The following is a 72,089-nucleotide window of genomic DNA, read 5'->3' on the forward strand; positions in this document are numbered from 1 at the left end:
AGAATTAAACAATTTGGCCCATTGACTTTGCTCTGCCATTTCATCCGGCTGATCCAATTATTCACTCACCTTCATTCTCCTGCCTTTGCCCCGTATCCCTTCACACCCTGACCAATCAAGAATCTACCAACATCTGACTTAAATATACATGAGGACCTGTCCTCCACAGCTGCCTGTGACAAGGAATTCCACAGGTTCACCACTCTGCCTTCAGAAATTCCTCCTCATCTCCATTCTAGAAGAATGCCCTCTATTCTGGGGCTGTGTCCACTTCACTTAGACTCTTCCACCCTTGGAAACATCCTCTCCACATCCACTCCATCAAGGCCTATCACCATTCGACACGTTTCAATGAGGACACCCCTCAATTTTCTGAATTCTAGTGAATACAGGTCAGGAGCCATCAAACATTCTTCATATGAGAAGCCATTTAATCCTGGAACCTTATTCATCAGCCTCCTTTGGATCTTCTCCAGTTTCAGTATATCTTTTCTAAGGTCAGGGGCCCAAACCTGATCACAATACTCCAGGTGAAGCTTTATCCATGTTAGAATCTTTCCTGTAATACCATGGGTTCATAGCTCGTTAAGCAGCCTCACGTGTGGCACTTTGTCAAAGGCCTTCGTAAAATCCAAGTAAACAACATCCACTAACCTGCTAGTGATATCAAAGCAGTTAGACTATAGGACCATAAAATATAGGAGCAGATTCAGGCCATTTGGCCCATCGAGTCTGCTCTGCCATTTCATCATGGCTGATACAGTTTTCCTCTCAGCCCCATTCTCTTGCCTTTTGTTGCATCCCATCATGCCCTGACCTATCAACCTCTTTTTTGAATATATATGACTTGGCCTCCATAACTGCCCATGGCAAAGAATTCTACAGATCTTTTTTAGTTGACTTCTGTTGGTTTTTAAAAGTTTCCAAATCTTCTAACTTTCCACTAATCTTTGCTCAATTATATGCCCTCTCTTTATCTTTGATCCTCATGGACTCTCTTTCTCCTGGAGGTTTGCTATGCAAATAAAGCATTTGGTATTTCCCAGTTACAGCTTCTGTGTGGCTCAGTTTTCATCAGACACAACAGAGGATATTTGGTTTCAATTTAGTGAGAGATCGGAGCCTATGCCATGACAAATGACTTTACAGGGGCATAATGGAAGTTACGTTTTCATAACAGAAATATTTGTTTGAGTGTACAATGCCTTGCACCCATTAACAGAAAATAAATCTAGGTTATATGCTCAATTAAACTTCTCACCTTTCATCCTTAACCCATGACCTCTAGTTGTAGTCACACCCAACCAAAAAGTCCGCTTGTCTATACCCCTGATAATGTTGTATACCTTTATCAAATCTTCTATGTTCCACAGAATAAAGTCCTAATGTATTCAACCTTTCCTTATAACTCAAGGTCATCCAGTCCCAGCAACATCCTTGCAAATGTTCTCTATACTCTTTCAAACTCATTTATACCTTTCCTGTAGGTAGGTGGCCAAAACTGCACACAATACTCCGAATTAGACTTTGTGAACGTATTATACAACTTTAACATAACATTGCATCTCCTGTACTCAGTAATTTGATTTATGAAGGCCAGTGTGCCAAACCCTTTCTTTCTGGCCTTCTCTACCTCTGACGCCACTTTCAATGAATTATGGACCTGTATTCCCAGATCCCTTTGTTCTACCGCACTCTTCCGTGCCCTACCATTCACTGTGTAAGACCACTCTAGTTGACCCAACTAAAGTGCAACACCTCGCACTCGTCTGCATTAAATTCCATCTTGACACTTTTCAGCCCATTTTTCCAGCTGGTCCAGATCCTGCTGCAAGCTCTGATGGTCTTCGTCGCTGTCTATTACACCTCAATCTTGGTGTCAGCCGCAAACTTGCTGATCCAGTTAACCACATTATCATCCAGATCATCGATATGGATGAGAAACAACAATGGACCCAGCACCGAACCCTGTGGCACTCCACCACTCACAACCCTCAAGTCAGAGAGGAAACCATCTACTACCAATCTCTGGATTTTCCCACTAAGCCAATTCTAATCCAACTTACTACCTCATCTTCAACACCGAGCATCTGATACTTCCTGACCAACCTCCATACAGGACTTTATCAAATGCCTTCCTAAGTTCCATGCAGACATCATCCACCCTGCCTTCATCAACTTTCTCAAAAAACTTTGTAAGATTGGTTAGACACAACCTACCAGGCACAAAGCCATGCTGACTATCCCTAATCAGTCCATGTTTATCCAAGTACTCATATATCCGGTCCCTTAGAATACTTTCCAACAACTTACCCCTTACTCATGTCAGGCTCACTGGCCTATAATTTCCTGATCTATTTTTAGACCCTTTCATAAACATGGAACAGCATTTGCTATCCTCCAATCATCCGGCACCATACCTGTCACTAAGGATGATTTAAATATCTCTGCTAGGGCCCCTGCAGTTTCTGCACCTGCCTCCCACAGGATCCAAGGAAACACCTTGTTAAGGCCCCAGGGATTTGGGCCTTAAGAAAGCAGTCTGTATAGGGTCCATGATGTTGATGCAGCTTTAATTCAATGCTATAGACTGTGTGTCCATCTTCTGAGTAAATACAGAGAGAAAAAAATCTGTTTTATATCTCGTGCATCTCTTTTGGCTCGACACATGGACTACTGTTCTGATCTTCCAGAGGGTCAATTTTGTCCCTTGTGTTGTAGATATATCTGTAGAATACCATAGAATTCTCCTTTACCTTGTCTGCTCAGGCACATCATGCCTTCGTTTAGCCCGCCTGTTTTCTTGCTTAAATGTTCTCTTGTATTTCTTATACTCCAAAAGTACTTCATTTGTTCTTACCCTCCTTTTCTTTTGCTTAACCAGGGACTCAATATTACTTATAAACCAAGCTTTCCTAAAGCTGTTAACTTTATTTTTTATTCTGACAGGCACATACAAGTGTTGTACTCTCAAAATTTCACTTTCAAAGGCCTCCCACTTACCAAGTACGCCTTTGCCAGAAAACAGCCTGTCCCATCCACACTTACCAGATCCTTTCTCATACCATCAAAACTAGCCTTTCCCTAATTTAGATATGAACCCGCAGACAAGACCTAGCTTTTTCCGTATTTACTTAGAATTTAATGGCATTGTGATCACCAGATACAAGGTGTTCCCCTACACCAACTTCTGTCACCTGCCCTGTCTCATTCCCTAACAGCAGATCGAGTATCACACACTCTCTCATTGGGATCTCTACGTGCTGATGAAGGAAACGTTCCTGAACACATTTGACAAACTCTAGCCCGTCTAGTCCTTTTACAGTATGGGAGTCCCAGTCAGTATGTGGAAAGTTAAGATCACCTGCTATACCAACCTTATGTTTCTTGCAACAGGCTGTGATCTCTCTACAAATTTGTTCCCCTAAATCCCATGGACTGTTGAGTCATCTGTAATATAGCCCTGGTAACATGGCTAATGGGGCTTTTCTAGTTCTCAGTTCCTTTATACCTTTCTTTTTTCTCAGTTCCACCCATAACACCACACTGGACAAGTACTTTTGATTTGTAGTGAGAGAATGATGGTGTTGAATATCAAGCTCCAATCAATAAACAGCAGCCTGACAAATGTTTTGCTGTTGTCTAGGTGCTCCAAAGAAGAATTGAAAGCCAGTAAGGTTGCCTCCACTGTATGTCTGTTACACTGGCAGGCAAACTGGAGCGGGTCCAGGTACCTGCTTAGGCAGGAGTTAATTCTATCCATGCGCAAGTACTTAATTACAGGAAATGTGAGTATAACTGAGCGATAGTTGTTGAGGTGGCTTACCCTGCTCTCCCTGGGCACGAGTGCGATTGATGCCTGTTTTGCTGCAACTGGGAAGTCTGACTGAAGCTGTGAGAGAGTAAAGGTGTCCATGAACACTCCAGACAATTGGTTGACACAAGTTTTCAACACCCTGCCAGGCACACCATCGAAAACAACAGAAAATCTGCAGACGCTGGAAATCCAAACAACACACACAAAATGCTGCAAGAACTCAGCAGGCCAGGCAGCATCTTTGCAAAAGAGTACAATCGACATTTCAGGCTGAGGCCCTTCAGCGGGACTGGGGTAAAAAAGATGAGGGGTCGAGTTAAAAGGTGGAGGGAGGGGTGGGAGAAACACTAGGTGATAGGTGAAACCGGGAAAAGGAGGGATAAAGTGAAGAGCTGGGACTTTAATTGGTAAAAGAGATACAAGGCTGAAGAAGGGGGACTCTGATAGGTAGGACAGAAAGCCATGGAAGAAAGAATAGTGAGGAGGAGCACCAGAGGCAGGCGACGGGCAGGCAAGGAGACAAAGTGAGAGGGGCAATAGGGAATGGTGAAGGAGTGGGGTGGGAGCCATTACTGGATGTTTGAGAAATTGATCTTCATACCATCAGGTTGGAGGCTACCCAAATGAATATAAGATGACATTCCTCCAACCTGAGCGTGGTCTCATCATGACAGTGGAAGAGCCATGGATCGACATATTGGAATGGTAATGGGAAGTGGAATTTAAATGGGTGGCCACTGGGAGATCCCACTTTTTCTAGTGGATGGAGCATAGGAGCTTGGTGAAGTAGTCTACCAATCTAAGTCAGTTCTCACCGATATACAGGAGGACCTACCAGATGCACCAAACACATTATATGACCCCAATAGACTCACAGATGAAGTGTCGCCTCACTTGGAAGGACCTTCTGGAGCCCTGAAAGGTAGTGAGGGAGGAGGTGTAGGTGCAGGTGCAGGTGTAGCCCTTGTTCCATTTGCAAGGATAAGGGCCAGAAGGGAGATCAATGGGGAGGGACAAATAGACAACAGAGTCACAGAAGGAGCGATCCCTGTGGAAAGCAGAAAGTGGAGCAGGAGGGAAAGATGTGCTTGTGAAGGGATCCCATTGGAGATGGCGGAAGTTCCTGAGAATTATGTGCTGGATGCGGAGGCCGTTGGGGTGTAGATGAGGACAAGAGGAACCCTATCCCTGGTAGGGTCGCAGGAGGTTGGGGTGAGAGCAGACGTGCATGAAATGAAAGAAGTGGGAAGGAAGCATTGATCGTGGTGGAAGGGAAGACCCTTTCTGTGAAGAAAGAGGACATCTTCTTCATTCAGGAATGAAAAGCCTCATCCTGAGAGCAGATGCGGTGGAGTCAGAGGAATTGAGAGAAGGGGATGGTGTTTTTGCAAGTAACAGGGTGGGTGGAGGTATAGTCCAGGTAGCTGTGAGAGTCCATGGGTTCGTAATAGATATCAATAGATAAGTTGCCTCCAGAGATAGAGAGATCAAGGAAAGGGAGGGAGGTGTCAGAAATGGACTAGGTAAATTTGAGGACATGTTTGAGATTGGTGGCAAAGTGGATGAAGTTGAAGAGTTCCACATGGGTGCAGGAAGCAGCACCAATGAGTCATCAATGTAACATAAGGGATATGCGGGACAGCTACCAGTATAGGCTTGGCACATAGACTGTTCCACATAGCCAACAAACAGGCTGGCATAACTGCAACCCATGCGAGTGCCCATGGCTACACCTTTTGTCTGAAGGAATTGGGGACCCAAAGGAAAAATTATTAAGAGTGAAGGTGATTTCTGCTAGGTGGAGGAGAGCGGTGGTGGAGTGGAACTGGTTGGGTCTGGTGTCCAGAAAGAAACAGAGAGCTTTAAGGTCTTCTTGGTAGGGAATGGAGGTGTATAGGGACTGGACATCCATGGTGAAAATAAGATGCTCTGGGCCAGGGAACTTGAAATCATTTAAAAGATCTAGAGTGTGTGAAGTGTCATGGATGTAGGTAGGAAGGGTCTGAACTAGGGGCAATAAAACAGAGTTGAGGTATGTCGATATGAGCTCAGTGCGGCAGGAACTAGCTGAAACAATGGACCTGCCTGGACAAGGGGGTTTGTGGATCTTAGGTAGGGATAGAAATGGGAGGTGCAGGTGTATGGGAACTATGAAGTTGGTGGCAGTGGATGGGAGATCCCAGAGCTAACAAAATCAGTGTTGGTGGGGAAGACAATAACCTGGTGCTCCTTAGCAGGGTCCTGTTCGAGGGTAAGTTAGGGGAGGTGTCTGAGAGTTGTTGCTCAGCAAGAGGTCAGTACACCAGACTACTACAGAACCCCTTCCCTTATCCTTCATGGGTTTGATGGTGAAGTTAGGATTGGTGCAGATAGATTGGAGAGCAGAGCATTCGGAAGAAGTGAGGTTGGAATTGGAAAGAAAGTGTGTTGAAGTCAAGATGCTTGATGTCCTGTTGGTAGTTGGCAATGAATAGGTCCAGAGTAGGCACAAGACCAGGGTGGAGTGTCCAGGAAGAGGAGGACGGTTGAAGATGGGAGAAGTGGTCATCGGTGCGGGGTGGCAAGTCCTTGGCAAAGAAATTGGTTCGGAGATGGAGGTGGAGGAAGAAGAGCTCGGCATCATGGCGGGCTCAGAACTCACTGTTGTGTAGGCACATGGAGACAAAGGTGAAGCTGTTACCGAGGACAGAATGTTCTACCTCAGAGAGGGGAAGGTTGGAGGGGATGGTGTAAACCCAGCATAGGTGAGAGCTGGGACCAGAGGGGGAAAGGGGGTTGGTAGTGTCTGAGAGGAATGGAGGTATGAGTTGTTCTGGAGAGGTGGGGTAAGAGAAATATGGAGTCTCTGAGGGCCCAAGAGCTGGTGGTGGGCCCTGAGAGAGGCGGGGTTGCAGAATGTTGGTGGGGGAAGGGGAGATGAGGGTTCCAGTGGAGCGCGTGAAGACCTGGCCTAGAGGTCAAGGCTGGACTCAGAGTTGGAGGTTGCACAACTGGCTCTTTGGAAGTGTCTGAGGTTGTTGGTACACCATCAGAGCAAGGATTCATCCTCATAAAGGAAATTCTGAGACAGAGATTACAGGGTTGCCAGATGCTGTGGGGATTAGCATAGATGTGTTGTTACTCTCCCTTTCAAAGTGTGCATAAAGGTGCTGAGCTCACTGGGGAGTGAAGCAACACCGCCAATTATGCTGTTAGTTTTCACCTTAGAGGAAGTAGTGGCTTGGAAATATTCCACAGCTCTCATACATCCAAATGAGTCTCTAATTTTCATGTAATTCCCTTTTTGGTCTCATGATGTCCTGGACTTCTTTTAGAGTTCTCGATCACCGGTCTTGAACATCACAGATCTAGACCTCAGCAAACAAAGGAACTCCTGGTTTATCCCAGGCTTCTGTTTTGGGAAAGACTCAGTATGTTTTCAAAGATACACAAGTGTTGATGAAGACTGTGACAGCTGGAACATATTCATTCAGAACCGAGCGCTAATCTATGAATATGGTCCAATCCACTGATTCAAAGCAGTCCCAAAAGCACTTGGCAACTTCACTTCCCTTGACATGCCTTGACTGTTAGCTATTTTCTCCATGAGCCAGAGAATCAGGGTATTTGTTTTTCATCAAGGTATCATGTTATAAGCTGATCAAATATTATACAGGTGGAGATTTACAGCATGAAGCATGCTTGTTTTCTGAAAAGAATTTAAAGAATTCAATTGAAGTAGTCAAACACAGAAATAGAGATTTAAACTAGCATTTTCCTTTCCAGAGCTAATACACACCAAATCACATAGCAGTATCTACCTTGCACTCAATGTCAGTAAGACCAAAAAGCTGAATGTGGACTTCAGGAATGGTAAGACGAGGGAACACAAACCAATCCTCATAGAGGGTTCCAAAGTGGAAAGACTGAGCAATTTCAAATTGCTGGGTATCAATATCTCTGAGGACCTAACCTGGACACAACATACTGATGCAGCTATAAAGAAAGCAAAACAGTGGCTATATTTCATTAGAAGTTTGACGAGATTTGGTTTGTCAACTAAAACACTCAAAAACTTCTACAATTACACTCATCACCATCTGGTGTGGGCAGGGGACTACTGCACAAGATCGAAATAAGTTGCAGAAACTTGTAAAATTATTCTGCTCTATCACGGGTACCAGTTTCCATGGTATCCAAGGCATCTTCAAGGACCGGTGCCTTAGGAAAGCGACGTCCATCATCAAGGATCCCCACCACCCAGGACAAGCCGCCTTCACTCGGTTACCATCGGGACGGACGGTACAGATGCCTGATGGCACACACTCAGTGATTCAGGAACAGCTTCTTCCGCTCTGCCATCCCATTTCTAATGAACATTACCTTGCTACTTTTTAATTTATATTATTTTGCTCCACCTATATTAACATAACTATTTAATGGATAAATATACTTAGAATAACTCAGTTTTTTATCATTTATTTCATTATATTGCTGCTGTAAGGTTAACACACTTCACAACATATGCCGGTGATATTAAATCTGATTCTGATTCCAGGTTACCCAAGATGTTTCAGAGATCCACACTGCGAAACTAATTAAGGAAAAGAATCTACTACCTATTGATCTCTACATTAAAATAACAGGCAGACGAGCATGACACAAAATATTTAGATTTAATCATCCACGATTGACAGCAGTCATTTCTAGGTAGAACTAATTTTTACAATGTAAAGGATTTAAAGTCTTAAAAATGATTTTAATTTCACTGAAGCTATTTATGATTTCCACTGCGATTAATTACAGGGCATTGGCATTGCTTTTAATTATTTCTTGATCAATTTTCCAATTCCTTCATCCTGCCTCTTTCTGAAAGCACTGAATAATGTTGAGGTTGTCTTTTAGGTGCCCTGGTCCTTCAGCATGTGGCTATTTCACTGGCAAGATGAAGAGTTAGTGCACACTGTTTATTTAATAAATGAAGTTACTGCAGCATTCATCTTCTCTACATGGTGAAAGCATATGCATTCCAACAGCAGTCTGCAGCTAATGGTGCTCATCTGTTTTTTTTTAACTGGCTCAGTGATATCACAGATAAATTTAAAAACACACTCTCAGATGCTGAACATATAAAATAAAAGCAGAAAAAAAGCCAAAAAGCAGGTCAGGTAGCAGCTGTGGGAAGCGAAACTCAATTAACATTAAACATTTACAGTGTGTCTCTTTCTACAGAAGTTGCCCAGTTTTCTGAGTATAACTAGCATCTTTTGATTTTATTTCATTAATGTGAAACCTATCTTAGTAATATCAAAGAATAGCATAATAAAGAAATATCTTTGTCAAACTTACAATAAAACAACATATTTGTTTTCACTTTTTCCTCAAATCACTGGAATGTATACGTCTGTCTTGAAACCCACCATTGAATATGCAAACACCTTTTTACAAGGTGGTGCATTCTAATTTATAATCATTTATTTATTGACATACAACACAGAATAGGCCCATCCAGCCCTTCAGTAATTTTGCCAGTCACTTTGAATCATTCACACCTATTCATTAACCCTTCAGACACTGAAATGACTGACTTTATTTCACTATTTAATCCTTTCTTGATTATGAAGGGCCTCTGTTATATTTCATACTTTCATATGGCACAGAAGGTCATTGGGCCTATTAAGTCTATATCATCTCTCAGTGCACTCACATTCATTTTGGTGTAATTTCCCTGTATTCTGTTCTCTCTCACATGCTTATTAGCTCCACCCTGAATCTTCCGTCACCATTTACACCAGAAGCAATATACAGCATTCAACAAATTTACTAGGGTGTCATTGCAATTTAGAAAGAATTCAGAGCACCTGCAGAAAAACACATTTGGGTATTTCGATTACATTAGATTCAACTTCATTGTCAGTGTGCCGAGTACAGATACAAAGTCGAATGAAATGCTGTTAGCATCTAACTGGAAATGCAAAGAATAGTGTTATTTACAAAATAACTGTGACTAAAAAGTAAGTGCTACAGAACACAAATATAAAAGTACTGAGACAGTACAATATGGGTGCAATACTGCTTAGTGCTATGACGTGAGGTTCAGCAGGGTCACAGCCTCAGGGAAGAAGCTCTTCCTGTGCCTGGTGTTGGAGCGGAGTCTCCTGTAGCACCTACCGGATGGGAGGAGAGTATACGCAGAATGCTGAAACTCCACACAGATTGCTTAAGGCCATCTTCAGTCAAGGGAGATCAACACCAGCCTCTCCATTTAATTCACATCATTGTAATTTCACAGTCCTGGAATCATTCCAGCAATCCCGTATGCCACACCTGGGCTGAACTCATCCTTTCAGGACCTTCCTCCCAGCAGACTTACAGAGGTCCAAAGAGAAAAATCAGATATCTGGAAAACTTGAATCATTTTCTTTTCCACTTTCTCTTTTAAACTGTAATGGCATTGGGTTTGCTATCTGTGAATTTCCAAACTCTGTTGAAGATGTTAATCCCTATCCAATATGGATAACTATATTCACACTCACTAAAGGGAGGTTATACTGTAACCATCTACTCTTCAAAGGCCAGATCACATCCCTGTTTATCCTCCATGGTGAACTTAGCTGCCAATACCCACTATTTGAGTGGTGGGTCACCCAACCCTACCAAGGAGCAGATACAACCGGTCAACGAAGTAGCTTCAACACAGTTCATTTATTTTTACTGATATGTATTTAAGTAACCATCTAACCATATAACAACTACAGCATGGAAACATGCCATCTCGGCCCTTCTAGTCCATGCTTACTCTCACCAGGCCCCACTGACTCGCACTCAGCCCATAACCCTCCATTCCCTTCCTGTCCAAATCTTACTTTAAATGACAAAACCGAACCTGCCTCTACCAACTCTACTGGAAGCTGGTTCTACACAGCTACCACTGATAAGATTCTGAAAACACATTTAAAATTCACAAAGAATTTCTATCTTATGAAAGATTTCCAAATTACAAACAACTTCTAAAACACTAAGGATTTCCAAAACACAGGCACAATTCCTGTAAAATAAAATCATATACCAATGTGTGCAGATGATCATGTCATCCATCAGAGAAACTGAATGCAGAGGAATGGATTCTAGTCGGCCCGACTTTCTGTCAGTGTTCTCATCGTTCCTTGACCATTCCTAACAAGCCTGACTGCTCCCTAACATTGACACTGTCTTTGGTACTTGTTGACTTCACCTGTATCTGATGCTATTTTTCAGTTACCTTTGTCAGGATGCTGAATACACTGGTTAGTTAAGCCGAAGTAGACCCCATTTTTTGTTCTTGATTAAATAATGGGCCAACAAAGACCCTAGTGTTTACCCGACCAACCCCCACACCTCATCGGGCATGGATAGTGAATATCCATCACAAAACAGAAGGAAGTTATGTAATAGAGCAAACTGCTACATGATTCGATTTATTTGCCAATTTCTGATTAACTAGCTTTTCAAATTATTGATTCGTTCTACACAATAATTTAGAGAAGCTACCTGTACCTAAGTCCAAATGTTCTCCTTTAAAATTCATCAGTTTTGTGAAGTACTGTCTCATTTTGGACTACAGCAACAGCTAGTTTTGAAAGGTCATTTTCCTTAGATTTTCAATATATTGTAATAATACTTTAGAATCCAAGTGGAAATAACAGAAGAAATGAACTATATATCAATTAAGAATCAATTGTGCTCTGTGTATTGCAGGGATCTATGTGCCTGTTGTAAGTAAATTTTTCCATTATACATTCTTGCCGTACTTGTGCACATGACAATAAATTTGACAATTTGTTTTGACTTGGAACAAGATACTCCTGAACTCTTGGACAGTTAAACAAAGGGGTTAGTAAGTACATAAATTTTGAAGTCAGTCTGCCAAAGTCTATTTATAAACTTGGTGACGTAATCAGGTAAAGTGTCATAGAGGAAAACCCAAGGAGGTCACATAATATATTTCCTTGTTTAAAAAAAATTTCCCAACTCTAGGAGTACAGTATATAAACAGGTTGACAAAAGATCAAAACCATCAGATCTCAGCACAACCATCAACTCAACAAGTTCCATAGGCAAGCTACCTGGTAAACCGATAACCAGCAATGAACAAACTCCAGCAACTTGCCTCGGTAGCTATGCTTTCAATGATTATACTCAGCACGTTCAGTGACTCAGTATCAGCTGGTAAGTCCTAAAGCTGCTTCTTTATTCATTATTACAAATCAGATTTTACAAATATATTGACTTTTATTACATGCATACCATTGTTTTTTATTCTTCCAGTTACACATGCAGATTGCTGCCTCAATTATTCAAAGCATCGATTACCACGGAAATTAATCTCTGGTTACTTGGAGCAAAATTCCAATGAAATGTGTGAAATAGATGCAATTATGTAAGTACAACATGATATATTGCATATGATTTTGTAGAACTAAATTTATTAGATTTTTCAATCAATGACACATTGATTTAAATATCTTACAGACTCTATACCATCAGAGGAAGAGCAGTGTGTGTAGATCCTGATCAGCCCTGGGTGAAGAGAATACTGTTTTTTTTGAGGTAAGAGAACAGCTTTAAGCATTCAGCAAATGTGTTGACCTGTTACAATGAGAAAGCTGTAGTGATGTTCTGAATGTATAGTGACAACAATTAAGACAAGGGTAGCATCCACTATCAGATTTCCATATGTATATCTTAAAAATGTAATTGTCTTCACCAAATTGCTACAAAATGCATAAATGTCTGAGTGATTTTTAGTATTTAGAGAAAAATTATTCACACTTTTATTGATTTTTCTTTTTATTACATTTGATTATTTGAAACTTATTGTTCCTCTTTTCTTCCAGCAAAAAACTGAAAACCCTGTCGAATCATTGAGCTGCATCTTGAGAAAAAAAGTTATCTGCATTAGATGGATGTTTCTGACAAAACCTCCTGCATAGTATCTATGCACAGACAAAATGTTTGTTAAAACTGATGTAATTTGCATTACTCACAACTGATGTGAAAATGTTTTATCGTATGTTCTACTGAACATGGTAAAGTAACTTAATTGTGGAGCCTTATTTATTTTCTGCTACATTATGCTAATATCAAGTTAAATGCAATTAATATTGTTATAATTATCTGTATATTTATCTGTTACTTTCTAGTTATATTTATTGGAAAGTGTAAATTAAGGAGGAATATTTCTAAGTTTAAATATAACCTTGTTAATTGACACTTCTGTTTTAATTAAATAAATTAAGTGAATGAATAATAAAGAGAATTATTTCAATTTCTTTTTCTTCTGTAATTTTTTATGCATTATGTTAGCCTCTCTTATAAAAACATTTGATGCAAAGTTGGCACAAGTGTACATACCATGTGGCTCAGCACAAATATGACTGCAGCATCATCAGGCATGAGGAGGAAGCAAATAAAGTACAGGGGATTGATTTGATCAAATGCTGAAGGTTTCCAGATTGAGAATCAGAATCAGGTTTCATATCATTGGCATATGTTATGAAATTTCTTGCTTTGCAACAGCAGTACAGTACAATACGTAATAAAACAACTATTAAAATACTCAAAGAAATATACATTACAAATTAAATTAAATAAGTCGTACAAACAGAGAGAAAAAATAGTGTTCATGGGTTCATTGTCTGATGGCAGAGAGGAAGAAGCTGTTGCTAAAGTGTTGAGTGTGTGTGTTCATTCTCCCTTACCTCCTACTCGATGGTGGCAATGAGGAGAGGGTACTGCATATCCTGGATGATGGGGTCCTTCATGATGGATGCCACCTTTTTGGGGCATCACCTTTTGAAAATGTCTTCAAAGCTAGAGAGGCTTGTGTGCATGATGGAGTTGTCAAGGTTTGAAGCTTTATGTACGGCAGCTTTTACTAAACCTGTGCAGTGGTCCATCCATACCAGAGGGTGAAGCAACCAATTATAATGCTCACCATTTGTAGAAATTTACCAGAGTCTTTGGTAACATACCAAATGTCCTCAAACTCTTTCACCAAATGTGAAATATAGCCACTCTCATGCCTTCTTTGCAATTGCCTCAATATGTTGGACTCGGAATAGATCTTCATCCTTTCCACTTCTGATCCCTCGATGAGAACCGGTGTATATTTCCTTGACATCCCCTTCCACATTCTACAATCAATTCCTTGGTCTTCCTGACATTGAGTGCAAGGATGAGTTAATAATTCCAATTCATCCAGGTTAATCTGATGTCATATTCACCAGGATATATTGAAATTTCTTGCTTGCTTACAGTGTAAACAGTATACATGGACACAATAAATACAATAATAAATATAGTGACAAGCGCAGAAACAATGCAACAGTGCTGACCGTAGTAACACAAAGTGATAGAACAGAAGAGGGAGAACCAAGTATTTATGTTTGTGCCAGCGTCACCAGTAATCTGAAAGAGATGATTGATTCAATAGTCAATTGATTCAGAAATCAGATCTCACGTTCATATGATATAGGTGCAAAAGGAGGCTATTCAGCCCATCAAGTTTACTCTACCATTCCATCATGGCTGATTTATGACCATTCTCAGCCCCATTCTCCTGCCTTCTTCAAATAACCTTTGACACCCTTGAAAATCAGGAACATATAAACCTCTGCTTTAAATACACCTAATGACCTGGTCTCCACAGCCATCTGAAGCAGTGAATTCCACAGATTTACTACCCTCTGGCTAAAGAAATTCCTCCTCATCCCTGTTCTTAAGAGACATCCATCTATTCTGAGGCTGTGCTTGTTTGATTTCTGCCAAAGGAAAGAATTAAACAATGAAAAGGAGCCTTTTCCACTTTTTGTTATATTCTGTAACTCCAAAGCATTCAGTTAATTTAAAGGAAAAGATGAGAGTCAAAAATATGAATCTAATTTTGTGTTTTACCTCAAGAGAAGCACACACATATCACGTGGTGGTGTGATGACATACAGATAATCTGCAATGCATTATGCAAACAAACTTACTCCAACAATATATTTACAATATTACTAAAATATTAAATATATAACACTCCTCCCTGTATATCTATAAACTCTAACTCAATTTAGAATCCATCTCAGCTATAAACACAGCATACTATTTCATACAACTACTATACAGTTGTCTAAGGTGTAGTAAGTTTTAAATGATCCCATTCAGACCATCCGATGAAAGATTTGATCACTGTGGAGGATTTTTTTACTCTTGTGGAATAACACCTTTCTGACAAGGGAGGTCACAGTTCATGAGACATGTGGCTGTGAAAACAATCTCAGCTTCCGTGGTGCTTGTAGGAGTTGACTCTGAGACTGATGAAATTGGTTCTGACAGCTCTGGATATCTTTCCTCTCACTCACTTTTCTCATTCTGGTTTGAGAATTTTGATCTTCGGAAGGCGCATTTAGTTCACTGGAATGTTCTCTTATTAATCCTTCAATTGCTCCCTTTACAATCTGATCTCAGATGGTTTATTCATCCACAACATCATCCGATGAATCCTCTGTCTCGTATCTCCAATGACTCCTTTCTTTTTTCTCCTTCCATTCATCCAGCTGAGCTTTAGTCTTTGCATCTACTTTTACAGGCAGATTTTTGTCTATCTTTTGAAGTTCATGCAATAACCTTAATGCACGCAGAGTTGATTCTGGCCTGCTGAATTCCTCCAGCATTTCATGTGTGTTGTTTGGATTCCCAGCATCTTCTGATTTTCACTTATTTGTGACCTTTAAACCTGCATTGGTCTGGTGTATGAGAGCCCCTGCCACAACAGTAACACAACTTGTTTGACCAGGCACACTTACGTTTAGACATTGCAATTTTGCTTTCACTCGCTTTCATTCTTGACTGCAAATCGATTGCACCTCAGTCTGCTGCCTCCATTGATACAGCAATTCCAACTGCTCTTTTAAACATAACATGTGTTCCAGCCATTTTTGAATGATTTGTTGTAAGATTCCACGAACTAAACGATCTCATCATTAAGCCCAACTGACAATGCTCAGACACTTCACTTCAACCATGTAAGCTGAAATGGATTCCCCTTCCTTTTGATTCCACCACGAAACCTAAAACATTCTGCAATCAACAATTGTTTGTGTTCTGCATTACTTTCTGCAATGTCAGCAAAGCTCAGTCAGCTGATATGATGGGAGAAGTTAAACTTCGAAGCAAACTGTGTGTCTTAAACTCAATGCACTCAACAAAACTGGTGCTTCATTTTCAGAGCAAACACGAAGAAATCTGCAGATGCTAGAAATTCAAACAACAACACACACAAAATGCTGGTAGAAGTCAGCACGCTAGGCAGCATCTATAGAGAGAAGCGCTGTCGACGTTTCGGGTCGAGACCCTTCATCAGGACTAACTGAAAGGAAAGATAGTAAGAGATTTGAAAGTAGTGGGGGGAGGGGGAAATGCGAAATGATCGACATATTTAGTTGTTTGCCTGTTCTCCATCTCCCTCTGGTGCTCCCCCCCACCCCCCTTTCTTTCTCCGGAGGCCTCCCGTCCCATGATCCTTTCCCTTCTCCAGCTCGGTATCACTTTCGCCAATCACCTTTCCAGCTCTTAGCTTCATCCCACCCCCTCCAGTCTTCTCCTATCATTTCGCATTTCCCCCTCCCCCCACTACTTTCAAATCTCTTACTATCTTTCCTTTCAGTTAGTCCTGATGAAGGGTCTCGACCCGAAACGTCGACAGCGCTTCTCCCTATAGATGCTGCCTAGCATGCTGAGTTCTACCAGCATTTTGTGTGTGGTACTTCATTTTCATTGGTTATTTCATTTGCTTTGAAATTAGCTCAGTGTACATGAGCCAGTTATCCAGTAGAGCAATCTTTCCAATGTAGTCAGCCATTTCTGCTCTTTTTTATGTTGCTATCACCTGGTATACATTGTATATGAACCTGTGAACTCCACTGCTTTCTACCTTTATTTTAACTTAACTATCTGTGTACATGCTGAGCTGTGCTGTTTTTTTCACTCACCACTCCTCATTGAACACATTTAAAAACTGACTGGAATCATTCATATTGGGTAGAGCAGAAGAGGAAGAATTTTCATTTTGAGCAAGGATATTCAGCCAAGCCAAGAAATGGGAAGAGTGCTCCTTCGCTCAAGATCAAATAACTGTGTAAAGTTAGTCTTGAACAATTGATCAAACGTAGGTGTGATAAGTATGCCTAAGTAAACAAAACCTGTCTGCGACCATTTAAAGGGGAAAACACCGAGTGTCAGGTACCTGCTGCAGATTCCCCAGAGGCATAGCCTCTGATTTAGGAAAGTTGATTTTATAACCTGAAAAGGCACTAAATGAATTGATGCATTGTATAAGGTGGTGCACTGATATAGCAGGGTTTGATAAGAAAATTAGAATTTCATTGCATACAAAGTAATTTTATGTACTTTAGTCCAATGTCTGGAGCAGATATTTTGGGGTCTCGCCAAATAGCCTCAGCCAATGACTCGATCACTAGTGTGAAAAGTAGTGGTGATAAAGGGCAGCCTTGCCGGATACCCCTCAGAATACTAAAATTATCCAACCCAATATCATTAGTGAGAATCGCAGCCAGAGGGTCATTATAAAGAACCTTCACCCACTTAATAAAATGATTGCCCTAACCAAATCGTTCTAAAGTGTAAAAAAAGATGCAGCCATTCTACATGATCAAAGGCCTTTTCTGCATCTAAGGAAACCACCAAGCCGTCCACTGCCTGTTGCTGACATGCCTGAATCACATTAAGTAATCTTCTGATATTGTTAGATGATCTACAACTAAAATTCTGCAGATTCTAGAAATTCAAAGCAACACATACAAAATGCTGCAGGAACTCAGCAGGCCAGGCAGCATCTGTGGGAAAGAATACTGCTGAAGTTTCATGCTGAGACCCATCATCAGGACTGGAAAATAAGATGAGGATTCAGAGCAAGAAAGTGGGGGGAGGGGAGGAAGACCCACAAGGTGATAGGTGAAAATAAGAGGGGTGATGTAAAAAGCTGGGAGATCGATTAGTGAAAGATACAGGGCTGGAGAAGGGGGAATCTGATAGGAGAGGACAGAAGGCCATCAAAGAAAGGAAAAGAGAATGAGCACCAGAGGGAGGTGATGGGCAGGTAAGGAGATAAGGTGAGAGAGAGAAATGGGAATGGAGAATGGTAAAAGGGGGCATTACTGGAAGTTCCAAAAATCGATGTTAGTGCCATCAGGTTGGAGGCTACCCGAATGGACTATAAGTTGTTGCTCCTCCAACTTGAATGTGGCCTCATCACAACAGTGGAGGAGGCCATAGACTGCCATGTCGGAATGGGAATGGGAAGTGGAATTAAAATGAGTGGCCATTGGGAGATCCCGCTTTATCTGCCACACAGAGAGTAGGTTCTCAGCGATGTGGTCTCCCAATCAGCGTTGGGTCTCCCCGATATACTGGAGGCTACAGCAGGAGCACCAGATACAGAGGATGACCACAACAGACTCAGAGGTGAAGAGTCGCCTCATGTAGAATGTCTGTTTGGGGCCCTGAATCGCATTCACAGAGGAGGTGTAGGGACAGATGTAACCCTTCTTCAACTTGCAAGGATAAGTACTAAGAGGGAGATCTGTGGGGAAGGACAAATGGACAAGGGAGTCATGTAGGGAGCAATCCCTGTGAGAAGCAGAAAGTGGAGGAGAAGGGAGTTACTCTGGATATGGCAGAAGTTACGAAGAATCATGTGCTGGACACAGAGACTGGTGAGGTGATAGGAGAGGACAAGAGGAAAACTATCTCTGGTGGAGAGTGGGAGGACGGGTTGTGGTTGGACATGCGTGAAGTAGAAGTGATGCGGTTGAGGGAAGCATTGATGGTGGAGGAAGGGAGCCCCTTTCTTTGAAGAAGGACGGTATCTCCTTAGCTCTGGACCTGATCTTTCATTCACCTGTTCTTTTTTTGTAGCTGCCTATTTTGTTTTGAATTCTCATCCCCATTTTCTCTTTTTTAACCACACTTTAAGGCACAACATTTGGGATTACAACTACTAACCATATCAGCATGTTTTAGCATTTTTTCACTCTATGTATTTATCTATTGCCAATCACTTTCAACCTGTGTTCCCCAGGTTTCTTTCTCAACTTCAAATAATCCTTACTTTACTTCAGATGCCGTGTGGCATTTGATAGCTTAAATTTACAGAAGTGTTCTATAGCAAGTTTAAATAGCCAATTGCAACTCCAGGATATTGCTTCTTTTGTAGGCTCCTTTTCATTGGATCAAGTACTTACGGTACATACATGTTAACACAGAGAAGTGTTGCCTTCTGTTGCCATGGCTGTCCCGGATATATTTTACCAAAAACAAGGACATCACATAAACTGCTCTGCTCCGATCAGGTAGAACATTTATTAAAAGCTTCTGATGGATTCAACTGCAAGAACTAGATTTTTCTTGAATCTTGAACCTTAAAACCTACGAGATTACTATTTCTCAAGCATTGCTCTAGAAATTAAGCTAGCAATTTACATCTGATCTGTAATTTTTATGTTGTCTGTGTCTAAATATATAGAAGTTTGATTGTTGGCACAGTTAGTAGTAATAATCTGAAATGTTTTGCCTGAAAGCATGGTTGGTACAGATTCAACTGTGGTATTAAAAAGAGAAGATTGTTAAATTAAATAGAGAAGCTATGAAGAAAGAGCAAGTGAATAAAACTCTGGGTTTTGAATTGAACAATATACAGAAGATTTTGTCAGTAAATTCAGTGGTTGGGGCATCCTTATGAAATCCTATTTTAATTTGTCGTTTTGCCCATGCAAAACCACTGAACTAATAGACTTTGTTCAGTCAAGTAGAAAATCTATAGAACTGAATCAATTCTCAATATTGAGGCATTAATTTAGCAAGAGGAACCAAATACTAATTCCTACCCATTTATTTTTTTATCCTTTTGAGTTGGTCAGGGATCATCTGGAGTTAGGAAATCATGCTCAACGTAATTACAGATCATCAGGAAATAAAATCTGCACACAATTTAATTTCAACTGATACATTCTGGCTGGTGAAACCAGTCATTCTGATTGTGTCCTGTTGAAACTACATAGGGAAAGACAATAGACAAATGTTACTACTATTAACATATTGTTAAATGTGTATCTCCCCTCACTTAATGCACAGTTCAGTTCAGGTCACGTTTGTCACTTGACCTAGTTAGGATGGATTCCTGTCACAGTATGTTGACAGGCCGACTAGGGGGAATGACATACTAGTTCTAGTACTAGGTAACGAACCGGGTCAGGTCACAGATCTGTCAGTGGGTGAGCATCTGGGGGACAGTGAACACCACTCCCTGGCCTTTAGCATTATCATGGAAAAGGTTAGAATCAGAGAGGACAGGAAAATTTTTAATTAGGGAAGGACAAATTATGAGGCTACAAGGCTAGAACTTGCAGGTGTGAATTGGGATGATGTTTTTGCAGGGAATTGTACCATGGACATGTGGTTGATGTTTAAGGATATCTTGCAGGATGTTAGGGATAAATTTATCCCGGTGGGGAAGATAAAGAATGGTAGGGTGAAGGAACCATGGGTGACAAGTGAGGTGGAAAATCTAGTCAGGTGGAAGAAGGCAGCATACATGAGGTTTAGGAAGCAAGGATCAGATGGGGCTATTGAGGAATTTAGGGTAGCAAGAAAGGAGCTTAAGAAGGGGCTGAGAAGAGCAAGAAAGGGGCATGAGAAGGCCTCGGTGAGTAGGATAAAGGAAAACCACAAGGCATTCTTCAATTATGTGAAGAACAAAAGGAAGACAGGAGTGAAGGCTGGACCGATTAGAGATAAAAGTGGGAAGATGTGCCTGGAGGCTGAGGAAGTGATCAAGGTCCTCAATGAATACTTCTCTTCAGTATTCACCACTGAGAGGAAACTTGATGATGGTAAGGACAATCTGAGTGAGGCTGATGTTCTGGAGCATGTTGATATTAAGGCAGAGGAGGTGTTGGAGTTGTTAAAATACATTAGGACGGATAAGTCCCCAGGGCCTGATGGAATATTCCCCCGGCTGCTCCACGAGGCGAGGGAGGACATTGCTGATCCTCTGGCTAGGATCTTTATGTCCTCGTTGTCCATGGGAATGGTACTGGAGGATTGGAGGGAGGCGAATGTAATCCCCTTGTTCAAAAAAGGTAGTAGGGATAGTCTGAGTAATTATAGACCAGTGAGCTTTACATCTGTGGTGGGAAAGCTGTTGGAAAAGATTCTTAGAGATAGGATCTATGGGCATTTAGAGAATCATAGTCTGATCAGGGACAGTCATCAAGGCTTTGTGAAGGGCAGATCGTGTCTAACAAGCCTGATAGAGTTCTTTGAGGAGGTGACCAGGCATATAGATGAGGGTAGTGCAGTGGTTGTGATCTACATGGATCTTAGTAAGGCATTTGACAAGGTTCCGCACGGTAGGCTTATTCAGAAAGTCAGAAGGCATGGGATCAAGGGAAGTTTGGCCAGGTGGATTCAGAATTGGCTTGCCTGCAGAAGGCAGAGGGTCGTGGTGGAGGGAGTACATTCAGATTGGAGGGCTGTGACTAGTGGTGTCCCACAGGGCTCGGTTCTGGGACCTCTACTTTTCGTGATTTTTATTAACGACCTGGATGTGGGGATAGAAGGGTGGGTTGGCAATTTTGCAGACAACACCATGGTTGGTGGTGTTGTAGATAGTGTAGAGCAGGGGTGTCAAACTCAAATACACAGTGGGCCAAAATTTAAAAATCGGTACAAGTCGAGGGCCGGACTGGTTCAGCATTTATTGCAAAACTTATTGAAATGAATTTATTACACATATTAACCTGGAACTAACAAAGCTTAGGTTATTGCCTACAAAAACAACATTGAACATTAAATAAATAAAAAATCAGTTGCATTTATTTCTTATGGCTTTATCTGCAGCTTTTCCGGAGTAATTTCTAATGAAAACATTTCTCCACAGGCCAACACTCTGTGGTTCACGCTAGTCTAAGTCAGATACTTGGCATCTCATCTTGGATGCAAGTTCATCAATGTTTGGAGTCAGGCTCTGAGCTGAGGAAATCCTCAGAATTGAGTGAAGGTGTTCATCAGAAAGACGACTCCTGTGTGATGTTTTGTTTATCTTCATCAAAGAGAACAGTTGTTCACATAGATATGTGCTGCCAAACATAGAGAGCATTTGAGCAGCTTGGGTACGCAGCTGGGGCATTGTGTCGGGAATGAAACGTTGAAACTGTGCAGCGCCCACCGAGTCATACTTTGCCTTGAGTGTGTCACTATATTGGAGTTCAATCAGCTCCATTTGTATGTTGGTTGGTGCGCTTTCCACGTCAGCTGCAAATGGATTACTGAGCAGTTCAAACCTGCTTTTTTGGGCTTCAAAGGCGGCAAATCGCCATGTGAAGTCAGCACCAAGTATGCTAAGTTTTTCAGCAAACTTTGCACGTGGGAACACTGCGGTAGAAACCTGCTCTTTCATAGTTTGGCAACACGGAAAATGGCTCAAGTTTTCTTGCTGCATCTGCGTCTCCCACAGGCGCAGCTTGGTTTTAAAAGCCCTCACTGCAGCGTACATGTCTGTGATCACACGACCCCACCCCTGAAGCTGCAGGTTGATATTAATTCATTAATATTATTCATTATTCATGAATGATATTCAGGAAATAAACCAGGGAAACCGAATAAACACTAAAAACCCTGAAAACCTGGTACCTGAATAAACTCAGCATTAGCCATATCATACGCCATAGGCACTTCGATTACTGGGGCCAGCTTTAATAGTAATTAGATATTATCTCGCGGGCCAAAGATAATTCCACCGTGGTCCGGATTTGGCCCGCGGGCCTTGAGTTTGACATATATGGTGTAGAGGATTGTCGAAGATTACAGAGAGACATTGATAGGATGCAGATGTGGGCTGAGAAGTGGCAGATGGAGTTCAACCCAGAGAAGTGTGAGGTGGTACACTTTGGAAGGACAAACTCCAAGGCAGAGTATAAAGGAAATGGCAGGATACTTGGTCGTGTGGAGGAGCAGAAGGATCTGGGGGTACATGTCCACAGATCCCTGAAAGTTGCCTCACAGGTAGATAGGGTAGTTAAGAAAGCTTATGGGGTGTTAGCTTTCATAAGTCGAGGGATAGAGTTTAAGAGACGCGATGTAATGGTGCAGCTCTATAAAACTCTGGTTAGGCCACACTTGGAGTACTGTGCAAACACGAGGAAATCTGCAGGTGCTGGAAATTCAAACAACACACACAAAATGCTGAAGGGAAGATTTCCTGACGAAGGGTCTCAGCCCAAAACGTCGACAGTGCTTTTCCTTATAGATGCTGCCTGGCCTGCTGTGTTCCACCAGCATTTTTTGTGTGTTCTTGGAGTACTGTGTCCAGTTCTGGTCGCCTCACTATAGGAAGGATGTGGAAGCATTGGAAAGGGTACAGAGGAGATTTACCAGGATGTTGCCTGGTTTAGAGTATGGATTATGATCAGAGATTAAGGGAGCTAGGGCTTTACTCTTTGGAGAGAAGGAGGATGAGAGAAGACATAATAGAGATCTACAAGATATTAAGAGGAATAGACAGAGTGGACAGCCAGCACCTCTTCCCCAGGGCACCACTGCTCAGTACAAGAGGACATGGCTTTAAGGTAACGGAAGGGAAGTTCAAGGGGGATATTAGAGGAAGGTTTTTCACTCAGAGAGTTATTGGTGCGTGGAATGCACTACCTGAGTCAGTGGTGGAGGCAGATACACTAGTGAAGTTTAAGAGAATACTAGACAGGTATATGGAGGAATTTAAGGTGGGGTGTTATATGGGAGGCAGGGTTTGAGGGTCAGCACAACATTGTGGGCCGAAGGGCCTGTAACGTGCTGTTCTATTCTATGTTTCTATGTTATGTGTCTATTATTGGAGCCATTCTTCAACACTACAGCAAAATGGGCACACTTACAGTGTCTGGCTTTTAGAACAGCCACCAGTATTGAATATTCAAACTTTCAGCTAGTAGGGGTATGCTGCCATTGTAAGTTTGTAATTCTGTAACTTTATCTGACTGTATTCAGTATGAGAATTTGGTGATTATAACAATGAAATCAGTAGTTGCTTGTGTTGAAGAAGTGTAAAACATTGTGTCAGGAGAGTAAGATTTATAAGATCATAAAACCATAAGATGTAGGAGCAGAATTAAACAATTTGGCCCATTGACTTTGCTCTGCCATTTCAACTGGCTGATCCAATTTTTCACTCACCTTCATTCTCCTGCCTTTGCCCCGTATCCCTTCACACCCTAACCAATCAAGAATCCACCAACATCTGACTTAAATATACATGAGGACCTGTCCTCCACAGCTGCCTGTGACAAGGAATTCCACAGGTTCACCACTCTGCCTTCAGAAATTCCTCCTCATCTCCATTCTAGAAGGATGCCCTCTATTCTGGGGCTGTGTCCTCTGCTCTTAGACTCTTCCACCCTAGGAAACATCCTCTCCACATCCACTCCATCAAGGCCTATCACCATTCGACACGTTTCAATGAGGACACCCCTCAATTTTCTGAATTCTAGTGAATACAGGTCAGGAGCCATCAAACACTCTTCATATGAGAAGCCATTTAATCCTGGAACCTTCTTCGTCAGCCTCCTTTGGATCTTCTCCAGTTTCAGTATATCTTTCCTAAGGTCAGGGGCCCAAACCTGATCACAATACTCCAGGTGAAGCTTTATCCATGTTAGAATCTTTCCTGTAATACCATGGGTTCATAGCTCGTTAAGCAGCCTCATGTGTGGCACCTTGTCAAAGGCCTTCGTAAAATCCAAGTAAACAACATCCTCTAACCTGCTAGTGATATCAAAGCAGTTAGACTATAGGACCATAAAATATAGGAGCAGATTCAGGTCATTTGGCCCATCGAGTCTGCTCTGCCATTTCATCATGGCTGATACAGTTTTCCTCTCAGCCCCATTCTCTTGCCTTTCATTGCATCCCATCATGCCCTGACCTATAAACCTCTTTTTTGAGTATATATGACTTGGCCTCCATAACTGCCCATGGCAAAGAATTCTACAGATCTTTTTTAGTTGACTTCTGTTGGTTTTTAAAAGTTTCCAAATCTTCTAACTTTCCACTAATCTTTGCTCAATTATATGCCCTCTCTTTATCTTTGATCCTCATGGACTCTCTTTCTCCTGGAGGTTTGCTATGCAAATAAAGCATTTGGTATTTCCCAGTTACAGCTTCTGTGTGGCTCAGTTTTCATCAGACACAACAGAGGATATTTGGTTTCAATTTAGTGAGAGATCGGAGCCTATGCCATGACAAATGACTTTACAGGGGCATAATGGAAGTTACGTTTTCATAACAGAAATATTTGTTTGAGTGTACAATGCCTTGCACCCATTAACAGAAAATAAATCTAGGTTATATGCTCAATTAAACTTCTCACCTTTCATCCTTAACCCATGACCTCTAGTTGTAGTCACACCCAACCAAAAAGTCCGCTTGTCTATACCCCTGATAATGTTGTATACCTTTATCAAATCTTCTATGTTCCACAGAATAAAGTCCTAATGTATTCAACCTTTCCTTATAACTCAAGGTCATCCAGTCCCAGCAACATCCTTGCAAATGTTCTCTATACTCTTTCAAACTCATTTATACCTTTCCTGTAGGTAGGTGGCCAAAACTGCACACAATACTCCGAATTAGACTTTGTGAACGTATTATACAACTTTAACATAACATTGCATCTCCTGTACTCAGTAATTTGATTTATGAAGGCCAGTGTGCCAAACCCTTTCTTTCTGGCCTTCTCTACCTCTGACGCCACTTTCAATGAATTATGGACCTGTATTCCCAGATCCCTTTGTTCTACCGCACTCTTCCGTGCCCTACCATTCACTGTGTAAGACCACTCTAGTTGACCCAACTGAAGTGCGACACCTCACACTTGTCTGCATTAAATTCCATCTTGCCACTTTTCAGCCCATTTTTCCAGCTGGTCCAGATCCTGCTGCAAGCTCTGATGGTCTTCGTCGCTGTCTATTACGCCTCAATCTTGGTGTCAACCGCAAACTTGCTGACCCAGTTAACCACATTATCATCCAGATCATCGATATGGATGAGAAACAACAATGGACCCAGCACCGAACCCTGTGGCACTCCACCACTCACAACCCTCAAGTCAGAGAGGAAACCATCTACTACCAATCTCTGGATTTTCCCACTAAGCCAATTCTAATCCAACTTACTACCTCATCTTCAACACCGAGCATCTGATACTTCCTGACCAACCTCCATACAGGACTTTACCAAATGCCTTCCTAAGTTCCATGCAGACATCATCCACCTTGCCTTCATCAACATTCTCGAAAAACTTTGTAAGCTTGGTTAGACACAACCTACCAGGCACAAAGCCATGCTGACTATCCCTAATCAGTCCATGTTTATCCAAGTACTCATATATCCGGTCCCTTAGAATACTTCCCAACAACTTACCCCTTACTCATGTCAGGCTCACTGGCCTATAATTTCCTGATCTATTTTTAGACCCTTTCATAAACATGGAACAGCATTTGCTATCCTCCAATGCTCCAGCAGCATACCTGTCACTAAGGATGATTTAAATATCTCTGCTAGGGCCCCTGCAGTTTCTGCACCTGCCTCCCACAGGATCCAAGGAAACACCTTGTTAAGGCCCCAGGGATTTGGGCCTTAAGAAAGCAGTCTGTATAGGGTCCATGATGTTGATGCAGCTTTACTTCAATGCTATAGACTATGTGTCCATCTTCTGAGTAAATACAGAGAGAAAAAAATCTGTTTTATATCTCGTGCATCTCTTTTGGCTCCACACATGGACTACTGTTCTGATCTTCCAGAGGGTCAATTTTGTCCCTTGTGTTGTAAACATATCTATAGAATCCCATAGAATTCTCCTTTACCTTGTCTGCTCAGGCACATCATGCCTTCGTTTAGCCCGCCTGTTTTCTTGCTTAAATGTTCTCTTGTATTTCTTATCTCTCTTTCAATCTTTTTATTAATATTTAAAATATTATGAATGAGATACAATTCAAATAATGGTAAGGGATTACAAATATATAGACTCCCATTATACATAAAGAAATACATAAGCAATGAATACAGCATAAGTAAGTTTCCCAAAACATAAACCATATAGTATATATATGAACAAGGTAAGTTTAGATATTCCATAATATATAGTATAAAAAAGAGAAAAAAAAATAAATCTATCTAAGAAAGCTAGCTAATCTACTAATCTAGTATCAAGAAAAAGAAAAAAAAACAAAGAAGAAAAAAAAACTAAAAAAAACTTTTAAAAAAAGAGAAAAAAAAAGGGCTGTTCATAGTATCTCACAAGCATACATAAACATCAATGACGTCAACTCCGATCCTCTCAACATACATACAATTAAAACTGAAAAAAACCGATAAGCCTGGCACAGGGCCATTACATCATATGAAAATATTGAATAAATGGTCTCCATATCTTTTCAAATTTAATAGAAGTATCAAATACAGCACTTCTAATTTTTTCTAAATTTAGACATAACATAGTTTGAGAAAGCCAATGAAATACCGTGGGAGGATTAATTTCCTTCCAATTCAACAAAATAGATCTTCTAGCCATCAAAGTGAGAAAAGCAATCATTCGACAGGCGGAAGGAGATAAGTGAACTAAGTCCATCATCGGTAAACCAAAAATTGCAGTAATAGGATGGGGTTGTAAATCAATGTTCAGTACCGCCGAAATAATATCAAAAATATCTTTCCAATATTTTTTCAAAAGTGGACATGACCAAAACATATGAGTTAAAGAAGTGATTTCTAATTGACATCTGTCACAAATAGGGTTTATATGAGAATAAAAATGAGCTAATTTATCCTTGGACATATGGGCCCTATGTACAACCTTAAATTGTATTAATGAATGTTTGGCACATATAGATGATGTATTAACTAATTTAAGAATTCTATCCCAATTCTCAATAGGAATAATAAGATTAAGTTCTCTTTCCCAATCATTTTTGGTCTTATCAAAGGGCACTGAACGTATCTTCATAATTATATTATAAAGTTTTGATATAAGCCCTTTTTGAAAAGGGTTTAATTCAAACAAACTTTCCAAAGTATCTGAAGACAGAGAATTTGGGAATGAAGGAAGTACCGTACTTAAAAAATGCCTAACCTGTAAGTATCTAAAAAAATGAAATCTAGGCAAATTATATTTATTAGCTAATTGATCAAAGGACATAAAACAGTTGTCCAAAAATAAGTCGGAAAATCTTAATAATCCCTTAGTTTTCCAAGCCAAAAAAGCTTGATCTATAATTGAGGGGTGGAAAAAACAATTAGATACAATAGGACTATTTAACACGAATTGAGTCAACCCGAAAAATTTCCAAAATTGAAACCATATACGTAAGGTATATTTAACTATCGGGTTGTCGATTCGCTTCGGCAATTTAGAAAGAGCAAAAGGGAGAGATGTCCCTAAGATAGAACCCAGAGCATAAGCAGAAACCGATTTGGTTTCCAAACTCACCCAATGAGGGCCAAAAGGACCATCCCATTCTTTCAACCAACATATCAAATATCTAATATTAACTGCCCAATAATAAAATCTGAAATTGGGTAATGCCAACCCACCATCCTTCTTTGTCTTCTGTAAGTATATTTTACCTAACCTGGGATTTTTATTCTGCCATATATATGAAGAAATTTTTGAATCAACATTAGTAAAAAAGGATTTCGGAATAAAAATTGGTACCGCTTGAGAAACATATAAAAATTTAGGTAAAATAACCATCTTAGTAGCATTAATCCTACCTATCAGAGATAAAGATAATGGTGACCACTTAGTAAACAAACCTTTAATCTGATCAATTAAGGGTAAAAAATTAAACCGAAATAATTCTTTATGGTTTTTGGTAATTTTAATCCCTAAATAAGTAAAAGAATCATTAACTAATTTAAAAGGTAAAATACCATAATTTGGGACCTGTCTATTCAAAGGAAACAATTCACTCTTATTAAGATTTAACTTATACCCAGAAAACTCACTAAATTGAGCCAACAATGATAAGACTGCTGGAATAGATTTCTCAGGATTAGAGATGAATAATAATAAATCGTCTGCATATAAAGATACCTTATGAATATCTGTTCCACGATTAATACCCAAAATATCCTGTGATTCTCTGATGGCAATTGCCAAAGGTTCTAAAGTGATGTTAAATAGTAATGGACTAAGAGGACAACCTTGTCTAGTGCCCCGAAATAAACGAAAAAATGGAGATCTTTGATTATTAGTAAACACCGAGGCTACTGGAGTTTGATATATCAGTTTAATCCAAGAAATGAAGGTCGGACTGAAATTAAACTTCTCCAGCACATAAAATAAGTAAGGCCATTCAACTCTATCAAATGCTTTTTCTGCATCTAATGAAATAACACATTCTGAAGTATTATGTGAAGGAGTATAAACAATATTCAATAATCTCCTAACATTGAAAAAAGAATAGCGATTTTTAATAAAACCGGTTTGGTCTTCTGAAATAATTTGGGGTAATACCTTCTCCAGCCTAGAAGCCAGCAACTTGGAAAAAATCTTAGAATCCACATTCAATAAAGATATTGGTCTGTAGGATGCACAATCAGTAGGGTCTTTATCTTTCTTCAGTATTAAAGAAATGGAAGCTCTATAAAAAGATTGTGGCAACTTCCCCAATCTAATTGCTTCTTCAAAAACCTTGCATAGCCAAGGAGATAGAGTATCAGAAAAACATTTAAAAAATTCTACTGTATACCTATCTGGACCTGGTGCTTTCCCAGAATTCATTGAGGAAATAACCCCTTTAATTTCCGCATCCGTAAACGGAGTATCTATTACTGAAAGATCATCAGATGATAGTTTTGGAAAATTCAATTTCCCGAGAAAATCACACATGATATTATGATCCTGAGGGAATTCAGATTTATACAGGGAGGTATAAAAGTCTTGAAAAGACTTATTTATGTCATCATGGTTAACTGTCAAATCCCCATTCTGCTGTCGAACCTTAGTAATTTGGCGTTTAACTGAAACATTCTTCAGCTGACTAGCTAACAGTTTTCCCGATTTATCACTATGTATATAGAAATCAGATCTGGTTTTCATTAATTGATTTTCAATCGGAGATGTAAGTAATAAACTATGTTCCATTTGAAGTTCAACCCTTTGTTTATAAAGTTCCATGCTAGGAGTAGTCAAATATTTCTTGTCAATCTCTTTAATTTTATCAACCAGTAAAAGAGTTTCCTTCTTAATGCGTTTTCTCAGACCAGCAGAATACGAGATAATCTGTCCACGTATATACGCTTTAAAAGTGTCCCAAAGTGTTCCGCATGAGATATCCTCCGTGGAATTAGTTGAAAAGAAGAAATCGATCTGTTCCTTCATAAATTTAATAAAGTCCGGTTCTTGCAATAAGGTAGAGTCAAATCGCCATTGTCTAGCACTTAAAGCTGTATCCGTAAAATTAATAGAAAGTTTTAATGGAGCATGGTCAGAAATAGCTATAATATCATAATTACAACCAATTACCGATGGAATAAAACAAGAGTCAATAAAAAAATAATCAATTCTCGAATAGGAGTGATAAACATGTGAGAAAAAAGAAAACTCTTTCTCATTAGGATGACGAAATCTCCAAATATCAAAAACTCCATTATCAGTCAAAAAGGAGTTAATACAAGTGGCCGACTTATTGGGTAGAGTCTGAATAGGTGTAGATTTGTCCATCAAAGGAATTAAACAACAATTAAAGTCACCACCCATTATTAACTTATATTCATTTAAATTAGGTAAAGAAGTAAATAAGGACTTAAAAAAGTCAGGACAATCCACATTCGGGGCATAAACATTAACCATAGCAACCTTTTTATTACCGAGTAAACCCGTAATTAACAAAAATCTACCATTCGGATCCGAAAGGATATCATGTTGAACAAATGCAATAGAGGAGTCAATAAAAATTGAAACTCCCTTAACTTTGGCATTCGAATTCGAATGATACTGTTGACCCCGCCAAGACCTAAAGAAGCGATATTTGTCCTCCTTCCTCACATGAGTTTCTTGTACAAAAATAATATGAGCATTAAGTCTTTGGAATACTTTGAAAATCTTCTTTCGTTTAATCGGATGGTTTAATCCATTAGTATTCCAAGACACAAAGTTAATGGTTTGAACCATGTTTCTAAAGTCATCCCTTTGGTACTCTTGTATTTCTTATACTCCAAAAGTACTTCATTTGTTCTTACCCTCCTTTTCTTTTGCTTAACCAGGGACTCAATATTACTTATAAACCAAGCTTTCCTCAAGCTGTTAACTTTATTTTTTATTCTGACAGGCACATACAAGTGTTGTACTCTCAAAATTTCACTTTCAAAGGCCTCCCACTTCCCAAGTACACATTTGCCAGAAAACAGCCTGTCCCATCCACACTTACCAGATCCTTTCTCATACCATCAAAACTAGCCTTTCCCTAATTTAGATATGAACCCGCAGACAAGACCTAGCTTTTTCCATATTTACTTAGAATCTAATGGCATTGTGATCACCAGATACAAGGTGTTCCCCTACACCAACTTCTGTCACCTACCCTGTCTCATTCCCTAACAGCAGATCGAGTATCACACACCCTCTCATTGGGATCTCTACGTGCTGATGAAGGAAACGTTCCTGAACACATTTGACAAACTCTAGCCCGTCTAGTCCTTTTACAGTATGGGAGTCCCAGTCAGTATGTGGAAAGTTAAGATCACCTGCTATACCAACCTTATGTTTCTTGCAACAGGCTGTGATCTCTCTACAAATTTGTTCCCCTAAATCCCATGGACTGTTGAGTCATCTGTAATATAGCCCTGGTAACATGGCTAAAGGGGCTTTTCTAGTTCTCAGTTCTTTTATACCTTTCTTTTTTCTCAGTTCCACCCATAACACCACACTGGACAAGTACTTTTGATTTGTAATGAGAGAATGATGGTGTTGAATATCAAGCTCCAATCAATAAACAGCAGCCTGACATATGTTTTGCTGTTGTCTAGGTGCTCCAAAGAAGAATTGAAAGCCAGTAAGGTTGCCTCCACTGTATGTCTGTTACACTGGCAGGCAAACTGGAGCGGGTCCAGGTACCTGCTTAGGCAGGAGTTAATTCTATCCATGCGCAAGTACTTAATTACAGTAAATGTGAGTATAACTGAGCGATAGTTGTTGAGGTGGCTTACCCTGCTCTCCCTGGGCACGAGTGCGATTGATGCCTGTTTTGCTGCAACTGGGAAGTCTGACTGAAGCTGTGAGAGAGTAAAGGTGTCCATGAACACTCCAGACAATTGGTTGACACAAGTTATCAACACCCTGCCAGGCACACCATCGAAAACAACAGAAAATCTGCAGATGCTTGAAATCCAAACAACACACACAAAATGCTGCAAGAACTCAGCAGGCCAGGCAGCATCTTTGCAAAAGAGTACAATCGACATTTCAGGCTGAGGCCCTTCAGCGGGTCTGGGGTAAAAAAGATGAGGGGTTGAGTTAAAAGGTGGAGGGAGGGGTAGGAGAAACACAAGGTGATAGGTGAAACCGGGAGAAGGATGGATAAAGTGAAGAGCTGGGACTTTAATTGGTAAAAGAGATACAGAGCTGAAGAAGGGGGACTCTGATAGGTAGGACAGAAAGCCATGGAAGAAAGAATAGTGAGGAGGAGCACCAGAGGCAGGTGATGGGCAGGGAAGGAGACAAAGTGAGAGGGGCAATAGGGATTGGTGAAGGAGTGGGGTGGGGGCCATTACTGGATGTTTGAGAAATTGATCTTCATACCATCAGGTTGGAGGCTACCCAGATAAATATAAGGTGTCATTCCTCCAACCTGAGCGTGGTCTCATCATGACAGTGGAAGAGCCATGGATCGACATATTGGAATGGTAATGGGAAGTGGAATTAAAATGGGTGGCCACTGGGAGATCCCACTTTTTCTAGTGGATGGAGCATAGGAGCTTGGTGAAGTAGTCTACCAATCTAAGTCAGTTCTCACCGATATACAGGAGGACCTACCAGATGCACCAAACACATTATATGACCCCAATAGACTCACAGATGAAGTGTCGCCTCACTTGGAAGGACTTTCTGGAGCCCTGAAAGGTAGTGAGGGAGGAGGTGTAGGTGCAGGTGCAGGTGTAGCCCTTGTTCCATTTGCAAGGATAAGAGCCAGAAGGGAGATCAATGGGGAGGGACAAATAGACGAGAGAGTCACAGAAGGAGCGATCCCTGTGGAAAGCAGGAAGTGGAGCGGGAGGGAAAGATGTGCTTGTGAAGGGATCCCATTGGAGATGGCGGAAGTTCTGGAGAATTATGTGCTGGATGCGGAGGCCGGTGGGGTGTAGATGAGGACAAGAGGAACCCTATCCCTGGTAGGGTCGCTAAGGATGGAGTGAGAGCAGACATGGATGAAATGGAAGAGGTGTGATTGAGGGCAGCATTGATTGTGAAGGAAGGGAAGACCCGCTCTGTGAAGAGAGAGGACATCTCCTTCGTTCAGGAATGAAAAGCATCATCCTGAGAGCAGATGCAATAGAGGTGGAGGAATTGAGAGAACGAAATAGCGTTTTTGCAAGTAACAGGGTGGGAACAGGTATAGTCCAGGTAGCTGTGAGAGTCCATGGGTTTATAATAGATATCAATAGATAAGTTGCTTCCAGAGATAGAGAGATCAAGGAAAGGGAGGGAGGTGTCAGAAATTGACTAGGTAAATTTGAGGACATGTTTGAGATTGGTGGCAAAGTGGATGAAGTTGAAGAGTTCCGCATGGGTGCAGGAAGCAGCACCAATGAGTCATCAATGTAGCATAAGGGATGTGCGGGACAGCTACCAGTATAGGCTTGGCACATAGACTGTGCCACATAGCCAACAAACAGGCTGGCATAACTGCAACCCATGCGAGTGCCCATGGCTACACCTTTTGTCTGAAGGAATTGGGGGCCCAAAGAAAAAATTATTAAGAGTGAAGGTGATTTCTGCTAGGTGGAGGAGAGTGGTGGTGGAGTGGAACTGGTTGGGTTTGGTGTCCAGAAAGAAACAGAGATCGTTGAGGCCTTCCTGGGAGGGGATGGAGGTGTATAGGGACTGGACATCCATGGTGAAAATAAGATGCTCTGGGCCAGGGAACTTGAAATCATTTAAAAGATCTAGAGTGTGTGAAGTGTCACGGATGTAGTTAGAAAGGGTCTGATCTAGGGGCAATAACACAGTGTCAAGGTGTGCAGATATGAGCTCAGTGGGGCAGGAAACAGCTGAGACAATGGATCTACCTGGACAAGCAGATTTGTGGATCTTGGGTAGGGGGTAGAAATGGGAGGTGCAGGGTACAGGAACTATGAGGTTGGTGGCAGTGGATGGGAGATCCCAGAGCTAACAAAGTCTGTGTTGGTGTGGAAGACAATACCCTGGTGCTCCTTAGTAGGTTCCTGTTCGAGGGTAAGTAAGAGGAGGTGTCTGAGAGTTGTTGCTCAGCAAGGTGGAGATCAGTACACCAGACTACTACAGAACCCCTCCCCTTATCTGCGGGTTTGATGGTGAAGTTAGGATTGGCGCAGAGAGTGTAGGGAGCAGAGCGTTCAGAAGAAGTTAGGTTGGAATTGGAGTGTGCTAAAGGGGTAGTGGAGGTATAGTTAATTCATCTGTGCTGATCACCCAGTCCTTGACTAATCTGTTCCACCGTGAACAGAATCTGTTATGAGTCAACATGATGCTTTCAGATCAGGTCATGCATAGCACATACCTCCACCGCACTGCTCAAGTGTGTTTCTGGGGTACAGGGGCTAGCAACCCTTGTGCCTGTTTTTTCTGTTCTATTGCTGAGCAGCAGAGAACCATCAGATTGGCCTCTCAGAGTTCTCATTTGAAACTAGTTGACTTGATCAGCATTTCTGATTTGGCAAAGAAATTGGCTCGGAGATGGAGGCAGAGGAAGAAGAGTTCAGCACATTGCGGGCTGAGAACTCACTGATGTGTGGGCACAGGTAGACGAAGGTGAGGCTCTTACTGAGGACAGAATGTTCTGCCTCAGAGAGGGGAATGTTAGAGGGGATGGTGTAAACCCAGCATGGGTGAGAGCTGGGACCAGAGGGGGAAAGGGGGTTGGTAGTGTCTGAGAGGAATGGAGGTATGAGTTGTTCTGGAGAGGTGGGGTAAGAGAAATATGGAGTCTCTGAGGGCCCAAGAGCTGGTGCTGGGCCCTGAGAGAGGCGGGGTTGCAGAATGTTGGTGGGGGAAGGGGAGATGAGGGTTCCAGTGGCAGTGCGTGAAGACCCGGCCTAGAGGTCAAGGCTAGAGTCAGAGTTGGAGGTTGCACAACTGGCACTTTGGAGGTATCTGAGGTTGTTGGTACACCAACATTTAACTAGAATTTCACTAGAAGTTTAACGAGATTTGGTTGGTCAACTAAAACACTTGAAAACTTCTACAAATACACTCTGACTGGCTGCATCACCATCTGGTATGGGGCAGGGGGCTACTGCACAAGATCGAAATAAGTTGCAGAAACTTGTAAAATTATTCCGCTCTATCACGGATACCAGTTTCCGTGGTATCCAAGGCATCTTCAAGGAGCGGTGCCTTAGGAAAGCGACGTCCATCATCAAGGATCCCCACCACCCAGGACATGCCGCCTTCACTCGGTTACCATCGGGACAGACGGTACAGATGCCTGATGGCACACACTCAGTGATTCAGGAACAGCTTCTTCCCCTCTGCCATCCCATTTCTAATGAACATTACCTTGCTACTTTTTAATTTATATTATTTTGCTCCACTTATATTAACATAACTATTTAATAGATACATAATTAAATCTGTTTCTGATTCTAGGTTACCTAAGATGTTTCAGATATCCACACTGCAAAACTAATTAAGGAAGAGAATCTACTACCTATTGATCTGTACATTAAAATAACAGGCAGACGAGCATGACACAAAATATTTAGATTTTATCATCCACAATTGACAGCAGTCATTTCTAGTTAGAAATAATTTTTACAATGTAAAGGATTTAAAGTCTTAAAAATGATTTTAATTTCACTGAAACTATTTATGATTTCCACTGCAATTAATTACTGGGGCATTGGCATTGATTTTAATTATTTCTTCATCAATTTTCCAATTCCTTCAACCTGCCTCTTTCTGAAAGCGCTGAATAATGTTGAGGTTGTATTTTAGGTGCCCTGGTCCTTCAGCATGTGGCTATTCACTGGCAAGATGAAGATTAGTGCACATTGTTTATTTAATAAATGAAGTTACTGCAGCATTCATCTTCTCTGCATGGTGAAAGCGTATGCATTCCAACAGCAGTCTGCAGCTAATGGTGCTCATCTGTTTTGTTTTAACTGGCTCAGTGATATGACAGAGATAAAAATTTAAAACACACTCGCAGATGCTGAACATATGAAATAAAAGCAGAAAAAAAGCCAAAAAGCAGGTCAGGTAGCAGCTGTGGGAAGCAAAACTCAATTACCATTAAACATTTACAGTGTGTCTCTTTCTACAGAAGTTGCCCAGTTTTCTGAGTATAACTAGCATCTTTTGATTTTATTTCATTAATGTGAAACCTATCTTAGTAATATCAAAGAAAAGTTACAATAAAACAACATATTTATTTTCACTCTTTCCTCAAATTCCTGGAATGTTTACGTCTGTCTTGAAACCCACCATTGAATATGCAAACACCTTTTTACAAGATGGTGCATTCTAATTTATAAACATTTATTTATTGACATACAACACAGAACAGGCCCATCCAGCTCTTCAGTAATTTTGCCAGTCATTTTGAATCATTCACACCCATTCACTAACCCTTCAGACACCGAAATGACTGACTTTATTTCACTATTTAATCCTTTCTTGATTATGAAGGGCCTCTGTTATATTTCATACTTTCAAATGGAACAGAAGGTCATTGGGCCTATTAAGTCTATACCAGCTGTCAGTGCACTCACATTCATTTTGGTGTAATTTCCCTGTATTCTGTTCTCTCTCACATGCTTATTAGCTCCACGCTGAATCTTCCGTCACCATTTACACCAGAAGCAATATACAGCATTCAACAAATTTACCAGGGTGTCATTGCAATTTAGAAAGAATTCAGAGCACCTGCAGAAAAACACATTTGGGTATTTCGATTACATTAGATTCAACTTCATTGTCAGTGTGCCGAGTACAGATACAAAGTCGAATGAAATGCTGTTAGCATCTAACTGGAAATGCAAAGAATAGTGTTATTTACAAAATAACTGCGACTAAAAAGTAAGTGCTACAGAACACAAATATAAAAGTACTGAGACAGTACAATATGGGTGCAATACTGCTTAGTGCTATGACGTGAGGTTCAGCAGGGTCACAGCCTCAGGGAAGAAGCTCTTCCTGTGCCTGGTGTTGGAGCGGAGTCTCCCGTAGCACCTACCGGATGGGAGGAGAGTATACGCAGAATGCTGAAACTCCACACAGACTGCTTAAGGCCATCTTCAGTCAAGGGAGATCAACACCAGCCACTCCATTTAATTCACATCATTGTAATTTCACAGTCTTGGAATCATTCCAGCAATCCCGTATGTCACACCTGGGCTGAACTCATCCTTTCAGGACCTTCCTCCCAGCAGACTTACAGAGGTCCAAAGAGAAAAATCAGATATCTGGAAAACTTGAATCATTTTCTTTTACAATTTCTCTTTTAAACTGTAATGGCATTGGGTTTGCTATCTGTGAATTTCCAAACTCTGTTGAAGATGTTAATCCCTATCCAATATAGATAACTATGTTCACACTCACTAAAGGGAGGTTATACTGTAACCATCTACTCTTCAAAGGCCAGATCACATCCCTGTTTATCCTCCACGGTGAACTTAGCTGCCAATACCCACTATTTGAGTGGTGGGTCACCCAACCCTACCAAGGAGGAGATACGACCAGTCAACGAAGTAGCTTCAACACAATTCATTTATTTTTACTGATATGTATTTAAATAACCATCTAACCGTATAACAATTACAGCATGGAAACATGCCATCTCGGCCCTTCTAGTCCGTGCTTACTCTCACCTAGTCCCACTGCCTCGCACTCAGCCCATAACCCTCCATTCCTTTCCTGTCCATATACCTATCCAATCTTACTTTAAATGACAATACCGAACCTGCCTCTACCAACTCTACTGGAAGCTGGTTCCACACAGCTACCACTGATAAGATTCTGAAAACACATTTAAAATTCACAAAGAATTTCTATCTTATGAAAGATTTCCAAATTACAAACAACTTCTGAAACACTAAGGATTTCCAAAACACAGGCACAATTCCTGTAAAATAAAATCATATACCAATGTGTGCAGATGATCACGTCGTCCATCGGAGAAGCTGAATGCAGAGGAATGGATTCTAGTCGGCCCGACTTTCTGTCATTGTTCTCATCGTTCCTTGACCATTCCTAACAAGCCTGACTGCTCCCTAACATTGACACTGTCTTTGGTACTTGTTGACTTCACCTGTATCTCATGTTATTTTTCAGTTACCTTTGTCAGGATGCTGAAAACACTGTTTAGTTAAGCCGAAGTAGACCCCATTGTTTTTTCTTGATTAAATAATGGGCCAACAAAGACCCTAGTGTTCACCCGACCACCCCCCACATCCCATCGGGCTTGGGTAGTGAATATCCATCAGAAAACAGAAGTAAGTTATGTAATAGAGCAAACTGCTACATGATTCAATTTATTTGCCAATTTCTGGTTAATTAGCTGTTAAAATTATTGATTCATTTTACACAATAATTTAGAAAAGCTACCTGTACCTAGGTGCAAATGTTCACCTTTAAAATTCATTGGTTTTGTGTAGTACTGACTCATTTTGGACTACAGCAACAGCTAGTTTTGAAAGGTTATTTTCCTTATATTTTCAAAATATTGTAATAATACTTTAGAATCCAAGTGGAAATAACAGAAGAAACAAACTATATATCAATTAAGCATCAATTGTGCTCTGTGTATTGCAGGGATCTATGTGCCTGTTGTAAGTAAATTTTTTCATTATACATTCTTGCCGTACTTGTGCACATGACAATAAATTTAACAAGTTGCTTTGCCTTGGAACAAGATACTCCTGAACTCTTGAAAAGTTGAACAAAGGGGTTAGGAAGTACATAAATTTTGAAGTCAGTCTGCCAACGTCTATTTATAAACTTGGTGATGCAATCAAGTAAAGTTTCTTAGAGGAAAACCCGAGGCGGTCACACGATGTATTTCCTTGTTTAAAAAAAATTCCCAACACTAGGAGTACAGTATATAAACAGGTTGACAAAAGATCAAAACCATCAGATCTCAGCACAACCATCAACTCAACAAGTTCCATAGGCAAGCTACCTGGTAAACTGATAACCAGCAATGAACAAACTCCAGCAACTTGCCTCGGTAGCTATGCTTTCAATGATTATACTCAGCATGTTCAGTGACTCAGTATCAGCTGGTAAGTCCTAAAGCTGCTTCTTTATTCATTATTACAAATCAGATTTTACAAATATATTGACTAGTATTACATGCATACCATTGTTTTTTATTCTTCCAGTTACACATGCAGATTGCTGCCTCAATTATTCAAAGCATCGATTGCCACGGAAATTAATCTCTGGTTACTTGGAGCAAAATTCCAATGAAATGTGTGAAATAGATGCAATTATGTAAGTACAACATGATATATTGCATATGATTTTGTAGAACTAAATTTTTAGATTTTTCAATCAATGACACATTGATTTAAATATCTTACAGACTCTATACCATCAGAGGAAGAGCAGTGTGTGTAGATCCTGATCAGCCCTGGGTGAAGAGAATACTGTTTTTTTTGAGGTAAGAGAACAGCTTTAAGCATTCAGCAAATGTGTTGACCTGTTACAATGAGAAAGCTGTAGTGATGTTCTGAATGTATAGTGACAACAATTAAGACAAGGGTAGCATCCACTATCAGATTTCCATATGTATATCTTAAAAATGTAATTGTCTTCACCAAATTGCTACAAAATGCATAAATGTCTCAGTGATTTTTAGTATTTAGAGAAAAATTATTCACACTTATATTGATTTTTCTTTTTATTACATTTGATTATTTGAAACTTATTGTTCCTCTTTTCTTCCAGCAAAAAACTGAAAACCCTGTCGAATCATTGAGCTGCATCTTGAGAAAAACAGTTATCTGCATTAGATGGATGTTTCTGACAAAACCTCCTGCATAGTATCTATGCACAGACAAAATGTTTGTTAAAACTGATGTAATTTGCATTACTCACAACTGATGTGAAAATGTTTTATCGTATGTTCTACTGAACATGATAAAGTAATTTAATTGTGGAGCCTTATTTATTTTCTGCTACATTATGCTAATATCAAGTTAAATGCAATTAATATTGTTATAATTATCTGTATATTTATCTGTTACTTTCTAGTTATATTTATTGGAAAGTGTAAATTAAGGAGGAATATTTCTAAGTTTAAATATAACCTTGTTAATTGACACTTCTGTTTAAATTAAATAAATTAAGTGAATGAATAATAAAGAGAATTATTTCAATTTCTTTTTCTTCTGTAATTTTTTATGCATTATGTTAGCCTCTCTTATAAAAACATTTGATGCAAAGTTGGCACAGTGTACATACCATGTGGCTCAGCACAAATATGACTGCAGCATCAGCAGGCATGAGGAGGAAGCAAATAAAGTACAGGGGATTGATTTGATCAAATGCTGAAGGTTTCCAGATTGAGAATCAGAATCAGGTTTCATATCATTGGCATATGTTATGAAATTTCTTGCTTTGCAACAGCAGTACAGTGCAATACGTAATAAAACAACTATTAAAATACTCAAAGAAATATACATTACAAATTAAATTAAATAAGTCGTACAAACAGAGAGAAAAAATAGTGTTCATGGGTTCATTGTCTGATGGCAGAGAGGAAGAAGCTGTTGCTAAAGTGTTGAGTGTGTGTGTTCATTCTCCCTTACCTCCTACTCGATGGTGGCAATGAGGAGAGGGTACTGCATATCCTGGATGATGGGGTCCTTCATGATGGATGCCACCTTTTTGGGGCATCACCTTTTGAAAATGTCTTCAAAGCTAGAGAGGCTTGTGTGCATGATGGAGTTGTCAAGGTTTGAAACTTTATGTACGGCAGCTTTTACTAAACCTGTGCAGTGGTCCGTCCATACCAGAGGGTGAAGCAACCAATTATAATGCTCCCCATTTGTAGAAATTTACCAGAGTCTTTGGTAACATACCAAATGTCCTCAAACTCTTTCACCAAATGTGAAATATAGCCACTCTCATGCCTACTTTGCAATTGCCTCAATATGTTGGACTCGGAATAGATCTTCATCCTTTCCACTTCTGATCCCTCGATGAGAACCGGTGTATATTTCCTTGACATCCCCTTCCACATTCTACAATCAATTCCTTGGTCTTCCTGACATTGAGTGCAAGGATGAGTTAATAATTCCAATTCATCCAGGTTAATCTGATGTCATATTCACCAGGATATATTGAAATTTCTTGCTTGCTTACAGTGTAAACAGTATACATGGACACAATAAATACAATAATAAATATAGTGACAAGCGCAGAAACAATGCAACAGTGCTGACCGTAGTAACACAAAGTGATATAACAGAAGAGGGAGAACTAAGTATTTATGTTTGTGCCAGCGTCACCAGTAATTTGAAAGAGATGATTGATTCAATAGTCAATTGATTCAGAAATCAGATCTCACGCTCATATGACATAGGCACAGAAAAAGGCTATTCAGCCCATCAAGTTTACTCTACCATTCCATCATGGCTGAGTTATGACCATTCTCAGCCCCATTCTCCTGCCTTCTTCCCATAACCTTTGACACCCTTGAAAATCAAGAACATATAAACCTCTGCTTTAAATACACCTAATGACCTGGTCTCCACAGCCATCTGAAGCAGTGAATTCCACAGATTTACTACCCTCTGGCTAAAGAAATTCCTCCTCATCCCTGTTCTTAAGAGACATCCATCTATTCTGAGTCTGTGCTTGTTTGATTTCTGCCAAAGGAAAGAATTAAACAATGAAAAGGAGCATTTAAACTTTCCACTACTTGTTATATTCTGTAACTCCAAAACATTAAGTTAATTTAAAGGAAAAGATGGGAGTCCAAAATATGAGTCTAATTTTGTGTTTTACCTCAAGAGAAGCACACACATATCACGTGGTGGTGTGATGACATACAGATAATCTGCAATGCATTATGCAAACAAACTTACTCCAACAATATATTTACAATATTACTAAAATATTAAATATATAACACTCCTCCCTGTATATCTATAAACTCTAACTCAATTTAGAATCCATCACAGCTATAAACACAGCATACTATTTCATGCAACTACTATACAGTTGTCTAAGGTGTAGTAAGTTTTAAATGATCCCATTCAGACCATCCAATGAAAGATTTGATCACTGTGGAGGATTTTTTTCTCTTGTGGAATAACACCTTTCTGACAAGGGAGGTCACAGTTCATGAGACATGTGGCTGTGAAAACAATCTCAGCTTCCGTGGTGCTTGTAGGAGTTGACTCTGAGACTGATGAAATTGGTTCTGACAGCTCTGGATATCTTTCCTCTCACTCACTTTTCTTATTCTGGTTTGAGAATTTTGATCTTGGGAAGGCGCACTTAGTTCACTGGAATGTTCTCTTATTAATCCTTCAATTGCTCCCTTTACAATCTGATCTCAGATGGTTTATTCATCCACAACATCATCCGATGAATCCTCTGTCTCGTATCTCCAATGACTCCTTTCTTTTTTCTCCTTCCATTCATCCAGCTGAGCTTTAGTCTTTGCATCTACTTTTACAGGCAGATTTTTGTCTATCTTTTGAAGTTCATGCAATAACCTTAATGCACGCAGAGTCGATTCTGGCCTGCTGAATTCCTCCAGCATTTCATGTGTGTTGTTTGGATTCCCAGCATCAGCTGATTTTCACTTATTTGTGACCTTTAAACCTGCATTGGTCTGGTGTATGAGAGCCCCTGCCACAACAGTAACACAACTTGTTTGACCAGGCACACTTCTGTTTAGACATTGCAATTTTGCTTTCACTTGCTTTCATTCTTGACTGCAAATCGATTGCACATCAATCTGCTGCCTCCATTGATACAGCAATTCCAACTGCTCTTTTAAACATAACACGTGTTCCAGCCATTTTTGAATGATTTGTTGTAAGATTCCATGAACTAAATGATCTCATCATTAAGCCCAACTGACAATGCTCAGACACTTCACTTCAACCATGTAAGCTGAAATGGATTCCCCTTCCTTTTGATTCCACCACGAAACCTAAAACATTCTGCAATCAACAATTGTTTATGTTCTGCATTACTTTCGCAATGTCAGCAAAGCTCAGTTCAGACGATTTGATGGGAGAAATTAAACTTCGAAGCAAACTGTATGCCTTAAACTCAATGCACTCAACAAAACTGGTACTTCATTCTCATTGGTTATTTCATTTGCTTTGAAATTAGCTCAGTGTACATGAGCCAGTTATCCAGTAGAGCAATCTTTCCAATGTAGTCAGCCATTTCTGCTCTTTTTTATGTTGCTATCACTTGGTATACATTGTATATGAACCTGTGAACTCCACTGCTTTCTACCTTTATTTTAACTTAACTATCTGTGTACGTGCTGTGCTTGCTGTTTATTTAACTCACTATTCCTCACTGAACTTGACTGGAGTCATTCGTATTGGGTAGAGCAGACGAGGAAGAATGGTCATTTTGAGCAAGGATATTTGGCCAAGCCAAGAAATAGAAAGAGTGGTCCATCGCTCAAGATCCTGTTTGACTCTGTCAAATAACTGTGTAAAGTTAGTCTTGAACAATTTACTAGTGAGTCCATCAGGACCAGGGGCCCTCCCACTTTGGAGCTGTCTCACAGCTTCCTGTATCTCATGTATAGATAACGGAGCATTGAGGAGGGAGCAAACATGAGGAAATCTGCAGATGCTGGAAATTCAAACAACACACACAAAATGCTGGTGGAACACAGCAGGCCAGAAACGAGACCCTTCGTTAGGACGAACTGAAGGGAAAGATACTAAGAGATTTGAAAGTAGTGGGGAGGGGGAAATGCGAAATGATAGGAGAAGACCAGAGGGGGTGGGATGAAGCTAAGAGCTGGAAAGGTGATTGGCGAAAGTGATACAGAGCTGGAGAAGGGAAAGGATCATGGGACGGGGGACCTTGGGAGAAAGAAAGGAGGAGGGGGGAGCACCAGAGGGAGATGGAGAACAGGCAGCGTGATGGGCAGAGAGAGAGAAAAAAAACAAACAACTAAATATGTCAGGGATGGGGTAACAAGGGGAGGAGGGGCATTAACAGAAGTTAGAGAAGTCAATGTTCATGCCATCAAGTTGAAGGCTACCCAGCCGGTATCAAATCTCAAATTTCAAATCTCTTAGTATCTTTCCCTTCAGTGAGTCCTTTCAAAGGGTCTCGGCCCGAAACATCGACAGTGCTTCTCCCTATAGAAGCTGCCTGGCCTGCTGTGTTTCACCAGCATTTTGCATTGAGGAGGGACTCTAGTTCAGAAGAGATCTAAATTCCTGAAAAAGGACTCCATCCTAGACTGTCCATCATTACATTGCTAAGATTGATGAAGTTTAGAATAAAAATTCTTAAACACAACATTAATCACTATAGAATTACTAGTGAGGGTTCCTGTCCTATCCCTAATTGAAGCATTAGTCTGGGAGGCAGTTTTCTTTCTAATTAAATAAGCCAAATACCTACCTGGTTTTTCACCATTATCAAACATTCATTGTTTAGCAAATGTCAATTTTCTTTTGGCTGCTTGTGTAAGTAAAGCATTTAGTGTATAGTGTAGGGATGGGATATTCAGTAACTTGGCTGCAGAAGGCTTATTAATATAATCCTTTTCAGCAGTCGCAAACTTTGCTTCCACTAGGCGCTGCTGTTCCGCAGCTTGTCACTTCTTACTAGCAGAGTAGGAGATAATTAATTCCCTTGCATAGGCCTTAGCGGTTTCCCAGAGCATTGATGGACTACTAGCATTTGGAATTAATAGTCAGGAAAGTTTTGAATTCAGAAGTAGTCTATAAATTTCAAACACGAGGAAATCTGCAGATGCTGGAAATTCAAGCAACACACACAAAATGCTGATGGAACGCAGCAGGCCAGGCAGCATCTGATGCACCATCAATAACTCTCTCTGAGACGTAAAGGCGAGATATCGGCTTTTATTGACTGGAAGAAGGAACAAGCAGTGGTTGACCACCATACTACATCCTGGAGACTGACAGGCTGGGCTCAGACCTCAATCGCCTTTATACCGGGGTCTGTGGGAGGAGCCACAGGAGCAGTCAGCAGGGGTGTGTCCAGACAGGTATATGTAGTTCACCACAGCATCTATAGGAAGAAGTACTGTCAATGTTTCGGGCCAAGACCCTGCGTCCAGCCTTGGTTTCCAAATCAAGAGAAATTAGGCAGCCAGCCCTCAAAAAACTTCACTGGCTGGCTGCCTTCTGTACCTTCAGGTAGATCGATGATCTGTATGTCTTTCCTCCTACTTCTGTTCTCAAGTTCATCAATATCGTCAGACAGGCTTCGAACTTACTTTTCTCGCGCCCAGATGCAGTTTTGGGCCTGATCAGCTACAGTCTCTACCGTGGAGATTGGGCCCTCGGCCTCGATCGTTCTTGTATCAAGATTTTTAAGCTCCAATGTGTGGTTTTACAGTGTTAGAGAGAGTGGACCCAACTTCGCGTCCATCACTTTGGATATGATTTCTGTAACATCCTGAATTACTGGACGAAAAGGAGTGTCCAACGTGTTAGCATAACTAGCAGCAGCTAGCTCCTCAGCCCCCGGCGAGCGCTCTGTGTGGACTATCTTGGCTGCCTTTTTAGTACTTTTCGATGGCATGGTGTTGAAGCAGCTCAAAAAACATACTTGTCAATGTTCATGTTATTAAAGCCGACACTTGGGCATTTAAAAAGAAGTTGAAGCGGTTAGGTTTATATGTGAAATTATCAGTGCTGCGGTGAACTGTTCAGACTGTTCACTGCTCCGCCATCTTCAAACATCCCTCAGATTCATTTTCAAAATACCTCATCGCCACTGTTATGTTTTCTAACTCCAAAACATTACAGTACACTAATTGATAGGAAAACACGGGAGTCCAAAATGTGAGTCTAACTTTGTGTTTTACTTTAAATGAAGAGCACACATATCATGTGGTGGTGTGCCAGTTATGTACTTTTACAGATAACCTGCAATGCTTAATCAAACAATATACTTACATTACTGAAATATTAAATACACAACACTACTCCTTTGTTTAAGATGACTTCTGTTTTTCACCAAATGGGGTACAACTTTTATGGAACTGCATTCTTTCTCTCTGTGCCGCTACATATTCGAACACCAACTTACAACATTTCTTTGCATTCATATTTTCTGTGCTTTTTTTTAATCCTTTGGCCTTGCTCATTTTTCATGTCTTTTCTTTTCATCTCCTCCATACTTTCAATACATTCATGATCTACAGTACATTTGTGTCAATTTTTGTTGACACATTGATGAGATTAAATATGAATGCAATTTTGGTTTCACACATTACTTTATAAAGCATAGTAGAAATATACTGTGAACCATGAGATACCACAAGTTGCTGGCTGGTTCATGCAGCTTTCCTGCTCTACTCCATGAACATGACAGCTCTCCATTCGAGAAATTCCTAAAGAGTCGCAAAAAGATTGTTTTGGTAGTTAACCTCTTTTTATGCTGCCATAATCCCATTCAACATAGGAAGACAATAACTAAAATACATGCAGAAAAGAAATTGCTGTTAGAATTTTCATTTTGCATTTTATTTTCTTCCATTTTAGGCCTATTCTCCATCCCTCTCTATCTGGCCTTTTAGTTTCTTTATCAGCAAATGATTTGACTCTCAGTAACCCAGCTCTTTTGAATCTATCCTGGCTCAAGGCAATCCAGACAATTTCATTCAACTGCAACTAAAATTCTGCAGATTCTAGAAATTCAAAGCAACACACACAAAATGCTGGAGGAACTCAGCAGGCCAGGAAGCATCTGTGGGAAAGAATACTGCTGACGTTTCATGCTGAGACCCGTCATCAGGACTGGAAAATAAGATGAGGATTCAGAGCAAGAAAGTGGGTAGAGGGGACGAAGACCCACAAGGTGATAGGTGAAACCAAGAGGGCTGAAGTAAAAAGCTGGGAGATAGATTAGTGAAAGATACAGGGCTGGAGAAGGGGGAATCTGATAGGAGAGGACAGAAGGCCATTAAAGAAAGGAAGAAGGAGCACCAGAGGGAGGTAATGGGCAGGTAAGGAGATAAGGTGAGAGAGGGAAATGGGAATGGAGAATGGTGAAAGGGGGCATTGCCAGAAGTTCCAGAAATTAATGTTTGTGCCATCAGGCTGGAACTACCTAGACGGAATATAGGTTGTTGCTCCCCCAACCTGAGTGTGGCCTCATCACATCAGTCAAGGAGGCCATAGACTGCTATGTCGGAATGGGAAGTGGAATTAAAATGAGTGGCCATTGGGAGATCCCGCTTTATCTGCCACACAGAGGGTAGGTTCTCAGCGAAGTGGTCTCCCAATCAGAGTTGGATCTCCCTGATATACTGGAGGCAACAGCAGGAGCACCAGATACAGAGGATGACCACAACAGACTCAGAGGTGAAGAGTCGCCTCATGTAGAATGTCTGTTTGGGGCCCTGAATCGCAGTCACAGAGGAGGTGTAGGGACAGATGTAACCCTTCTTCAACTTGCAAGAATAAGTACTAAGAGGGAGATCTGTGGGGAAGGACAAATGGACAATGGAGCCATGTAGGGAGCAATCCCTGTGGGAAGCAGAAAGTGGAGGAGAAGGGAGTTCCTCTGGATATGGCAGAAGTTACGAAGAATCATGTGCTGGACACAGAGACTGGTGAGGTGGTAGGAGAGGACAAGAGGAAAACTATCTCTGGTGGGGAGTGGGAGGACGGGTTGTGGTTGGACATGCGTGAAGTAGAAGTGATGCGGTTGAGGGAAGCATTGATGGTGGAGGAAGGGAGCCCCTTTCTTTGAAGAAGGACGGTATCTCCTTAGCTCTGGACCTGATCTTTCATTCACCTGTTCTTTTTTTGTAGCTGCCTATTTTGTTTTGAATTCTCATCCCCATTTTCTCTTTTTTAACCACACTTTTAGGCACAACATTTGGGATTACAACTACTAACCATATCAGCATGTTTTAGCATTTTTGCACTCTATGTATTTATCTATTGTCAATCACTTTCAACCTATGTTCCCCAAGTTTCTTTCTCAACTTCAATTAATCCTTACTTTACTTCAGATGCTGTGTGGCATTTGATAGCTTAAATTTACAGAAGTGTTCTATAGCAAGTTTAAATGGCCAATTGCAACTCCAGGATATTGCTTCTTTTGTAGACTCCTTTTCATTGGATCAAGTACTTACATACATGTTAACACAGAGAAGTGTTGCCTTCTGTTGTCATGGCTGTCCCGGACATATTTTACCAAAAACAAGGACATCACATAAACTGCTCTGCTCCGATCAGGTAGAACATTTATTAAAAGCTTCTGATGGATTCAACTGCAAGAACTAGATTTTTCCTAAACCTTGAACCTTAAAACCTACGAGATCACTATTTCTCAAGCATTTCTCCAAAAGTTAAGCTAGCAATTTGCATCTGATCTGTAATTTTTCTGTTGAGTGTCTAAATATATAGATGTTTTATTGTTGGCACAGTTAGTAGTAATAATCTGAAATGTTTTGCCTGAAAGCATGGTTGGTACAGATTCAATTATGGTATTAAAAAGAGAAGATTGTTAAATTAAATCGAGAAGCTATGAAGAAAGAGCAAGTGAATGAAAATTTGGGTTTTGAATTGAACAATATACAGAAGATTTTGTCAGTAAATTCAGTGGTTGGGCCATCCTAATGAAATCCTATTTTAATTTGTCGTTTGGCCCATGCAAAACCACTGAACTAATTGACTTTGCTCAGTCAAGTAGAAAATCTATAGAACTGAATCAATTCTCAATATTGAGGCATTAACTTAGCAAGTGGAACCAAATACAAATTCCTACCCGTTTATTTTTTTTATCCTTTTGAGTGGGCCAGCGATCACTCTGGAGTTAGGAAATAATGCTCAGCGTAATTATGGATAAAATAAAATGAGACCCCGTCATCAGGAAATAAAACCCTCACACAACTTAACTTCAACTGATATATTCTGGCTGGGGAAACCAGTCATTCTGATTGTGTCCTGTTGAAACTACATAGGGAAAGACAATAGACAAATGTTACTGCTATTAACATATTGTTAAATGTGTATCCCCCTCACTTAATGCGCAGTTCAGTTCAAGTCTCGTTTGTCACTTAACCTGGTTAGGTGTATATTCATGGAGCCATTCTTCAACACTACAGCAAAAGGGGCACACTTACAGTGTCTGGCTTTTAGAACAGACACCAGTATTGAATATTCAAACTTTCAGCTAGTTGGGGTATGCTGCCATTGTAAGTTTGTAATTCTGTAACTTTATTTGACTGTATTCAGTATGTGAATTTGGTGATTATAACAATGAAATCAGTAGTTGCTTGTGTTGAAGAAGTGTAAAACATTGTGTCAGGAGAGTAAGATTTATATGATCATAAAACCATAAGATGTAGGAGCAGATTTAAACCATTTGGCCCATTGACTTTGCTCTGCCATTTCATCCGGCTGATCCAATTTTTCACTCACCCTCATTCTCCTGCCTTTGCCCCGTATCTCTTCACAGACAGACAGCCAGACAGAAATACATTATTGATCCCAAGGGAAATTGGGTTTTGTTACATCCGCACCAACTAAGAATAGTGTAGAAATAAAGCAATATAAAACCATAAATAAATAAATAAGTTAATCATGCCAAGTGGAAATAAGTCCAGGACCAGCCTATTGGCTCAGGGTGTCTGACACTCCAAGGGAGGAGTTGTAAAGTTTGATGGCCACAGGCAGGAATAACTTCCTATGACGCTCGGTGTTACACTGTCACACCCTGACCAATCAAGAATCTATCAACCTCTGACTTAAATATACATGAGGACCTGTCCTCCACAGCTGCCTGTGACAAGGAATTCCACAGGTTCACCACTCTGCCTTCAGAAATTCCTCCTCATCTCCATTCTAGAAGAATGCCCTCTATTCTGAGGCTGTGTCCACTTCACATAGACTCTTCCACCCTAGGAAACATCCTCTCCACATCCACTCTATCAAGGCCTATCACCAATCGACACGTTTCAATGAGGACACCCCTCAATTTTCTGAATTCTAGTGAATACAGGTCAGGAGCCATCAAACATTCTTCATATGAGAAGCCATTTAATCCTGGAACCTTCTTCGTCAGCCTCCTTTGGATCTTCTCCAGTTTCAGTATATCTTTCCTAAGGTCAGGGGCCCAAACCTGATCACAATACTCCAGGTGAAGCTTTATCCATGTTAGAATCTTTCCTGTAATACCATGGGTTCATAGCTCGTTAAGCAGCCTCACGTGTGGCACTTTGTCAAAGGCCTTCGTAAAATCCAAGTAAACAACATCCACTAACCTGCTAGTGATATCAAAGCAGTTAGACTATAGGACCATAAAATATAGGAGCAGGTTCAGGCCATTTGGCCCATCGAGTCTGCTCTGCCATTTCATCATGGCTGATACAGTTTTCCTCTCAGCCCCATTCTCTTGTCTTTCCTTGTATCCCCTCATGCCCTGACCAGTCAAAAACCTATCAACCTCTTTCTTAAATATATATGACTTGGCCTCTATAACTGCCCATGGCAAAGAATCCCACAGATCTTTTTTAGTTGACTTCTGTTGGTTTTTAAAAGCTTCCGAATCTTCTAACTTTCCATTAATCTTTGCTCTATTATATGCCCTCTCTTTATCTTTGATCCTCATGGACTCTCTTTCTCCTGAAGGTTTGCTATGCAAATAAAGCATTTGGTATTTCCCAGTTACAGCTTCTGTGTGGCTCAGTTTTCATCAGACACAACAGAGGATATTTGGTTTCAATTTAGTGAGAGATCGGAGCCTATGTCATAACAAATGACTTTACAGGGGCATAATGGAAGTTACGTTTTCATAACGGAAATATTTGTTTGAGTGTACAATGCCTTGCACCCATTAACAGAAAATAAATCTAGGTTATCTACTCACTTAAACTTCTCACCTTTCATCCTTAACCCATGACCTCTATTTGTAGTCACACCCAACCAAAAAGTCAGCTTGTCTATATCCTTCTTAATGTTGTATTCCTTTATCAAATCTTCTATGTTCCATGGAATAAAGTGCTAATCTATTCAACCTTTCCTTATAACTCAAATCCTCCAGTCCCAGCACCATCCTCGCAAATTTTCTCTATACTCTTTCAACCTCATTTCTACCTTTCCTGTAGGTAGGTGGCCAAAACTGCAAACGATACTCCAAATTAGACTTTGCTAACATATTATACAACTTTAACATACCATTGCATCTCCTGTACTCAGTAATTTGATTTATGAAGGCCAGTGTGCCAAACCCTTTCTTTCTGGCCTTCTCTACCTGTGACGCCACTTTCAATGAATTATGGATCTGTATTCCCAGATCCCTTTGTTCTACCGCACTCTTCCATGCCCTACCATTCACTGTGTAAGACCACTCTAGTTGATCCAACTGAAGTGCAACACCTTGCACTCATCTGCATTAAATTCCATCTTGCCAGTTTTCAGCCCATTTTTCCAGCTGGTTCAGATCCTGCTGCAAGCTCTGATGGTCTTCGTCGCTGTCTATTACACCTCAATCTTGGTGTCAGCCGCAAACTTGCTGATCCAGTTAACCACATTATCATCCAGATCATCGATATGGATGAGAAACAACAATGGACCCAGCACCGAACCCTGTGGCACTCCACCACTCACAACCCTCAAGTCAGAGAGGAAACCATCTACTACCAATCTCTGGATTTTCCCACTAAGCCAATTCTAATCCAACTTACTACCTCATCTTCAACACCGAGCATCTGATACTTCCTGACCAACCTCCATACAGGACTTTACCAAATGCCTTCCTAAGTTCCATGCAGACATCATCCACCTTGCCTTCATCAACATTCTCGAAAAACTTTGTAAGCTTGGTCAGACACAACCTACCAGGCACAAAGCCATGCTGACTATCCCTAATCAGTCCATGTTTATCCAAGTACTCATATATCCGGTCCCTTAGAATACTTTCCAACAACTTACCCCTTACTCATGTCAGGCTCACTGGCCTATAATTTCCTGATCTATTTTTAGATCCTTTCATAAACATGGAACAGCATTTGCTATCCTCCAATCCTCCAGCACCATACCTGTCACTAAGGATGATTTAAATATCTCTGCTAGGGCCCCTGCAGTTTCTGCACCTGCCTCCCACAGGATCCAAGGAAACACCTTGTTAAGGCCCCAGGGATTTGGGCCTTAAGAAAGCAGTCTGTATAGGGTCCATGATGTTGATGCAGCTTTACTTCAATGCTATAGACTGTGTGTCCATCTTCTGAGTAAATCTGTTTTAGATCTCCTTCTTCTCTTTTGGCTCCACACATGGACTATCGTTCTGATCTTCCAGAGGATCAATTTTGTCCCTTGTGTTGTAAACATATCTGTAGAATCCCTTAGAATTCTCCTTTACCTTGTCTGCTCAGGCACATCATGCCTTTGTTTAGCCCGTCTGTTTTCTTGCTTAAATGTTCTCTTGTATTTCTTATACTCCAAAAGTACTGTGGTAAACTATGTATACCTGTCTGGACACGCCCCTCTGCTGACAGCTCCTGTGCCTCCTCCCACAGACCCCGGTAATAAGGCGATTGGGGCAATGCTCCTCCCTCAGTCTCCGAGATGTCGTGCTCCCTTTTTGCTGCTAATAAAAGCCTATCATTCACTTCCTGTCTCCGAGAGTTATTGATCATGCATCAATTTTATTAGCAGCAATTTTAAAACATGGAGAGCATTTTATGACCCGACAGATTGGATCTCGACCCTCAATCCCAGGAAGCCGGTGACGCTTTCGAACTCTGGCTAGCATGCTTCTAATCGTACCTGTTGGAGATGCATGTGACCGATCCTGCCACAATGCACAGTGTCCTCCTCTCCAGAGTCAGTGCAAGGGTCTACTCCATGATCAGGGACCAAACGGACTAGCGGGGTGCGATGGATGCCCTCAAAAGGCAATACCTGCGGCCGGTGAACACCGTCTACGCAAGGCATCGCTTAGCGACACAGCGGCAGTGGGCCGGAGAGCCGAGCGCTGGGTTTGTCCAGGCCCTACAGTCACTCGTGCAGGCCTGCGACTGCAGGGGACTGACGGCGGAACAGCATGCAGAGCTGCTAGTAAGAGACACCTTCGTTACGGGGATCAGGTCAGTGTACGTGCGCCAGCAGATGCTGGAACACGCTGATCTTACCTTACATTCGACAATCGAGCTGGCCGACATGCTGAAGGCTGCTCTGCACAACGCTGACACTGTCCAGGCGCGCGATCTCCCGCCGGCCTCATGGATACTGCAGACCCTACAACCCGCCGGTGAATTGACCTCGGCTGCTGCCAGTCACGAGTCCGTGAGGTCCCCACAACCAGCTAGCGAGTCGACCATGGCTGCTGCCAATCGCAAGTCCGCACAGTGTTACTTCTGCGGACGCGAAAAGCACCCCCAAAAACACTGCCCGGCCCGAGAAGCTACCTGCTCCAGCTGCGGCAAGAAGGGCCACTTCGCCAAGGCCTGTAAGTCCAAACCACGAGTGGGGTCCAGCAGCGCTGCGTGCGAGGCATGGGGGTCGCCATCTTGCCTGCCCGCCGCGTGCGAGGCATGGGGGTGGCCATCTTTGTCGGCGCCACCTCGCCCCACCTCTGACCCACAGGTGCTTACCGGGCACCAACTCTGGCCTCCGTGACCCTCGACCAAAACGCTCCACACCAGCTCGCAAGGTCAATGATGGACATACAATAGTAATATAATACAAAATAAGATAATTGAGAAAGCACCCGTTGAACTCATGTAAAGTTAGTGTCCACCCCAAGCCTCACAACAACAAAAAAGTGTGACAATGGAGTATGACGGGCTCCTCCCACCAATCACTGTCAGAAATCCTCAGTTTTGTGGGGCTTCATCATATACCCCACTACTGACCACACACACACACCGACCCACACATCCCACCCAGCACCATGCTGACAGCTGCGCTACTGACACCACTTGCAGCCTCTCCACCCTCAAGATCCCTCCCCCACAGCTGTTCGCCAACCTGACCCCCGACTGTAAACCTGTGGCAACTAAAAGCAGGAGGTACAGCGCGGGGGACAGGGCCTTCATTCAGTTGGAGGTGCAGCGGCTGCTCAGGGAGGGGATCATTGAGCCAAGCACAAGTCCTTGGAGGGCCCAGGTGGTCATTGTTCAGACCAGACAGAAAAATAGGATGGTCGTGGACTATAGCCAGACCATCAATAGGTTCACGCAGCTTGACGCATACCCCCTACCCCGCATCGCGGATATGGTCAATCAGATAGCTCGGTACAAGGTGTACTCGACCATAGACCTGAAATCCACTTACCATCAGCTCCCCATCCGCCCGGAGGACCGCCCCTACACCGCCTTCGAGGCGGGCGGCAGGCTCTATCACTTCCTGCGCGTCCCTTTCGGTGTCACGAATGGTGTCTCTGTCTTTCAGAGGGAAATGGACTGGACGACGGACCAGTGCCAACTGAAGGCCACATTTCCCTATCTGGATAACATCACCATCTGCGGTCACGACTGCCAGGATCACGACACCATCCTCCAATGATTTTTCCAAGTGGCCAAAGCCCTGAACCTTACCTATAACAGAGACAAGTGTGTGTTCGGAACCACCCGAATTGCTGTCCTTGGGTATGTCGTGGAGAACGGGGTCATTGGCCCTGACCCCGACCGTAATCACCCCCTATTGGAACTCCCTCTTCCCAACACCCTCAAAGCCCTCAGACGGTGCCTGGGCCTCTTTTCCTATTACGCCCAATGGGTCCCTCACTACGCAGACAAGGCCCGCCCCCTGGTCAAGTCCACCGCATTTTCCCTCTCAGCCAAGGCCCGCGAGGCCTTTAGCCGCATTAAAGGGGACATTGCCAAAGCGACGATGCATGCGGTGGACGAGACCATTCCCTTCCAAGTAGAGAGTGACGCCTCCGACTTTGCGCTGGCTGCTACCCTCAATCAGGCAGGAGGGCCAGTAGCATTCTTCTCTCGTACCCTTCAAGGCCCTGAAATTCGGCACTCCGCGGTGGGGAAAGAAGCCCAGGCCATAGTGGAAGCTATTAGGCACTGGAGGCACTATCTCGCCGGCAAAAGGTTCACCTTGCTGACCGACCAGCGCTCAGTTGCGTTCATGTTCAGCAACCAACAGCGGGGCAAAATCAAAAATGATAAAATTTTGCGGTGGAGAATAGAAGTCTTCACCTACAACTATGACATCCTGTACCGGCCTGGAAGGCTCAATGAGCCCCCTGATGCCCTATCCCGGGGAGCGTGTGCCAGCGCGCAGCTCGACCAGCTATACGCCCTCCATGCAGATCTTTGCCACCCGGGGGTCACCCGGCTTTACCATTTCATGAAAGCCCGAAACCTGCCTTACTCCCTTGAGGACATCAGGATGATGACCAGGGACTGTCAAGTCTGCGCTGAGTGCAAACCGCACTTCTACCGTCCTGAAAAGGCACAACTTATCAAGGCCACCCGCCACTTTGAGCGACTGAGTGTCGACTTTAAGGGCCCCCTTCCCTCCACTGACCGCAATGTGTACTTTCTTAACATAATCGACGAGTACTGGCGGTTCCCCTTTGCCATCCCCTGCCCCGATACCACTGCCACGTCCGTCATAAAAGCCCTGCGCCAGCTCTTCACTCTGTTCGGATATCCCTGCTATATCCACAGTGATAGAGGGTCCTCATTTATGAGTGACGAGCTGCGCCAGTACCTGCTGGCTAGGGGCATTGCTACTAGTAGGACCACGAGCTATAATCCCTGGGGGAATGGACAGGTGGAGAGGAAGAATGCCACTGTGTGGAAGGCCACTCTTTTAGCCCATAGGTCAAAGGGATTGCCGGTCTCTCACTGGCAGGAGGTCCTCCCCGAGGCACTCCACTCCATCCGCTCCCTGTTATGCACGTCCACCAATGCCACCCCTCATGAGTGACTCTTTTCTTTTCCCAGGAAGTCTGCCACTGGGACCACCCTACCAGCTTGGCTGACATCCCCAGGGCCAGTGCTGCTCCGGAAACATGTGAGGAACAATAAATACTCCCCACTGGTCGAGAGGGTTCACCTTCTACATGCGAACCCCCAGTATGCCTACGTGGTCTTACCTGATGGGCGGGAGGACACGGTCTCCATCCGCGACCTGGCACCTGCAGGAGCACCAGACCCCTACCCCACACACTCCACGGTAACTATGAACCCCGTACCCACCGAAGTATATATATCCACGAAACACCGCGCAAACCAAGCCCTACACAGACTCCTCACGACACTCCCAAACTGGGCACCACGCACACGCATGAGGGATTACTGATGCCTAACGGGCTGGCACCTCAAGTCAGACCGGAGACAACACCACCACCGGCACCGGTGCAATCACCACCGGTGCTACGTAGATCACAGCGACAGACTCAACCGCCTGGTAGACTTGACCTGTAAATATACTTGTAAGAAAGTTCGCCCCATGAGGACTCTCTTTTAAAACAAAGGAGGGGTGAATGTGGTAAACTATGTATACCTGTATGGACACGCCCGTCTGCTGACTGCTCCTGTGGCTCCTCCCACAGACCCCTGTATAAAGGCGATTGGGGCAATGCTCCTCCCTCAGTCTCCGAGATGTCGTGCTCCCTTTTTGCTGCTAATAAAAGCCTATCGTTCACTTCCTGTCTCCGAGAGTTATTGATGGTGCATCAAGTACTTCATTTGTTCTTACCCATAGGCATCTCCTTTTCTTTTGTTTAACCAGGGACTCAATATCACTTATAAACCAAGCTTTCCTAAAGCTGTTAACTTTATCTTTTATTCTGACAGGCACATACAAGTGTTGTACTGTCAAAATTTCACTTTCAAAGGCCTCCCACTTACCAAGTACGCCTTTGCAAGAAAACAGCCTGTCCCATCCACACTTACCAGATCCTTTCTCATACCATCAAAACTAGCCTTTCCCTAATTTAGATATGAACCCGCAGACAAGACCTACTTTTTTCCATATTTACTTAGAAACTAATGGCATTGTGATCACCAGATACAAGGTGTTCCCCTACACCAACTTCTGTCACCTGCCCTGTCTCATTCCCTAACAGCAGATCGAGTATCACACACTCTCTCATTGGGATCTCTACATACTGATGAAGGAAACTTTCCTGAACACTTTTGACAAACTCGAGCCCGTCTAGTCCTTTTACAGTATGGGAGTCCCAGTCAGTATGTGGAAGGTTAAGATCATCTGCTATACCAACCTTATGTTTCTTGCAACAGGCTGTGATCTCTCTACAAATTTGTTCCCCTAAGTCCCATGGACTGTTGAGTCATCTGTAATATAGCCCTGGTAACATGGCTAAAGGGGCTTTTCTCATTCTCAGTTCCTTTATACCTTTCTTTTTTCTCAGTTTCACCCATAACACCTCACTGGACAAGTTGTCCAGTCAGTCCTGACTGAACACTGCAGTGATATCTTCCCTGACGAGGACGCCACCCCTTCTCTTTTAAGAACTGCCATTAACAAGCCTATATTGTCTGAGGATAGGCAATGTCTTCAGAATCTTGAAGGCTCCTGTACCTCTTCCGTGATGGCAGTAATGCCAAGAGGAAATGTTCTGGATGGCAATGATCTTACATGGTGGATTCCACATTCTTGAGGTACTACCTCTTCAAGATGTCCTCACTGTCAGGGAGGATTGTGTCTGTGATGGAACTAGTTAACTCTAAACCCTCTGTAGCATCCTCCTGACATTGGTGGCTCCATACCAGGCTCTGCTGCAACCAGCAAGAATGCTCTCTACCCTACATTTGTCGAAATTTGGAAGAGTCTTTGGTAACATATTAAATTTCCTAAAACTTTTAATGAAGTAAAGTTACTGTTGTGCCTTCTTTGTGATTACATCAATGTGTTGGGCTAAAGATAGATGCTCTGATGCATTGATGACCAGAAACTTGAGGTTGCTCACTCTTTCCACAGCTGACCCCTCAATGAGAATTGTGTGTGTGCTCCTGACTTCTCCTCCCTGAAGTCCACAGTCAACTCTTTGGTCTTGCTGATGAGTGCAAGATTACTGTTACAACATCACTCAACCAGCTGATGTATCTCACTCCTGTACACCTCTTCATTGCCATCTGAGATTTTGCCTCAGACAGTGGTGTAATCTGTAAATTTATAAATGGCTTTTAAGCTACTCCTAACACAAAATTATGAACGTAGAGTCTGTAGAGCGGTGTTGTCAGCAAAGGGATGTTAATGTCGATCTGCACTGACTGTGGTCTTCCAATGAGGAAGTCAAGTATCCCAGTTGCAGAAGTAGGTAGAGGCTGCAAAGTTTTTTGATTTGTAATGAGAGAATGAAGGTGTTGAATATCAAGCTCCAATCAATAAACAGCAGCCTGACATATGTTTTGCTGTTGTCTAGGTGCTCCAAAGAAGAATTGAAAGCCAGTAAGGTTGCCTCCACTGTATGTCTGTTACACTGGCAGGCAAACTGGAGCGGGTCCAGGTACCTGCTTAGGCAGGAGTTAATTCTATCCATGACCAAGTACTTAATTACAGTAAATGTGAGTATAACTGAGCGATAGTTGTTGAGGCGGCTTAACCTGCTCTCCCTGGGCACGAGTGAGATTGATGCCTGTTTTGCTGCAACTGGGAAGTCTGACTGAAACTGTGAGAGAGTAAAGGTGTCCATGAACACTCCAGACAATTGGTTGACACAAGTTATCAATACCCTGCCGGGCACACCATCGAAAACAACAGAAAATCTGCAGACGCTGGAAATCCAAACAACACACACAAAATGCTGCAAGAACTCAGCAGGCCAGGCAGCATCTTTGCAAAAGAGTACAATCGACATTTCAGGCTGAGGCCCTTCAGCGGGACTGGGGTAAAAAAGATGAGGGGTCGAGTTAAAAGGTGGACGGAGGGGTGGGAGAAACACTAGGTGATAGGTGAAACCGGGAAAAGGAGGGATAAAGTGAAGAGCTGGGACTTTAATTGGCAAAAGAGATACAAGGCTGAAGAAGGGGGACTCTGATAGGTAGGACAGAAAGCCATGGAAGAAAGAATAGTGAGGAGGAGCACCAGAGGCAGGTGATGGGCAGGCAAGGAGACAAAGTGAGAGGGGCAATAGGGAATGGTGAAGGAGTGGGGTGGAGGCCATTACTGGATGTTTGAGAAATTGATCTTCATACCATCAGGTTGGAGGCTACCCAGATAAATATAAGGTGTCATTCCTCCAACCTGAGCGTGGTCTCATCATGACAGTGGAAGTGCCATGGATCGACATATTGGAATGGTAATGGGAAGTGGAATTAAAATGGGTGGCCACTGGGAGATCCCACTTTTTCTAGTGGATGGAGCATAGGAGCTTGGTGAAGTAGTCTACCAATCTAAGTCAGTTCTCACTGATATACAGGAGGACCTACCAGATGCACCAAACACAGTATATGACCCCAATAGACTCACAGATGAAGTGTCACCTCACTTGGAAGGACTTTCTGGAGCCCTGAAAGGTAGTGAGGGAGGAGGTGTAGGTTCAGGTGCAGGTGTAGCCTTTGTTCCATTTACAAGGATAAGGGCCAGAAGGGAGATCAATGGGGATGGACAAATAGACAAGAAAGGTACAGAAGGAGTGATCCCTGTGGAAAGCAGAAAGTGGAGCGGGAGTGAAAGATGTGCTTGTGAAGGGATCCCTTTGGAGATGGCAGAAGTTCTGGAGAATTATGTGCTGGATGCGGAGGCCGGTGGGGTGTAGATGAGGACAAGAGGAACCCTATCCCTGGTAGGGTCACGGAGGATGTGGTGAGAGCAGACATGCGTGAAATGGAAATGGTGTGGTTGAGGGCAGCTTTGATTGAGGAGGAAGGGAAGACCCTTTCTGTGAAGAAAGAGGACATCTCCTTCGTTCAGGAATGAATAGCCTCATCCTGAGAACAGATGCGGTGGAGACAGAGGAATTGAGAGAAGGGGATGGTGTTTTTGCAAGTAACAGGGTGGGCGGAGGTATAGTCCAGGTAGCTGTGAGAGTCCATGGGTTCGTAATAGACATCAATAGATAAGTCGCCTCCAGAGATAGAGAGATCAAGGAAAGGGAGGGAGGTGTCAGAAATGGACTAGGTAAATTTGAGGACATGTTTGAGATTGGTGGCAAAGTGGATGAAGTTGAAGAGTTCCGCATGGGTGCAGGAAGCAGCACCAATGAGTCATCAATGTAGCATAAGGGATGTGTGGGACAGCTACCAGTATAGGCTTGGCACATAGACTGTGCCACATAGCCAACAAACAAGCTGGCATAACTGCAACCCATGCGAGTGCCCATGGCTACACCTTTTGTCTGAAGGAAGTGGGGGGCCCAAAGGAAAAATTATTAAGACTGAAGGTGATTTCTGCTAGGTGGAGGAGAGTGGTGGTGGAGTGGAACTGGTTGGTTCTGGTGTCCAGTAAGAAACAGAGAGCTTTGAGGCCTTACTGGTAAGGGATGGAGGTGTATAGGGATTGGACATCCATGGTGGAAATAAGATGCTCAGGGCAAGGAACTTGATATAATATAAAAGATTTAGAGCATGTGAAGTGTCACGGATGTAGTTAGAAAGGGTCTGATCTAGGGGCAATAAAACAGTGTCAAGGTGTGCAGATATGAGCTCAGTGGGGCAGGAACAAGTTGAGACAATGGATCTAGCTGGACAAGCGGGTTTGTGGATCTTGGGAAGGGGGTAGAAATGGAAGGTGCAGGGTACGGGAACTATGAGGTTGGCGGCAGTGGAAGGGAAACCCCAGAGCTAACACGGTCAGTGTTGGTGTGGAAGACAATAACCTGATGCTCCTTAGTAGGGTAAGTTAGGGGAGGTGTCTGAGAGTTGTTGCTCAGCAAGGTGGAGATCAGTACACCAGACTACTACAGAACCCCTCCCCTTATCTGCGGGTGTGATGGTGAAGTTAGTATTGGTGCAAAGGGTGTAGAGAGCAGAACGCTCGGAAGAAGTGAAGTTGGAATTGGAAAAAAGTGTGCTGAAGGGGTAGTGGAGGTATAATTCGTCCATCTGTGCTGATCAACCTACCCTTGACTAAGCTGTTCCACTATGATTATGAGTCAACATGACACTTTCAGATCAGTTCATGCATAGCACATACCTCCACCGCACTGCTCAAGTGTGTTTCTGGGGTACAGGGGCTAGCAACCCTTGTGCCTGTTTTTTCTGTTCTATCGCTGAGCAGCAGTGAAACATCTGATTGGCCTCTCAGAGCAGTCATTAGGAACTAGTTGACTTGATCAGCATTTCTGATTTGGCTATTGTTCAAGATTGCACTTAATTAAAAAAGTCAAGATGGTTGATGTCCTGTCAGCAGTTGGCAATGAATAGGCACAAGACCAGGGTGGGGTGTCCAGGAAGAGGAGGACGGTTGAAGATGGGAGAAGTGGTCATCGATGCAGGGTGGCGAGTCCTTGGCAAAGAAATTGGCTCGGAGATGTCAATCATCTCCGTCAGCATCATGGCGGGCTGAGAACTCACTGATGTGTGGGCACAGGGAGACGAAGGTGAGGCTCTTACTGAGGACAGAATGTTCTGCCTCAGAGAGGGGAATGTTAGAGGGGATGGTGTAAACCCAGCATGGGTGAGAGCTGGGACCAGAGGGGGAAAGGAGGTTGGCAGTGTCTGAGAGGAATGGAGGATTGAGGTGTTCAGGGATGGTGGGGTGAGAGAAAGATGGAGTCTCTGAGGGCCCAAGAGCTGGTGCTGGGCCCTGAGAGAGGCGGGGTTGCAGAATGTTGGTGGGGGAAGGGGAGATGAGGGTTCCAGCGGCAGTGCGTGAAGACCCGGCCTAGAGGTCAAGGCTAGAGTCAGAGTTGGAGGTTGCACAACTGGCACTTTGGAGGTATCTGAGGTTGTTGGTACACCAACATTTAACTAGAATTTCACTAGAAGTTTAACGAGAATTGGTTGGTCAACTAAAACACTTGAAAACTTCTACAAATACACTCTGACTGGCTGCATCACCATCTGGTATGGGGCAGGGGGCTACTGCATAAGATTGAAATAAGTTGCAGAAACTTGTAAAATTATTCTGCTCTATCACGGGTACCAGTTTCCGTGGTATCCAAGGCATCTTCAAGGAGCGGTGCCTTAGGAAAGCGACGTCCATCATCAAGGATCCCCACCACCCAGGACATGCCGCCTTCACACGGTTACCATCGGGACGGACGGTACAGATGCCTGATGGCACACACTCAGTGATTCAGGAACAGCTTCTTCCCCTCTGCCATCCCATTTCTAATGATCATTACCTCGCTACTTTTTAATTTATATTATTTTGCTCCACTTATATTAACTTAACTATTTAATGGATATATATACTTAGAATAACTCAGTTTTTTATCATTTATTTCATTATACTGCTGCTGTAAGTTTAACACATTTCACAACATATGCCGGTGATATTAAATCTGATTCTGATTCCAGGTTACCCAAGATGTTTCAGAGATCCACACTGCGAAACTAATTAAGGAAAAGAATCTACTGCCTATTGATCTGTACATTAAAATAACAGGCAGACGAGCATGACACAAAATATTCAGATTTTATCATCCACAATTGACAGCAGTCATTTCTAGGTAGAAATAATTCTTACAATGTAAAAGATTTAAAATCTTAAAAATGATTTTAATTTCACTGAGTTCCACAGCAATTACTTACTGGAGTATTGACTTTGATTTTAATTATTTCTTGATCAATTTTCCAAATTCCTTCAACCTGCCTCTTTCTGAAAGCGCTGAATAATGTTGAGGTTGTATTTTAGGTGCCCTGGTCCTTCAGCATGTGGCTATTTCACTGGCAAGATGAAGATTAGTGCACATTGTTTATTTAATAAATGAAGTTACTGCAGCATTCATCTTCTCTACATGGTGAAAGCATATGCATTCCAACAGCAGTCTGCAGCTAATGGTGCTCATCTGTTTTTTTTTAACTGGCTCAGTGATATCACAGATAAATTTAAAAACACACTCTCAGATGCTGAACATACAAAATAAAAGCAGAAAAAAGGTCAAAAAGCAGGTCAGGTAGCAGCTGTGGGAAGCGAAACACAATTAACATTAAACATTTACAGTGTGTCTCTTTCTACAGAAGTTGCCCAGTTTTCTGAGTATTTCTTGCATCTTTTGATTTTATTTCATTAATGTGAAACCTATCTTAGTAATATCAAAGAATAGCACAATAAAGAAATACAATATATTTTATTTTCACTCTTTCCTCAAATCCCTGGAATGTATACATCTGTCTTGAAACCCACCATTGAATATGCAAACAACTTTCTACAAAGTGGTGCATTATAATTTATAAACATTTATTTATTTATGGACAAACAATGCAGAATAGACCCATCCAGCTCTTCAGTAATTTTGCCAGTCACTTTGAATCATTCACACCTATTCATTAACCCTTCAGACACTGAAATGACTGACTTTATTTCACTATTTAATCCTTTCTTGATTATGAAGGGCCTCTGTTATATTTCATACTTTCATATGGCACAGAAGGTCATTGGGCCTATTAAGTCTATATCATCTCTCAGTGCACTCACATTCATTTTGGTGTAATTTCCCTGTATTCTGTTCTCTCTCACATGCTTATTAGCTCCACCCAAAATCTTCCGTCACCATTTACACCAGAAGCAATATACAGCATTCAACAAATTTACCAGGGTGTCATTGGAATTTAGAAAGAATTCAGAGCACCTGCAGAAAAACACATTTGGGTATTTAGATTAGATTAGATTCAACTTCATTGTCAGTGTGCCGAGTACAGATACAAAGTCGAATGAAATGCTGTTAGCATCTAACTAGAAATGCAAAGAATAGTGTTATTTACAAAATAACTGTGACTAAAAAGTAAGTGCTACAGAACACAAATATAAAGTTACTGAGACAGTACAACATGGGTGCAATACTGTTTAGTGTTGTGATGTGAGGTTCAGCAGGGTCACAGCCTCAGGGAAGAAGCTCTTCCTGTGCCTGGTGTTGGAGCGGAGTCTCCTGTAGCACCTACCGGATGGGAGGAGAGTATACGCAGAATGCTGAAACTCCACACAGATTGCTTAAGGCCATCTTCAGTCAAGGGAGATCAACACCAGCCTCTCCATTTAATTCACATCATTGTAATTTCCCAGTCCTGGAATCATTCCAGCAATCCCGTATGTCACACCTGGGCTGAACTCATACTTTCAGGACCTTCCTCCCAGCAGACTTACAGAGGTCCAAAGAGAAAAATCAGATATCTGGAAAACTTGAATCATTTTCTTTTACAATTTCTCTTGTAAACTGTAATGGCATTGGGTTTGCTATCTGTGAATTTCCAAACTCTGTTGAAATGTTAATCCCTATCCAATATGGATAACTATGTTCACACTCACTAAAGGGAGGTTATAGTGTAACCATCTACTCTTCAAAGGCCAGATCACATCCCTGTTTATCCTCCACAGTGAACTTAGCTGCCAATACCCACTATTTGAGTGGCGGATCACCCAACCCTACCAAGGAGCAGATACAACCAGTCAACGAAGTAGCTTCAACACAATTCATTTATTTTTACTGATATGTATTTAAATATTGATAAGATTCTGAAAACACATTTAAGATTCACAGAGGATTTCTATCTTATGAAAGATTTCCAAATTACAACTTCTGAAACATTAAGGATTTCCAAAACACAGGCACAATTCCTGTAAAATAAAATCATATACCAATGTGTGCAGATGATCATGTTGTCCATCGGAGAATCTGAATGCAGAGGAATGGATTCTAGTCAGCCCGACTTTCTGTCATTGTTCTCATCGTTCCTTGACCATTCCTAACAAGCCTGACTGCTCCCTAACATTGACACTGTCTTTGGTACTTGTTGACTTCACCAGTATCTGATGTTATTTTTCAGTTACCTTTGTCAGGATACTGAATACACTGTTTAGTTAAGCTGAAGTAGACCCCATTTTTTTTCTTGATTAAATAATGGGCCAACAAAGACCCTAGTGTTCACCCGACCACCCCCCACATCCCATCAGGCTTGGATAGTGAATGTTCATCAGAAAACAGAAGTAAGTTATGTAATAGAGCAAACTGCTACATGATTCTATTTACACAACAACACACATAAAATGCTGGTGGAACACAGCAGGCCAGGCAGCATCTATAGGGAGAAGCTCTGTCGATGTTTCGGGCCAAAACCCTTCGTCAGGACTAACCGAAAGGAAAGATAGTAAGAGATTTGAAAGTAGTGGGGGGAGGGGGAAATGTGAAATGATAGGAGAAGACCGGAGGGGGTGGGATGAAGCTAAGAGCTGGAAAGGTGATTGGCGAAAGTGATACAGAGCTGGAGAAGGGAAAGGATCATGGGACGGGAGGCCTCAGGAGAAAGAAAGGAGGGGAGGGAGCACCAGAGGGAGATGGAGAACAGGCAAACAACTAAATATGTCAGGGATGAGGTAAGAAGGGAAGGAGGGGCATTAACGGAAGTTAGAGAAGTCAATGTTCATGCCATCGGTTTGAGGCTACCCAGCCAGTATATAAGGTGTTGTTCCTCCAACCTGAGTTTGGATTCATTTTGACAGTAGAGGAGGCCATGGATAGACATATCAGAATGTGAATGGGATGTGGAATTAATATGTGTGGCCACTGGGAGATCCTGCTTTCTCTGGCAGTCCGAGCATAGGTGTTCAGCGAAATGGTCTCCCAGTCTGCGTCAGGTCTCACCAATATATAAAAGGCCACACCGGGAGCACTGGACGCAGTATACCACACCAGCCGACTCACAGGTGAAGTGTCGCCTCACCTGGAAAGACTGTCTGGGGCCCTGAATGGTGGTGAGGGAGGAAGTGTAAGGGCAGGTGTAGCACTTGTTCCATTTACAAGGATAAGTGCCAGGAGGGAGATCGGTGGGAAGGGCTGGGGGGGGATGAGTGGACAAGGGAGTCACGTAGGGAGCGATCCCTGCGAAAAGCAGAAAGAGGGGTGGAGGGAAAAATGTGTTTGGTAGTGGGATCCCGTTGGAGGTGGCGGAAGTTACAGAGAATTATACGTTGGACCTGGAGGCTGGTGGGGTGGTAGGTAAGGACAAGGGGAATCTTATCCGCCACCTCCAACGGGATCCCACTACCAATTCCGCCACCTCCAATGGGATCCCACTACCAAAATAGGGTTCCCCTTGTCCTTACCTACCACCCCACCAGCCTCCAGGTCCAATGTATAATTCTCCGTAACTTCCGCCACCTCCAACGGGATCCCACTACCAAACACATATTTCCCTCCACCCCTTTCTGCTTTTCGCAGGGATCGCTCCCTATGCGACTCCCTTGTCCACTCGTCCCCCCCATCCCTTCCCACCGATCTCCCTCCTGGCACTTACCCTTGTAAACGGAACAAGTGCTACACCTGCCCTTACACTTCCTCCCTCACCACCATTCAGGGCCCCAGACAGTCCTTCCAGGTGAGGTGACACTTCACCTGTGAGTGGGCTGGTGTGGTATACTGCGTCCGGTGCTCCCGGTGTGGCCTTTTATATATTGGTGAGACCAGACACAGACTGGGAGACCATTTCGCTGAACACCTATGCTCGGTCCGCCAGAAAAAGCAGGATCTCCCAGTGGCTACGCATTTTAATTCCACGTCCCATTCCCATTCTGATATGTCTATCCATGGTCTCCTCTATTGTCAAAATGAATCCAAACTCAGATTAGAGGAACAACACCTTATATACTGGCTGGGTAGCCTCCAACCTGAAGGCATGAACATTGACTTCTCTAACTTCCATTAATGCCCCTCCTCCCCTTCTTACCCCATCCCTGACATATTTAGTTGTTTGCCTGTTCTCCATCTCCCTCTGGTGCTTCCCCCCCACTTTCTTTCTCCTGAGGCCTCCCGTCCCATGATCCTTTCCCTTCTCCAGCTCTGTATCACTTTCGCCAATCTCCTTTCCAGCTCTTAGCTTCATCCCACCCCCTCTGGTCTTCTCCTATCATTTCGCATTTCCCCCTCCCCCCACTACTTTCAAATTTCTTACTATCTTTCCTTTCGGTTAGTCCTGACGAAGGGTCTCAGCCCAAAACGTCGACAGCGCTTCTCCCTATAGATGCTGCCTGGCCTGCTGTGTTCCACCAGCATTTTGTGTGTGTTGTTGTTTGAATTTTCAGCATCTGCAGATTTCCTCATGTTTGCTCACATGATTCAATTTACTTGCCAATTTCTGATTAATTAGCTTTTCAAATTATTGATTCATTTTACACAATAATTTAGTGAAGCTCCCTGTACCTAGATAAAAATGTTCACCTTTAAAATTCATCGGTTTTGTGTAGACAATAGACAGTAGGTGCAGGAGTAGGCCATTCGGCCCTTCTAGCCAGCACCACCATTCACTGTGATCATGGCTGATCATACACAACCAGTACCCGGTTCCTGCCCTCTCCCCATATCCCTTGACCCCGCTAACTATAAGAGCTCTAACTAACTCTCTCTTGAATGCATCCAGAGACTTGGCCTCCACTGCCTTCTGGGGCAGAGCATTCCACATATCCACCACTCTCTGGATGAAAAAGCTTTTCCACATCTCTGTTCTAAATGGTCTACCCCTTATTCTTAAACTGTGGCCTCTAGTTCTGGACTCACCCATCAGCGGAAACATGCTTCCTGCCTCCAGCATGTCCAATCCCTTAATAATCTTATATGTTTCAATCAGATCCCCTCTCATCCTTCTAAATTCCAGTGTAGTACTGACCCATTTTGGACTACAGCAACAGCTAGTTTTGAAAGGTTATTTTCTATAGATTTTCAATATATTGTAATAATACTTTAGAATCCAAGTGGAAATAACAGAAGAAACAAACTATATATCAATTAAGTATCAATTGTGCTCTGTGTATTACAGGAATCTATGTGCCTGTTGTAAGTAATTTTTTTCATTATACTTTCTTGCTGTATTTGTGCACATGACAATAAATTTGACAGGTTGCTTTGATTTGGAACAAGATACTCCTGAACTGTTGGACAGTTAAACAAAGGTGTTAGGAAGTACGTAAATTTTGAAGTCAGTCTGCCAAAGTCTATTTATAAACTTGGTGATGCAATCAAGTTTCTTAGAGGAAAACCCAAGGAGGTCACACGATGTATTTCCTTATTTTAAAAAAAATCCCAACTCTAGGAGTACAGTATATAAACAGGTTGACAAAAGATCAAAACCATCAGATCTCAGCACAACCATCAACTCAACAAGTTCCATAGGCAAGCTACTTGGTAAACCGATAACCAGCAATGAACAAGCTCCAGCAACTTGCCTCGGTAGCTATGCTTTCAATGATTATACTCAGCATGTTCAGTGACTCAGTATCAGCTGGTAAGTCCTAAAGCTGCTTCTTTATTCATTATTACAAATCAGATTTTACAAATATATTGACTAGTATTACATGCATACCATTGTTTTTTATTCTTCCAGTTACACATGCAGATTGCTGCCTCAATTATTCAAAGCTTCGATTGCCACGGAAATTAATCTCTGGTTACTTGGAGCAAAATTCCAATGAAATGTGTGAAATAGATGCAATTATGTAAGTACAACATGATATATTGCATATGATTTTGTAGAACTAAATTTATTAGATTTTTCAATCAATGACACATTGATTTAAATATCTTACAGACTCTATACCATCAGAGGAAGAGCAGTGTGTGTAGATCCTGATCAGCCCTGGGTGAAGAGAACACTGTTTTTTTTGAGGTAAGAGAACAGCTTTAAGCATTCAGCAAATGTGTTGACCTGTTACAATGAGAAAGCTGTAGTGATGTTCTGAATGTATAGTGACAACAATTAAGACAAGGGTAGCATCCACTATCAGATTTCCATATGTATATCTTAAAAATGTAATTTCCTTCACCAAATTGCTACAAAATGCATAAATGTCTCAGTGATTTTTAGTATTTAGAGAAAAGTTATTCACACTTTTATTGATTTTTCTTGTTATTACATTTGATTATTTGAAACTTATTGTTCCTCTTTTCTTCCAGCAAAAAACTGAAAACCCTGTCGAATCATTGAGCTGCATCTTGAGAAAAAAAGTTATCTGCATTAGATGGATGTTTCTGACAAAACCTCCTGCATAGTATCTATGCACAGACAAAATGTTTGTTAAAACTGATGTAATTTGCATTACTCACAACTGATGTGAAAATGTTTTATTGTATGTTCCACTGAACATGGTAAAGTAACTTAATTGTGGAGCCTTATTTATTTTCTGCTACATTCTGCTAATATCAAATTAAATGCAATTAATATTGTTATAATTATCTGTATATTTATCTGTTACTTTCTAGTTATATTTATTGGAAAGTGTAAATTAAGAAGGAATATTTCTGAGTTTAAATATAACCGTGTTAATTGACACTTCTGTTTAAATTAAATAAATTAAGTGAATGAATAATAAAGAGAATTAATTCAATTTCTTTTTCTTCTGTAATTTATTTTATGCATTGTGTCAGCCTCTCTTACAGAAATATTTGATGCAAAGTTGGCACAAATGTACATACTATGTGGCTCAGCACAAACATGACTGCAGCATCATTAAGCACAAGAAGGAAGCAAGTAAAGTACAGGGGATTGATTTGATCAAATGCTGAAGGTTTCCAGATTGAGAATCAGAATCAGGTTTCATATCATTGGCATATGTTATGAAATTTCTTGCTTTGCAACAGCAGTACAGTGCAATACGCAATAAAAAACTATTAAAATACTCAAAAAAATATACATTACAAATTAAGTTAAATAAGTCATACAAATAGAGAGAAAGAATAATGTTCATGGGTTCATTGTCTGACAGCAGAGTGGAAGAAGCTGTTGCTAAAGTGTTGAGTGTGTGTGTTCATTCTCCTGTACCTCCTACTCGATGGTGGCAATGAGGAGAGGGTACTGCATATCCTGGATGATGGGGTCCTTCATGATGGATGCCACACTTTTGAGGCATCAACTTATGAAAATGTCCTGAAAACTAGGGAGACTTGTGTCCATGATGGAGTTGGCTAGGTTTGAATGGCAGCTTTTTCTGATCCTGTGCAGTGGTCCTTCCATACCAGAGGGTGAAGCAACCAGTTATAATGCTCCCCATTTGTAGAAATGTACTAGAGTCTTTGGTGACATACCAAATGTCCTCAAACTCTTTCACCAAATGTGAAATATAGCCACTCTCATGCCTTCTTTGCAATTACCTCAATACATTGGACCCGGGCTAGATCTTCATCCTTTCCACTTCTGATCCCTCGATGAGGACCAGTGTATATTTCCTTGACAACCCCTTCCACATTCTACAAAATGCATAAATGTCTCAGTGATTTTTAGTATTTAGAGAAAAATTATTCACACTTTTATTGATTTGGTCTTCCTGTTATTGAGTGCAAGGATGAATAATTCATCCAGGTTAGTCTGTTGTCATATTCATCATGATATGTTGAAATTTCTTGCTTGCTTAAAACTTACAGTGTAAACAGTATACATGGTAACAATAAATACAATAATTAATATAGTGACAAGCGCAGAAACAATGCAACAGTGCTGACTGAAGTAACACAATGTGATATAACAGAAGAGGTAGAACTAAGTACTTGAGATTGAGGCAGCATCACCAGTGATCTGAAAGAGATGAATGATTCAATAATCAATTGATTCAGAAATCAGATCTTACAACCATATGACGGAGGCACAGAATGAGGCTATTCAGTCCATCAAGTTTTCTCTACCATTCCATCATGGCTGATTTATGACCATTCTCAGCCCCATTCTCCTGCCTTCTTCCCATAACCTTTGACACCCCTGCAAATCGAGAACATATAAACCTCTGCTTTAAATACACCTAATGACCTGGTCTCCACAGCCATCTGAAGCAGTGAATTCCACAGATTTACTACCCTCTGGCTAAAGAAATTTCTCCTCATCCCTGTTCTTAAGAGACATCCATCTATTCTGAGGCTGTGCTTGTTTGATTTCTGCCAAAGGAAAGAATTAAACAATGAAAAGGAGCCTTTTCCACTTTTTGTTATATTCTGTAACTCCAAAGTATTCAGTTAATTTAAAGGAAAAGATGAGAGTCAAAAATATGAGTCTAATTTTGTGTTTTACCTCAAGAGAAGCACACACATATCACGTGGTGGTGTGATGACATACAGATAATCTGCAATGCATTATGCAAACAAACTTACTCCAACAATATATTTACAATATTACTAAAATATTAAATATATAACACTCCTCCCTGTATATCTATAAACTCTAACTCAATATAGAATCCATCTCAGCTATAAACACAGCATACTATTTCATACAATAACTATACATATGTCTAAGGTGTAGTAAATTTTACATTATCCCATTCAGACCATCCGATGAAAGATTTGATCACTGTGGAGGATTTTTTTACTCTTGTGGAATAACACCTTTCTGACAAGGGAGGTCACAGTTCATGAGACATGTGGCTGTGAAAACAATCTCAGCTTCCGTGGTGCTTGTAGGAGTTGACTCTGAGACTGATGAAATTGGTTCTGACAGCTCTGGATATCTTTCCTCTCACTCACTTTTCTTATTCTGGTTTGAGAATTTTGATCTTGGGAAGGCGCACTTAGTTCACTGGAATGTTCTCTTATTAATCCTTCAATTGCTCCCTTTACAATCTGATCTCAGATGGTTTATTCATCCACAACATCATCCGATGAATCCTCTGTCTCGTATCTCCAATGACTCCTTTCTTTTTTCTCCTTCCATTCATCCAGCTGAGCTTTAGTCTTTGCATCTACTTTTACAGGCAGATTTTTGTCTTCCTTTTGAAGTTCATGCAATAA

The 72,089-nt window shown here is 41.8% G+C and overlaps 3 protein-coding genes across 3 annotated transcripts; all 3 read left to right on the top strand.

Annotated features, from left to right (window-relative positions):
* The first annotated feature begins 11,867 nt into the window (after positions 1 to 11,867).
* On the top strand, positions 11,868 to 12,874 carry LOC140723835 (C-C motif chemokine 20-like). The gene is made up of 4 exons (XM_073038399.1): positions 11,868 to 12,004; positions 12,104 to 12,215; positions 12,308 to 12,385; positions 12,673 to 12,874. The coding sequence occupies exons 1-4, from the start codon at positions 11,923 to 11,925 to the stop codon at positions 12,701 to 12,703; spliced, it is 303 nt and encodes a 100-aa protein (XP_072894500.1). The 5' UTR covers positions 11,868 to 11,922; the 3' UTR covers positions 12,704 to 12,874.
* A 26,360-nt stretch (positions 12,875 to 39,234) lies between these two features.
* LOC140723843 (C-C motif chemokine 20-like) lies at positions 39,235 to 40,318 on the top strand. Its single transcript, XM_073038406.1, has 4 exons — positions 39,235 to 39,370; positions 39,470 to 39,581; positions 39,673 to 39,750; positions 40,038 to 40,318. Exons 1-4 carry the CDS (start codon positions 39,289 to 39,291, stop codon positions 40,066 to 40,068), a joined length of 303 nt encoding a protein of 100 aa, XP_072894507.1. The 5' UTR covers positions 39,235 to 39,288; the 3' UTR covers positions 40,069 to 40,318.
* A 28,146-nt stretch (positions 40,319 to 68,464) lies between these two features.
* On the top strand, positions 68,465 to 69,497 carry LOC140723854 (C-C motif chemokine 20-like). Its single transcript, XM_073038412.1, has 4 exons — positions 68,465 to 68,604; positions 68,704 to 68,815; positions 68,908 to 68,985; positions 69,273 to 69,497. Exons 1-4 carry the CDS (start codon positions 68,523 to 68,525, stop codon positions 69,301 to 69,303), a joined length of 303 nt encoding a protein of 100 aa, XP_072894513.1. The 5' UTR covers positions 68,465 to 68,522; the 3' UTR covers positions 69,304 to 69,497.
* Positions 69,498 to 72,089: the final 2,592 nt, after the last annotated feature.

Source organism: Hemitrygon akajei, chromosome 3 (genome assembly GCF_048418815.1).
Source record: "Hemitrygon akajei chromosome 3, sHemAka1.3, whole genome shotgun sequence".
Classification (NCBI taxonomy): Eukaryota; Metazoa; Chordata; class Chondrichthyes; order Myliobatiformes; family Dasyatidae; genus Hemitrygon; species Hemitrygon akajei.

Excerpts from the sequence above, each read along its gene's own strand:
- LOC140723835 (XM_073038399.1), top strand. The coding sequence starts at position 11,923 with ATGAACAAACTCCAGCAACTTGCCTCGGTAGCTATGCTTTCAATGATT. Across the intron at positions 12,005-12,103 it reads CAGTGACTCAGTATCAGCTG|TTACACATGCAGATTGCTGC; the intron begins GTAAGTCCTAAA and ends TTATTCTTCCAG. Across the intron at positions 12,216-12,307 it reads TGTGAAATAGATGCAATTAT|ACTCTATACCATCAGAGGAA; the intron begins GTAAGTACAACA and ends AATATCTTACAG.
- LOC140723843 (XM_073038406.1), top strand. The coding sequence starts at position 39,289 with ATGAACAAACTCCAGCAACTTGCCTCGGTAGCTATGCTTTCAATGATT. Across the intron at positions 39,371-39,469 it reads CAGTGACTCAGTATCAGCTG|TTACACATGCAGATTGCTGC; the intron begins GTAAGTCCTAAA and ends TTATTCTTCCAG. Across the intron at positions 39,582-39,672 it reads TGTGAAATAGATGCAATTAT|ACTCTATACCATCAGAGGAA; the intron begins GTAAGTACAACA and ends AATATCTTACAG.
- LOC140723854 (XM_073038412.1), top strand. The coding sequence starts at position 68,523 with ATGAACAAGCTCCAGCAACTTGCCTCGGTAGCTATGCTTTCAATGATT. Across the intron at positions 68,605-68,703 it reads CAGTGACTCAGTATCAGCTG|TTACACATGCAGATTGCTGC; the intron begins GTAAGTCCTAAA and ends TTATTCTTCCAG. Across the intron at positions 68,986-69,272 it reads AGAACACTGTTTTTTTTGAG|CAAAAAACTGAAAACCCTGT; the intron begins GTAAGAGAACAG and ends CTTTTCTTCCAG.